The sequence below is a fragment of the Malaclemys terrapin genome, chromosome 3 (genome assembly GCF_027887155.1).
Source record: "Malaclemys terrapin pileata isolate rMalTer1 chromosome 3, rMalTer1.hap1, whole genome shotgun sequence".
Taxonomy (NCBI): Eukaryota; Metazoa; Chordata; order Testudines; family Emydidae; genus Malaclemys; species Malaclemys terrapin.
The window spans coordinates 7,228,920-7,299,449 of record NC_071507.1 but is presented as its reverse complement, the minus strand read 5'-3'; the positions used below and the strand labels follow the sequence as shown (position 1 = coordinate 7,299,449).

Genomic DNA, 70,530 nt, shown 5'->3' with positions numbered 1-70,530 from the left:
AACCTTAACTCTGCCCCTTTCGTGCCACTATTTATGCCTTCACATAAGGTATCTTTCTATCATTGGGAACTATTTTCCAATGAACACAGTAGACAATACAAACATGGGGGTAGAGTGTGACATTACAATCTGCCCAGCGTAAGGAGCAACATGTTGTGCTACCCCTTCAACAGCCTGGGAAGAGACTGTGACTTGGGAAATCGGTCTCCTTCCTGCTCCCTCCACTGCTGTAAGGAGGGAATAAACTGCCAGATGGTCAGTCACAGCTGTACCAGCTAGTACATTGCGAGGATGTAGCCTAGGCTCCACCCCCTTCCTACCCTGTTTTAGTCCCTCCCATCCCCCGGGGGAAGTAGCCTCTCTCTGAGTTCTGCTTCTGCCTCCCTGTGAGATGGGTAGCAGGCACTGTAATGGAAGTGCCATGGTGCTAGCGAGGCCACAAGGTAGTCCATAATCCTCCTTTCATTTACCCAGTTTGATAGGAATATCATGATATTTCTCCTGATTTATTCATGGAGGCTCAAGGCCCTAATTCTGATCCATTTGTTTCCACCAGTGTTTAAAAAGAGACTCATTTTTACCAGCTCTTCCTTGCCATCAATCTTAAGAAACCTGGACTCTTGAGAGGAGCAAAAGGAGTTACATCTTTGCCAAGAGACGTTTTCATCGGAAAAGAGGTAAGAGGCTTGTCCCTGATGTATCCACCTCTCTGGACAAGGGTTGCTTTTATGTCCTCAAAAAACCAAACACATGCCATTACTCTATTGCATCTCTACATAAATGGTGCAACCTGTTGTGGCTGGGGATTTGGAGACCCGCCACCAGCCAAATCATCAGCTTGCCAAGTCAGGAAAGCGGAGTTTATCCTCCTTTATCATTTACCCACAAGTGTTCTTTGCTTCAATTATTATGGGATTTACAATCAAATTGCTGTTGAATGGTAGGCTGGTAAATTGCAAATTCAACCGCTCTACAACTATAAAGCTTTCCTAAGGAGACATCAGGTTCTACTACACAATTTACCTCTCTCCTGTGTCAGACGCTGCAGAGTCTCTGAGGCGTTTGCATTCTGGGCTTGGCAAATGTTCAACTGCTGGGTAAGGTTTTCCAGCTGTTGGATTAAATTTTCCTGTTGTCTGCTCAATAAAATGACTGAAAAGGACAGAACAATTTTATTTTAAAATAACAATGGCTTCGGAGAGCAGCTGTCCATTGAGTATGGCAATACCAAGAGTGATACACTTAATATTCCAGATTCCTTTCAGAGCTTGAAACAATGTCAAGAATGCACTCTCTCCAGAGTTTTTTCTGTGTCTGAGGACACATGACTGATTTAGAACCTGATCTGGAAAACACTGGTGCATGTGTTTAATTTTACATGAATAGTCTTTTAAATAATGCCTAGTCTGTGAAATGAAGAGCCATTCAAATGCTATTTTAATGGGAGCTAGTAGGTGCTTAGCTCTTAAAAAACCAGGCTCCAAAATGACAATTCAGTGTTACAAATCAATGTAACAAACGTTACTGCATACGACCCAAAAGAGTGATACATTTAACACCGCTGATTTGATTTGATCTGATTTTGGTTTTTGCTGTCTTCAAAGTATTTTTTAAAACTGTCAACTTTGCAAAACAAAGCGTATCCATCCCCGATCAGGACGATTTTCATTTCATTAATTAAACAAGAATATGAACCTAACTAGTTTTAAGGTGGAACTTGATTAGTTGATGAATGCGATCATATGATGGGGTTGCCTGTGATAGCGGGGGACTGAATTTGATGGTCCCAGTGCTATGTCCCTGTATAATAGTGTGCACTTAGAGAGCGCATATAGAGAGAGGATTTCAAAGCATTCTGCCTAATATAAATTAATTATGCTCTTCAACGTCCCTGTGAAGAACAGACATGATTCCACATCCCTTTCTCGTTATTTATGTTTTAAACTGGGCCTGTTCCTCATTCTGAGTCAGGTACAATATACAGATATTTATACAATCTACAGAATAAACCATCCCTGCATTACTAGCTAGTCCTCCCCCAGCTCGTCTATCCTCACCCCTGCCTCTCCCTCCCTTCCTAACCCACCCTCTCCCCTTCTCAAAATCCTGCAAGAGCCTATGGCATGTCCAGCACGCCCCCAAAAGACAAGAGATTCCACTTCTGTCAGACCAAGGAGGGAAGCAAGTTCCCCAGGCGAGGGCCCCTCCTTGAAGTTGCCCTGCCTCCAGCTCCCTCCTAGTTAAATGTGTGATGAACAGCAAGTTGGATCTCCAGTCCAAGGAGCCAAAGTCATCTCCAACATTTCATCTTGTTGCTTCCTCCAACCTTTCAGCATTGCCCTGATATTAGTCTCAGCCTCTGTGCAATTGGGAGGCGCAGCAGGCGAAGACATGGAATCATAGAAGGTCAGGGTTGCAAGAGACCTCAGGAGGTATCTAGTCCAAGCCCCTGCTCAAAGCAAGGCCAACCCCAACTAAATCATCTCAGTCAGGGCTTTGTCAAGCCAGGCCTTAAAACCTTCTAAGGATGGAGATTCCACCACCTCCCTAGGTAACCCATTCCAGTGCTTCACCACCCTCAGAGTGAAAAAGTTTTTCCTAATATCCAACCTAAACCTCCCCCACTGCAACTTGAGACTATTACTCCTTGTTCTGTCATCTGCCACCACTGAGACCAGCCGAGCTCCATCCTCTTTGGGAACCCCCCTTCAGGTAGTTGAAGGCTGCTATCAAATCCCCCCTCACTACCGCAGTTAGCTTTGATCTAGCTAGCTTGAATAACAACAGCAGTGAAGCCATGGAAGCCTGGGTGCTGGCTGCATGCGTACGTACCTAGGATCCCAGGGAGGAAGGGCTGGCCCGTGCCACCACCTGAGCAGCCGCAGCTTCACTGCTATTGTTACTTGAGCTACTGAGCTCGGGCACGTCGACAGGTGCTGCAATCACACCACCCTATGACAAGGTAGATGTACCCTAAGTCTCAGCCAAGCCCCACTGTCAATTGTCACTGCATCACGCCAGCTGAATCAGAGGAGACTGGAGCATTTCTTTAATTTACTCTTTATGATTTCCAAATGCATCCAAGCAAATAGCTGGATTCCAAGAAGAAGAAAAGCTCTTCCAATCAAGCCAATAAACATACTGAAAAAGAGCCGGGGGAACAAGATGGCCGAACCACCTTGGCTGGATAATAAATGAATACAGCAACACCTTAAAATTCCCGTCTCAATAACAAACTAAAAAGACCATCTAAGGCAATCGCTCTAGAGTAACAGAAAAGAGACTCCTATTGCTAGTTTGTAAATTAACAGGGCTTGTGAAAAGTGCTACGTACAGGAACATTAAGAAACAAGTGAAATGGGAACACAGGGACCGCCAGACTGGCTCAGAGCCAGGATCCCTCTAATCTGATCCAGTAACTGGCCTCCCACAGTGGCTGGACCCAGATGCTTCAGAGAAAGGTGCAAGAAACTGCAGCAGACAATTATGGCATGTCTGCTTAATCCCACATGGCAGGGCACTACTGGGGAAGCCTCAGTCAGATCCTGCCACCCCAGCCCCAATCAGGGGAAATGAACTGGGGCTGGGTAAACAGCCTAGGTTTGCCTAATCACTGACTACACCTGCCAGGCAGGAGCTATAAGGCTGGGAGGAAGTGAGTGGAAAGGCGGGGGTGGAGACCAGGAGGGAAGGGAGGCTCAGGGAGAGGTAGGAGCCTGCTACTCTGTTGTTGACCAGGCCTGTGTTAGGCCAAGCCACTGTAAATAGCCTGTATATAGTAGGAAACTGGTGGTGGGACACGGACACAAATAAAGAACACGGTTGTTGCACCAGCTTGGAGTGTCCCAGAGTCTGTGAGGAGCGGGGCCGAGGGGCTGAATACGACGGGGCGCAATGTGCACCCCGTGACGCCCGCCACTAGTAGAGGTTAGTTTACGCCCTGAAGCGTGTGGGTTTATATCCCTTACAAAACGCCTGGCTTTTTAAAATAATCCTCTTTTTTTTGTAATGACATAGATCATTCAACTGCGGTGCTCGCTTCAGCGTTATCTCTGAGGAAAGGAAGATCTTGGCTTTCCCAGAATATTAATAAAATAGAATAATATTTACCATCCTCGCTAAGCCAAACGTTTAGAAGGGAACAAGACCCACGCTTTAAAAGCGAGATAAAAATGTCAGCTCTACAAAGGAACAGCAGCGTCTCTTTCTCTGAGCTTGTGTGTTCTTAGAAACACCTGGGAATACGTGGAATTTTTTAAAAACAAATGTTGTCAGATGTTTCTCATTAGTCTTTCACGACTGGTTGGTGATACCAAAAGCAACAATCAACGTACATGGGAAAGGTCTTGCTGAGGTTAATGAGGAAAAACTCTGATTACAGACTGCAGGAATTTTAAAGGGAAGATTAAAACGTCCATTAGAGTTAAAGGAACATATCTTATTAGCAAACGGTTTCCCACCTGTATAAACCTCGGGGAAACCAAGCATCCATCCATTCTTGAACTTGGTAGCATTTCCCATTATTCCTAGGAAACCCCATATTCTGTTTAATAAGCACCAAACAAGGCTTATAGCACTCGCCTCCCTTATCTCCAAATCAGCTGAGTTTTCCCGAGTTTCGTTAAAATTCTGCTCTGCTAAATCAGCTTTTTTCTCTAAATCAGACTTTTTTTTATCCAAAGACACAAACTAATCTCCTCCCAGGAGAATAGAAAACAGACTTGGAAGCCCTTGAACGACACCTAATGGGTGTTAAATATTATATTAGATATTTGTAGAAGAAACTGAAGACTAGGCAGTTGATACCTTGCCTGGTAGGATAACACCCTCCCAAGTAGGCAGAGCAATGTAACAGGGACTGAAAGGAGAAAGGAAGCATCCCCTCCATATTTTCAGCCCCATTCAGTGCTTCCGCTGATATAAACTGATCTAAGATTACCTCCCTCTTAAAACTGGGTTCATTATTCCAGAGAGTTCCATTCGAGTCAATGGGGCTTCTCTCATGAATAAGGACTGCAGGATCAGGTCCTATGTACGTAGCCTATTATTATTATCCACTTTACAGATGAGCAATTTGAGATATAGTGAGATTAATGACCTGCCCGAGTTATGCAGCACATCAGTGGTATAGCCAGGGTAAAGCCAACGGTTTCTGGCTGAAGCCCCTAGTGATTTTTCCGGCCAGTACTTACGCTTGGCACCAAAGATTCTCGCTGCTATCAGCAAAAGCAGGCACAATGAGAGGACGCCGAGCACGACTGCCATTGGCGACCAGGGGGGCGATGGAGTGGGAGAATCTAGCACAGAGAGAATGACATGAACACAAAGAAGATGAGCAAAGAGATGCCTGAGAAACGAAGGTCACATTGGAGTTTATTTGGGCGGCACCAAACTCTAAAAGACCGAGACCAACCGCCCTGTTGGAAAAAAAATGTTCCAACTTAACTTCCGTTGACTGGAAGCTGGATGGAGCTGATCCTCAACGGGTGAAAGTGGAGTGCAAATGGGTGGTGGGTGCAGCACAATTTACTTCAATGGAGCTCTGCCTGTTTGCACAAGCTAGGTTTCTAGTCACATTTCTCCATAGTCCCATATTTGTTACATGCAGTACCTTTGCTTCCAGCATTCTCGGGCTTTTGGGTCTGATGTTCAGAAGAGGATTGAAATTTTGGGTCCTCCTGCTCACCCATTTCAGGTGGGGCAATAGGGATAGACATTTTAGACTCAGCTTCAGTGGTTGGATGAGCGTTGATGAAATGCAGGCGGGTCTATAAAATAGATCATAAAGGCAGGTGCAGAAGCTTTTGGTGAAAGGATTTAAACAATACAATGATTTGTAGTATCTGGGTAGACTGAGATGAACAAAAATTATGGAATAGACATACAAACATAAAAAATTGCCATACTTGGTCAGACCAATGGTCCACCCAGCCCAGTGTCCTGTCTTCCGACAGTGGCCGGTGCCAGATGCTTCAGAGGAAATGAACAGAACAGAGCAATTATTGACATCCCTGCTGTCCAGCCCCAGCTTCTGGCAGTCAGAGATTTAGGGACACCCAGAGATAGGGATGCAACCCTGACCATCTTGGCTAATAGCCGTTGATGGGCATATCCTTCATGAACGTCTCTAATACTTCTTTGAACCCAGTTATTCTTTTGGCCTTCACAACATCCCTTACAAGTTGATTGTGCATTGTGTGAAGAAATACTTCCTTTGGTTTGATTTCAACCTGCTGCCCTTTAATTTCATCAGGTGACCCTTAAGTTTCACGTTATGTGAAAAGGTAAATAACACTATCTGAGTCACTTTCTCCACATCATTCGTCATTTTATAGACCTCTAGCATATCCCCCCAGAGTCGGCTCTTTTTTCCAAACAGCCCCACAGGCTTTTTAATTTCTCCGCATATGAAAGCTGTTTCATACCCGTGATCATATTTATTGCCCTTTTCTGTACCTTTTTCTATTCTAATATGCCTTTTTCAAGATGGGGGGGCGCAGAACTGCACGTACTATTCAAGCTGTGGGCATACTATGGATTTATATGTAAGCATTATAATATTTTGTCATATTATCAATCCCTTTCCTAATGTTCCTAACATAGTTAGCTTTTTTGACTGCCACAGCGCACTGAGCAGATGGTTACAGAAAACTATCTACGATGACACCAAGATCTTTCTTGAGTGGTAACAACTAAATTAGACCCCATCACTTTGTATGTATAGTGAGGTCATTAATCAGAAAGATTTTCTGATTTCCACTACCTTTTCCCCGCTCTGTGTGTGCATATTCTGTGTTTTTGGGCTTAAAGTTTTAATCTGTAAAGTGCTCTCCATACTAAAGGAAAGTTAGGGAATATTGCTTCCAGCTGCCAATGCCTCCTGTCCACCCTACAACAACAGCCAAACCTGCCCATGCACTGTTCAATTATAAAGGGCTACGCCAACCTCCTTCCCAGAAGTAAAAATCTTCCTGTTAGCCGATGACCAGTCTTCCCTCATCTCCAATATCCTACCAAAATTCTCTGGGTTTTCTTACTTGAAATATTCAGTCACCTGAAATAGAATAGGTCAGTCCCAGCTACAGCAAACACCCATTATCAAACTACAATCCATGACAGCGCCCGGGAGGGATACCTGAGTGTGCGTCTGGAGGTCTGTGAGCTGAGGCCGGTGTTCCGGAATAGAGCTCTGAGTGAAGTATCAGCCCCGCTGCTGTTTATGAATCCTGATGGGCGTGGCAGGGGGCGGAGCCAGGCTCTGATCCTCCTCCCACATCTGCTTTACACGGGAGTGACTCCCTTGTCTCACTCCTGATTTACCCTGGTGTAAGTGAGGTCAGAATCCGGCTCTAGCAATGCGTGTCTTCCAGTCGGACTGTCTGGATCTCAGGGGCCCAGCAGAGAGCGGAAGGATGATTTGATCGTAGCTGTTCCAGCAGAAACCGCACAGGAAGAGCTCTCTCACTGCTAATTTGAGATGTGAAACTTCTACACATGACATTTACCTTGATGAGCTCAAGAAAGCAACACCGAGGAGGAGACCTGAAGAGAGAACTCCAAAGACCTGCGGAGGCTCTTAAAGTGCTGAAGTTATTAAACAAGAGCATATTGGAAATAGATGCTCAGCTGTCGACAAGGCTTGTTGGAAAAATACAGGCCAACAGTTGCAAAGCAGGGTGGCTAAAGGCAGGCTCCTGGGGCCTGCTCCAAACCTCACTGAAGTCAGTGGAACGACTGCCATCAACTTCAGTGGCCTTTGGATCAAGCCCTTCAAGCCATATTGTAGGATCTAGTCTGCGATGTTCAATGGAGCCTAGGAGAGTTAGATGCTACATTTTCCCTGACTTTCAATGAGATTGGGGTGTCTTAATCCCTGAGGCCCCTTTGAAAATTCCAGACCTAACCAGTGACTTGATTTCTAGACGCGCTCAGCACCAGCTGCTCCCCCTGCTGTCTGTGCAAGTTTTGGTGCTGAGCACCCATGAAAACCAGGCCACTGTTATTGAGGTGCCTACTCTTACACCCGTATTTCAAAAATACCTGCTCTAGAGCATTGTCTTTGTGCTCTCAGGCCCTCTTCTTTCCCTTAGGAGGGACTCCCCCTGGAATGGAGCACACTCCCGCACTGTCTGGGCTGGAAGGAGATTGAGGAAAGTTTTGTCCCATTGAAAGTCAATAGGTTCTAAGCTTCTAACGGCCGAAAGCACTTTTGAAAATGAGAGGTGGGCTCCTAAATTAGATAGACGATGCAAGGCTGAGCATAGCTACGCCTGAATGCTTTTAAAAATCTGGGCCTTAGGGAGCAGGCAACGCAGTCTGAGAATGAAGGGTGGAAACTGAGAAGAGAAACAGCATTGGACTTGGACCAAGGTTCTTCATCAGCACATCCAGGGATCTTCACCCCAATATGTCCCACCCAGCATTCAGCAGCAATGTGCCCCAGCTGATGGAGGAATTGCATAACAAGGATATTTTTGTGTGTCCCAACTCCGGGGATTATGGTAATTGCTGACAGCTCTGCAAAGTGCAATGCCCAGCATCCTAGGGAATGCACAGCACCACATATGCCGGGTGCCATCTCTGCAGGGCCGGCTCCAGGCACCAGCCCACGAAGCTTGTGCTTGGTGCGGCTCCTGGAGGGGGGCGCGCGGTGCTCCGGCTCCGGCCGCCGGGGAGAGCGGAGCCGCGGCGGGTTCGCCGCCCTCCCCCTGGCGCTCTGGCCACCGGGGAGAGTGGAGCTGTGGCAGGCTCACCGCCTTCCCCCTGGCGCTCTGGCCACCGGGGAGAGCGGAGCCCCAGCCGGGGCTCCAGCTGCCCCCCCCCCTGGGGCTCCAGCCGCCCTCCCCTGCTGCGCTGGGGTGGGGCGGCCGGAGGCTTTTTTGCCTGGGGCGGCAAAAAAGCCAGAGCTGGCCCTGCATCTCTGGAAACTGCAGATCCATGACACATAACTAGCAACACACATTTTAAAAATATATGTCCCAAATGGGTTACATTTAATTGATCTCTTTAGAGTATTGACTCCCTACACACACACACACACACACACACACACACACACACACACACACACTTTTGAAACCTTTTCAGCATTTGCTCATGATGGAGGACTCAGGGATGTTTGGTGTGAGATTTATTTTGACAGCAATTATTCAACTTGTGTTTCAGATATATGATGTGGAGTCTGCCTAGGGACATGGTGGCCCTTGAAACTCTTGTCATTTAACAGGATCCAACACTACAATATATACATCTTCTAGCAAAGGCAGAATCGAGTTTCTCCACAGTCTCCATCTTTGACATTCCCACGTTGGATCCGCCCAGCCATGGGCCATTAAAGATCCATTTAATCATTGGTAGCAGAGGATGGTTACCGTGATAGTGGGAAAAGTCAGGGGTTTCTGAACTGGTAAGCCAAGATAAAAGAATCAATATATTGCCTTAAAGCATTGTGTGGTGCTGGGAACCGGGGAAATATAGCTTGGAACCAGAATATTCTGGTAAGCTAAGTGAAAATATTGTTTTTAGACAGTGTATGGTGCCGGGGAACCGGGGGTTAAATACAGCTTGGAACCAGTATATTGAGAGAGGAGAAACACACAGGTTTGCAGGGTTGTATGAGTGTTATCTTAAAGCCAATGATGTTCCACAAGCACAATCAAGGTGGGTTTACCTCGGAGGACAAGGGGATGCCCCGAAGTCTCTGGGTACGATGAATAAGTGCTTACTAAGACAGGTATGTGCATGCTAGGAGTCTAATGCAGTCCCCACACTGCGTGAGAAAGGTTTGGACAGCTTGTTGTTGGAGTAGCAGAAGGGTTACACGCCTAAGAAAGCCCAAACAGCAGCACAAGTCAGTTGTGATCTGGATCGTGCTGTAAATAAGCTTGTAAAGGAGCGAGACGTTTTGGAACATCAGCGAGAAAGTTGAGAACAGAAATTGGAAAAATTAAAATTGCAAAATGAAAACCTGAAACAGAACCTGCAAACTGCTGTAGCACAGAACGTAACTGAGGCGCAGCAGATAACAGCTTTAACCCATACATGTCAGGGCTTAGCGGAAAGAATAAATGTTCAGGTGGAAGAGGAAGAGGAGCCCCTTCCAATGCCTCCGGTAACCCAGCCAGTAGTGGAAGTGCAAATACCTCAACCTCCACAGCAAATACAAGAGGAAATAATTCGTCCTCTGACTGAAACTGAAAAACAGACACTGGCTAAACAATTGGGTTCTTTGACTAAAAAAAACATGTTTGTCTTGGCTGTTGGGATACATGGTTAGAAAACATCTAGATCTTAGAGTTTTAAGAGAATTGATAATATCGTGTGCTGGCCCTCGGGAAGGAACGACATTGTTGGCAGAAATTGAGGCAGAGTTAAGCAAAGATAACAGAGACGGTGCTATCTGGAAGATAGCCTGATATTTTCTGACCCCCTTTGAATTAAGGAGATCCATTTTGTTGACGTACCAGAAGGAAGGGGAATCTGTTCTGGCTTATTGTACTAGATTGTTGTTGGGATGCTCTCTGGCTGGAATTGAGGAGAAACAGGTGACCAATTTAATTTCTTGGATGGATTTAGATCAAGCAGAAAGGGTAGCAAGTGGAACAAGTATTTCTCCAAGGAGAATGGGTGGTGAGGCTTCCTACAGTAATCAAGCAAGCTAAAACGTCTCCAACCACACTGCCATGGGATGTGGTAGTTGCAATGAAATAGGACAAGGCAGAGAATGGTCTGGTAGGAGACACAGAGTGTCTAGTGGGGGATCCTTGCGAGCACAGGTATGGGCAATACTTCAGGAAAGGGGTGCAGAAATGCCTCATTTGGGTAGAAAACCTCTGGAGACTGTGTTAGCTGCTTTAAGTGATTTGATGACAAGGGCTAGATCACAGTCAGTGCTGCAACCAGGAGCTAAGGCTGTTGAGACCGTGGAAAGAGGTTTAGGAAACCTTTGGCTTGTTATTCCAGGAAATGGCTCAGATAGATGTGGTGACTTCCCATCAGGGTGGTTCCACATTTCAGTACAAATGCCTTAGCAACCCCTGCACCCAACATTGGATGTTAGTGGCCAGATTACAGCCCCATGTAACAGAGAGACTCTACATGGAAACGGGGACAGAAGGAAACATATAATGGTTGCTAGCATTAATTGACAAAGGAGCAGAGGCAACTTCAGTTAACTCAGTGCCGGAGGAGGTCTTCATTATTCTGGAAGCATGAGACAGAGTTCCATTCGAGTCAGTGGGGCTTCTCACATGAGTAAGGACTGCAGGATCAATTCCTATGTATGTAGCATATCCTATTTACAGATGAGCAATTTGAGATATGCCCCGATTTATGCAACAAGTGAGTAGCATAGCCAAGAATAAAGCCAACGGTTTCTGACTGAAGCCCCTAGTGATTTTTCCGGCCAGTACTTACGCTTGGCACCCAGGATTCTCGCTGTTATCAGCAAAAGCAGGCACAATGAGAGGACGCCGAGCACGACTGCCATTGGCAACCAGGAGGGTGATGGAGTGGGAAAATCTAGTGACATGAACACAAAGAAGATGAGCAGAGAGAGGCCTGAGAAACGGCCTGATGGACATATCCTTCATGAACGTCTCTAATACTTCTTTGAACCCAGTTATACTTTTGGCCTTCACAACATCCCTGGCAACATGTTCCACACGTTGACTGTGCATTGTGTGAAGAAATATTTTCTTTTGTTTGCTTTCAACCTGCTGCCCATTAATTTCATCGGGTGACCCTTGGGTCTTGTGTTATGTGAAAAGGTAAATAACACTTCCTGAGTCACTTTCCCCACATCATTCATGATTTTATAGACCTCCAGCATATCCCCCCAGAGTCATCTCTTTTCCGAACAGCCCCACAGTCTTTTCAATTTCTCCTCATATGGAAGCTATTTCATGCCCGTGATCATATTTGTTGCCCATTTCTGCACTTTTTCCTATTCTAATGTGCCTTTTTCGAGATGGGGCGACCAGAACGGCACACAGTATTCAAGCTGTATGCGTACTATGGATTTATATAGAGGCATTATGATATTTTCTGTCATATTATCGATCCCTTTCCCAATGGTTCCTAACATTATGTTAGCTTTTTTGACTGCCGCTGCACACTGAGCAGATGGTTCCAGAGAACTATCTACGATGATGCCAAGATCTCTTTCTTGAGAGGTAACAACGAAATTAGACCCCATCATTTTGTAGGAATAGTGAGGTCCTTAATGGGAAAGAATTTCTAATTTCAACTACCCTTTCCCCGCTCTCATTGTGTGTGTAGATTCTGTGTCTTTAAGCCCAAAGTTTTAGTCTCTAAAGTGCTCTCCATACTCAAGGAAAGTTAGGGAATATTGCTTCCAGCTGCCCATGCTTCCTGTCCACCCTACAACAAAAGCCAAACCTGCCCATGCATGGTTCAGTGATAATGGGCCAAGCCACCTCCTGCCCAGAAGTAAAAATCTTCCTGTTAGCCCATGACAAGTCTTGCCTCATCTCCAAAATTCTCTGGGTTTTCTTATTGAAATATTCAGTCACCTGAAATACGATAGGTCAGTCCCACCTGCAGCAAACACCCATTATCAAACTACAATCCATGACAGCGCCTGGGAGGGATACCTGAGTGTGCGTCCTCAGGTCTGTGAGCTGAGGCCGGTGTTCCGGAATAGGGCTCTGAGTGGAGTATCAGCCCCGCTGCACTTTATGAATCCCGATGGGCGTGGCAGGAGGGCGGGGCCAGGCTCTGATCCTCCTCCCACATCTGCTTTACACTGGAATAATTCCCTTATCTCACTCCTGATTTACCCTGGTGTAAGTGAGGTCAGAATCAGGCTCTAGCAATGCGTGTCTTCCAGTTGGACTGTCTGGATCTCAAGGGCCCAGCAGAGAGAGGAAGGATGATTTGCTCATTACTGTTTCAGCAGAAACCGCACAGGAAGAGCTCTCTCGCTGCTAATTTGAGATGTGAAGCTTCTACACACGATGTTTACCTTGATGAGCTAAAGACAGCAACACCGAGGAGGAGACCTGAGGGGATAACTTCACAGATCAGCGGAGGCTCTTAAAGTGCTGAAGTTATTAAACGAGCGTATTGGAAATAGATGCTCAGCAGTTGACAAGGCCTGTTGGAAAAATACAGGCCAACAGTTGCAAAGCAGGATGGCTAACGACAGGCTTCTGGGGCCTGCTTCAAACCTCACTGAAGTCAGTGGAATGACTGCCATCGACCTCAGTGGCCTTTGGATCAAACCTATCAAGCCATATTGCAGGATCTAGTCTGCAAGCTTCAAAGGAGCCTAGGGGAGTTTGATGCTAAACTTCCCCTGACTTTCAATGAGATTGGGGTGTCTTAATCCCTGAGGCCCCTTTGAAAATTCCAGACCTAACCAGTGACTTGATTTCTAGACGTGCTCAGCACCAGCTGCTCCCCTGCTGTCCGTGCAAGTTTTGGTGCTGAGCACCCATGAAAACCAGGCCACTGTTATTGAGGTGCTACTTTTACACACCCGTATTTCAAAAATATCTGCTCTAGAGCATTGTCTTTGTGCTCTCAAGCCCTCTTATTTCCCTTAGGGAGGGACTCCACCTGCAATGGAGCACACTCCCGCACTGGCTGGGCTGGAAGGAGATTGGGGAAGGTTTTGTGACCCCATCCTTGACATTTTCTGTTTTTGCCTTCTGTGCTACACTCAGCCTTGCAAGGCCTTACTAATACAGGATCCTACATCTCATTTTCAAAAGTGATTTAGGCACTTGGGAGACAAAATCCCATTGAAAGTCAATAGGTTTTAAGCTTCTAAGGGCCTAAAGCACTTTTGAAAATGAGAGGTGGGCTCCTAAATTAGATAGACGTTGCAAGGCTGAGCATAGCTACGCCTGAATACCTTTAATCTGGGCCTTAGGGAGCAGGCAACGCAGTCTGAGAATGAAGGGTGGAAACTGAGAAGAGAAACAGCATCGGACCTGGACCAAGGTTCTTCATCAGCACATCCAGGGATCTTCACCCCAATATGTCCCACCCAGCACTCAGCAGCAATGCGCCCCAGCTGACGGAGGAATTGCATAACAAGGATATTTTTATGTGCCCCAACTCCAGAGATTATGGTAATTGCTGACAGCTCTGCAAAGTGCAGTGACCCAGCATCCTACGGAATGCACAGCACCACAAGGCCAGGTGCCGTCTCTGGAAAGTACAAATCCATGATACATAACCAGCAACATGCATTTAAAAATATATGTCCCAAATAGGTTACATTAATTGATCTCTTTAGAGTATTGACTCCCCACCCCCAACCTGATCAACCACACACACACACACACACACACACACAGTTCTGAAACCTTTTCAACAATTGCCATGGTGAAGGATTCAGGAATGTTTGGTGTGAGATTTAATTTAATAGCAATTATAAGAACATAAGAATGGCCGTACTGGGTCAGACCAAAGGTCCATCTAGCCCAGTATCCTGTCTACCGACTGTGGCCAATGCCAGGTGCCCCAGAGGGAGTGAACTTAACAGGCAATGATCAAGTGATCGCTCTCCTGCCATCCATCTCCACCCTCTGACCAAACAGAGGCTAGGGACACCATTCCTTACCCATCCTGGCTAAGAGCCATCAATGGACTTAACCTCCATGAATTTTTTATCCAGTTCTCTTTTAAACGCTGTTATAGTCCAAGCCTACACAATCTCCTCAGGCAAGGAGTTCCACAAGTTGACTGTACGTTGTGAAGAAGAACTTCCTTTTGTTTGTTTTAAACCTTTATTTGTATTTGTATTCAACTCGTGTTTCAGATATACGATTTGGAGTCTGCCTAGGGACATGGTGGCACTTGAAACTCTTGAAATTAGACAGGATCAGCCACTACAGTGATATACAATAGGGGGCAATAGAGCATTGGCAGGGAGCTGCATTAGGAGAGTCCATACGTCTTTCCATCGCTCATGTCTATGATTGTGTAGCACACACATATGTCTGTATACGCCATAGGCTCTGGAGAGTAACAGTTTACCTTAGTGGTTCTCAACGTTGCATGAATACCCCCCATACAGCCAAGAAAAAAACATTAGGTGAGATGAGGTGAGCAGATTTATCCAACCGCTACAGACGCCAGCAGATGAAGTCAGGCTGTAGGGGAAAGCGATTGTAGTCAACTCTCACACATGCAACATAAGCGAGCAGATAGAGGAAATAACCAAGACAGGAAATGAGATCTTTCCATCTCTGTTTGGTTTAGCAGACTGTCCAGGCCCGTTCCTGATGAGGGAGTTCAAGTTTTTGTCAAATCCTTCATCTTCTTGCAAAGGCAGGATCGAGTTTCTCCGCAGGCTCCAGCTTTGAAATTCCCACCTTGGATATAGGCACAAGCTCCACCCCGATAATGCTGGCTATCAGCTTCTGGGATTTCAAGCCTGCAGTGCAAAAATGAACCATTTACACTTCATCTTAATAACCCCCGAGCCCCCTGCCTCAGGCCGCAATGCTTGGACTCTGTGTTTGTCCTGAGGACAGTAGACGATGCTGAACCGATGTGCTACCCTATTTGTCTGAGGAGACTCTGTGAGCACAGGATCACTAAGACCTCATGGCCCTCAAGTGTTCTTTACTCCCCCTCCCATTGTGCTATATCGTGGCCAGAGATGGCTCCAGTCTGGTGCTGGGAGAGTGAAATACACACTCGCCGCCATGTTCAGTCACAGAAGTGGAAATGGTATCCATGGGATAAATTCATATGTCACATGACTCTACAATTTTTTCATGCACCTGAGATCAAATCACCTGCCCTCCGCCTGCTAACCCAGCTCACTGCGACTTGATCTAACGCTGAAAACCCTGGAGCAGTGTCAAACAGCTGACTTGGCTTTTGTGACATTTACACTGACATGGGTAGGTAGAGAAAAGTGATTTTCATACACTTAGGAGGTTTTTACAGTTCTGCCTGAGCCCTGTAGTGTTGGCCTCATGGCGTAACGAAGTCACCAGGCTCTCCAGGCGGAGGGATACAAAAAGGAGTCCCAATACATTTTTTTTTTTTTTACAATAACTCATTGTTGCTGTAAGATGAGGCCTGTATAGAAACATGGCAGGGTTGCGTTGCCCTTGACTGACACCAGCGAGTTCAGCAGCTCGTCCCTCAGAGGTTGCTGAATAACCAACTCGTCCTCCTCCTTTGCCATGCCCAGCCAACAAGCCCACATTGGACCAGTGTGTCTGGCTACAGCCCATGGCAGGGGGAAGTAGCAAATGCCTTTCTCCCCCCCCCCCCCCCAGCCTTCTTGGCCGAATTTGTGCCACTGGGGCCCAGCACCACCTACAATCAGGCTCCCAAATTGAGGGCACTTTGGGGTGTTTCAGGATAAAAGACATCACAAAGGAGCTAGAATTGCTCAGAGAACGGCACTGTGGGAGCTGGGGAGAACAGGAAGTTCCCAGGGGTCTGAACCCCAGTTGAGGCCAGTGCTGTGGGTTAGTGTCTCCACTTAAATAAACGCATGTACCGCAGGCTGTCTGAGGCTCACAGTGGAGAATCAAACACAGGACTCCGTGCCGCGCTTTGGTCCATAGCCGAGGATGTGCTAGTGACACAGACTTACAGGCCAGAGGAGAGAGCTGTGCTGTCCACCCAGACCCACTTCCTGGTGCTGGAATCATACAATAATCCAATCCAGAAAGGGAAATAATATCTAAAGCCTTGACGTATTTCAAAATAAAGATATGATTCTTGTTGTATGAAATTCTGCAGAAGAATAAAATAAAGTGTTAAAACCTCAAATTCCATCACATGGGTATAAGTGGAAATGGCTGGACAGGGTAGAAGATCAGGAACTCCCAGCACACGGTATCACCATAGGTCTTCTTAGAGGCATCACTACAGCTAAGGTTGAGTTCCCACTTCTATTCCAGTGTCTGGCTGTTTCAGTGACCGATAACTTTCTCAAACCAAATCTTTTGGGGCTGAAATTGTCCAGCCTGAATCTCAGGCCAAAGCTGAATGTTTATAGCAAAGTTACAGTAAAAACTATTTAGTAAAAAACCCATTTTTGGGTTATGGAAGGTGCTAAAAAACACCCGACGTTTCCCCCAAATGTTCCAGTCAGGAGATGGTTGAGCACATTGAACTCAGAAGTGCCTGAACTGGTTTTGTGCAGACGTGGCTCATTTCATAGATCTCAAAGGGATCTAAGGGAAAACCTGCTTGAAAGAACTTCGGCTCGGTTGGTTTGAGTTATAAATGATCTAACATTTCCCAAATATTCCCAGTCCCTTGAGATTTTGCTAAATCACTTTCACTGGTTTAACTGCTGTGAGTGTACAAAAATGGTCAATTGAAACTTTCACTGATATCTGCTCAGTACCTGAGTGGGTTTGAATACAGGGGACTGTGAAGGATTTTAACTTCATTCAGTCTCATTTAGAGGTGCCGGTTCTTTCGGGCTTCACAACGCTTCATGGGAGAAGTTTTCAAAACCCACAAGATGACTGAGTCACCCAATTCCATTAATTTGAGTGGGAGCTGGGTGGCTGAATTCTCTGCTGGGCTTTGAATATTGCATCCAGATTTCCATTCTTAGTTCTGCCACACGGTTCCCCTGCAGCCTTGGGGAAGTGATTTAGGACAAACATTGCAACCATGGGTGCCCCCCTTCTCCAACCAGCAATGAAAGCCAGCCCGAAGCAGAGCTCCTAAAATGGGCCGTGGGCGAAATGAGGAGATGGAAGATGGTGTGGTTATTGCCTTTGGTGGTTTGGATTTATTCACCACAAACAGGGTTGTTTGGCAGAAAGGGGAAATTTCTGGACATTTTCATGGTCACAACACAGCGTTACCCATAGGGCCCTGTCAATACATTTACAAGAACTGATCCCATTATCTTCAGTCTCTGCTTGTTTGGGGGAATCTCCCTGACACTTAAAATCAAGCTGAGTCTGAAGATGACAGGGACCTTTGTGCCATGCAGGGTAGTGCTGCAGTCACAGCACCCTGCATGTAGCATGGGGACGGATTGTGTGTCAGGCACGGTCCATCCCACACATTCAGCAGGGGAGCTGCTGCTGATTAACTCCAGTTTTGCCCCAGTATTTTTAAAGAAACTCAGATTCACCTTCTCTTCCTCATTCTCAGTTTTAAGCAGCTGGGCAGATTGAGATGAGTAGTAGGATTGACACTGTTCCCAAGTTCTGGTTGCAGCAGCAAAGAGGTACAAGCTGTCACTGGACTGTATCCACCGTATCCACTGTACCGGACATTTGTCCCCTTGAACGAACAAACACCGCCGATCAGTTCACCAGGATCCTGCCTCGCTCTGGTGTGACGAGGTGTGCTGGGGACACTGCCGTCTATCCCTGGGATTGTACTCCAGCCTTAGGCCTTGGCCCCCATGGCTACTGTTGTCATGGACTATACAGTCCGGTGATCCCATCATCCCATGGGGATGGGCTTTTCCCCTCCAGGAGCTGCCGCTGCCAGGCGGGGAAGAGCAGGCTGCCTGAAGGGACTGGCTTCCCCAGCAGCATGATGGGGTGACTGAAGAACCAACCCCCACCATCTTGGTAGAGGCCTGACTGCCCTCCTGAGCCCCAGTCGGGTTGGGGAGATGGGAGCTTGTCATAAGCAGGGAGAGGGACAGCCGGGAAAGGCACATTGGCCCAGCTCAGCTGAATCCCAGTTGCTAAGGGGAGAAGGGGGGAGCCAACTGTGGAGCTGGATGTGACAAATGACCCACATGCTTCAGCCCGAGTGTACTGCCCTCGGCTGGGCTGCGTCGGGCCGCAGGAGGGGAGTTTATTCACTGACTACGTTCCTTCCTCTCTCAAGGGACAGGGGAAAAGCTGAGCCGGTTGGCCTGAGAAGCGAGGGCGGGAGGACTCTCCATCCCCACCCCACCCCACCCCACCCCACGGCTGGCCAGTGAGATCTCCCACAAGCACCTACGGGGGAACTCCCATCCCAAGCCCAAGCACTTTGAGACAGAAGGAATCTCCTGTACGGATCTGGATCTGCCTGGTGGGGACAGCGGCTCCTCCTCCTCCATTTACCTCTGTTGCTCGGCAGCTCCTGCGGAGTCCCTTGGTGGTTTGTGGTTTGGCTTTGGCAAACCTTCAGCTGCTGGGTGAGATTTTCCACCTGCTGGGTGAGGACTTCCTGCTGGCCGCCCCACTGAGTGACTTAAATGTCAGAACAACACAACAATGTCACTTAGCAAGGCTACAGCAGAATTTACAGAGCAGTCGTTCTTTGAATCATGGTGATACAAAAGCCTCAGCTGAAACATAGCACAGTGCAATGGGTCTATAAACCCACCCTGATTAGCCTAGATCTGTTCAGAACATCCATGCACAGCTGGCCACCCAACCATTGTATTACCAGTGCATTGTGGGTACCTGTCCCACAGCTCAGATCTTCTAACTAGGGACCTTCTGCAGCCGCTCTCCACACCTGGGGTGGGGCTGTTCTACAATTCTTTTGAGAAAGTTTACTCGATAAAGTAGCTTTATTCATGTACACAGTAGCACTCATTTTGCAATACTGAACAGCGTTGGTACTTGCATGAAAATGTTCTGTATTTTTTCAACAACACAGGCATCGGGACTGCAAGCCAGATTCTCAGCTGCTGTAAACCAATGTAGTTCAGTGACTGTGTCAATTTACTCCAGCAAAGAATCAGGCCCGAAATACAGATGCTGCAGTACCTTAAAACAAAAACAGACAGGCCTACAGGGGACTATGTCCATTGCACGGAGTGTTGGCTAATTTATTGCCCTTTCTGGACAACATCACGCTAAGAACTTAAGTGAAAGATTGATGAGAGGGTAAATGTTGGTTGAGCTTTGGTCTGGGTCTGTTCTGCAGCCCCTCCTTCCAAAATATTAATTAGAATGAACCAGTAATGAGCGCCCACAAGGCATATCTCTGGGACATGTTACTCCTTTGAGAACAAAAGGTATAAATGCTAAACAAAGTAAATTAGTTAAGTTAGTTCCCTAATTCACATCTAAAGAGGTCTGAGACGGTGAGACCGAAATCCTCGAGGTGAGCTAGACCTTGCTTCAGGGGACATTTAACAGACCAGGTACCTAAGAGGGGAAAGAAGAGAAGAAAAGCAGTCTCCCTCTAGATAGATCAGCCTTGTTTGCTAATCAGGATACTGTGTAAGGCCAACATAGTACCTGCGGGTTTATGCTTGGGGAGCTGAGGCTTATAGGAAAAGACGTGTACTGTGTAACCTTAACTATTTGTGTGATTCCTTCTCAAATAAATTACGGTGCATTAAGCAGATGGGTTTCCGAATTCTCACTGGTACCGGTACCATCCGCACAGATGTGGGCCATTAAAGATCCGTTTCAACATTGGTAGCAAAGGATGGTTACGGTGCTAGAGGGAAAAGTCAGAGGTTTCTGAACTGGTAAGCCAAGCTAAAAGGAACAATGTGTTGCCTTAAAGCATTGTGTGGTGCTGGGGAACTGGGGAAATATAAATTGGAATCAGAATATTCTGGCAAGCCACCTTAAAATATTGTTTTTAGACAGTGTATGGTGCCGGGGAACCGGGGGTTAAATACAGCTTGGAACCAGTATATTGAGAGAGGAGAAACACACAGGTTTGCAGGGTTGTATGAGTGTTATCTTAAAGCAAATGATGTTCCACAAGCACAATCAAGGTGGGTTTACCTCGGAGGACAAGGGGATGCCCCGAAGCCTCTGGGTACAATGAATAAGTGCTTACTAAGACAGGTATGTGCATGCTAGGAGTCTAATGCAGTCCCCACACTGCGTGAGAAAGGTTTGGACAGCTTGTTGTTGGAGTAGCAGAAGGGTTACACGCCTAAGAAAGCCCAAACAGCAGCACAAGTCAGTTGTGATCTGGATCGTGCTGTAAATAAGCTTGTAAAGGAGCGAGACGTTTTGGAACATCAGCGAGAAAGTTGAGAACAGGAATTGGAAAAATTAAAATTACAAAATGAAAACCTGAAACGGGACCTGCAAACTGCTGTAGCACAGAACGTAACTGAGGCGCAGCAGATAATAGGTTTAACCCATACATGTCAGGGCTTAGAGGAAAGAATAAATGTTCAGGTAGAAGAGGAAGAGGAGCCCCTTCCAGAGCCTCCAGTAACCCAGCCAGTAGTGGAAGTGCAAATACCTCAACCTCCACAGCACATACAAGAGGAAATAATTCGTCCTCTGATTGAAACTGAAAAACAGACGCTGGCTAAACAATTGGGTTCTTTGACTAAAAATCCCGTTTGTCTTGGCTGTTGGGATACATGGTTAGAAAACATCTAGATCTTAGAGTTTTAAGAGAATTGATAATATCGTGTGCTGGCCCTATGGAATGAACAACTTTGTTGGCAGAAATTGAGGCAGAGTTAAGCAAAGATAACAGAGACGGTGCTATCCGGAAGGTAGCCTGATATTTTCTGACTCTCTGTGAATTAAGGAGATCAGTTATGCTGATGTATCAGGAGGAAGGGGAATCTGTTCTGGCTTATTGTACTAGATTGTTCTTGGTATGCTCTCTGGCTGGAATTGAGGAGAAACACGTGACAGATTTAATATCTTGGATAGATTTAGATCGAGCAGAAAGGGTAGTAAGTGGAAAAAGTAGTTCTCAGAGAATGGTTGGTGGGGCTTCCTACAGTAATCAGGCAGGCTATAACGTCTCCAACCACACTGCCATGGGACGTGGTAGTTGCAATAAAATAGGACCAGGGAGAGAACTGTCTGGTAGGAGACACACAGTGTCTAGTGAGAGATCATTGCGAGCACAGATATGGGCAAAACTTCAGGAAAGGGGTGCAGATATGCCTCATTTGGGTAGAAAACCTCTGGAGACTGTTAGCTGCTTTAAGTGATTTGATGACAAGGGCTAGATCACAGTCAACGCTGCAACTAGGAGCTAAGGGTATTGAGACCGTGGAAACTGGTATAGGAAACCCTTATGGCTTGTTATTCCAGGAATTGGCTCAAATGGACGTGGTGACTCCCCATCTGGGTGGCTCCACATTTCAGTACAAATGCCTTAGCAACCCCTGCCCCCAAAATGGGATGTTAGTGGTCAGATTACAGCCCCATGTAACAGAGAGACTCTACATGGAAACGGGGACAGAAGGAAACATATACTGGTTGCTAGCATTAATTGACACAGGAGCAGAGGCAACTTCATTTAAGTCAGTGCCGGAGGATGTCTTCATTATTCCGGAAGCATGAGACAGAGAGTTCCGTTTGAGTCAATGGGGCTTCTCACATGAGTAAGGACTGCAGAATCAGGTCCTATGTACGTAGCATATTCTATTAACAGATGAGCAATTTGAGATATGCCCCGATTTATGCAGCAAGTGAGTACCATAGCCAAGAATAAAGCCAACGGTTTCTGACTGAAGCCCCTAGTGATTTTTCTGGTACTTACGCTTGGCACCCAGGATTCTCGCTGTTATCAGCAAAAGCAGGCACAGTGAGAGGACGCCGAGCACGACTGCCATTGACAACCAGGAGGGTGATGGAGTGAGAGAATCTAGCACAGAGAGAGAGTGACATGAACACAAAGAAGATGAGCAGAGAGAGGCCTGAGAAATGAAGGTCAGGTTGGAGTTTATTTGGGCGGCACCAAACTCTAAAAGACCGAGACCAGCCACCCAGTTGGGGGGAAAAAAGGCTCAAACCTCACTTCCGTTGACTGGAAGCTGGATGGCCCTGATCCTCAGCTGGTGAAAGGGGAGTGCAACCTGGTGGTGGGTGCAGCGCCATTTACTGCAATGGAGCGCTGACTATTTGCTACATGGAGTACCTTTGTTTCCAGCATTCTTGGGCTTTTGTCTCTGATGTTCAGAAGAAGATTGAAATTTCAGGTCCTCCTCCTCACTCATTTCTGGTGGGGCAATAGGGATAGACGTTTTAGACTCGCCTTCAGTGGTTCGATGAGAATTGATGAAATGCAGGCGGGTCTATAAAATAGATCATAAAGGCAGGTGCAGAAGCTTTCGGTGAAAGGATTTAAACAATACAATGATTTGTAGTGTCTGGATAGACTGAGATGAACAAAAATCATGGAATAGACATACGAAGATAAAAAATGTCCATACTGGGTCAGACCAATGGTCCACCTAGCCCAGTATCCTGTCTTCCAACAGTGGCCGGTGCCAGATGCTTCAGACGAAATGAACATAATGGGGCAATTATTGACATCCCTGCTGTCCAGCCCCAGCTTTTGGCAGTCAGAGGTTTAGGGACACCCAAAGATTGGGATGCAACCCAGACCATCTTGACTAATAGCCATTGATGGACATATCCTTCATGAACTTCTCTAATACTTCTTTGAACCCAGTTTTTCTTTTGTCCTTCACAACATCCCTGGCAACATGTTCCACATGTTGACTGTGCATTGTGTGAAGAAATATTTTCTTTTGTTTGCTTTCAACCTGCTGCCCATTAATTTCATCGGGTGACCCTTGGGTCTTGTGTTATGTGAAAAGGTAAATAACACTTCCTGAGTCACTTTTCCCACATCATTCATGATTTTGTAGACCTCCAGCATATCTCCCCAGAGTCATCTCTTTTCTGAACAGCTCCACAGTCTTTTCAATTTCTCCTCATATGGCAGCTATTTCATACCCATGATCATATTTGTTGCCCATTTCTGCACCTTTTCCTATTCTAATATGCCTTTTTCGAGATGGGGTGACCAGAACTGCACGCAGCATTCAAACTGTGAGTGTACTATGGATTTATATACAGACATTATGATATTTTCTGCCATATTATTGATCCCTTTCCTAATGGTTCCTAACATTCTGTTAGCTTTTTTGACTGCCGCTGCACACTGAGCAGATGGTTCCAGAGAACTATCTACGATGATGCCAATATCTCTTTCTCGAGAGGTAACAACGAAATTAGACCCCATCAATTTGTATGTATAGTGAGGTCATTAATGGGAAAGATTTTCTGATTTCAACTACCCTTTCCCCGCTCTCATTGCATGTGCGTATTGTGTGTCTTTAAGCCGAAAGTTTTAGTCTCTAAAGTGCTCTCCATACTCAAGGAAAGTCAGGGAATATTGCTTCCAGCTGCCAATGCCTCCTGTCCACCCTACAACAAAAGTCAAACCTTCCCATGCATTGTTCAATGATTATGCGCCAAACCAACCTCCTTCCCAGAAGTAAAAATCTTCCTGCTACCCCATGACAAGTCTTGCCCTCATCTCCAAAATCCTACCAAAATTCTCTGGGTTTTCTTACTTGAAGTATTCAGTCACCTGAAATGCAATAGATAAGCCCCACCTACAGAAAATGCCCATTATCAAACTACAATCCATGACAGCGCCCGGGAGGGATACCTGAGTGTGCGTCCAGAGGTCTGTGAGCTGAGGCCGGTGTTCCGGAATAGAGCTCTGAGTGGAGTATCAGCCCCGCTGCTGTTTATGAATCCTGATGGGCGTGGCAGGGGACAGAGCCAGGCTCTGATCTTCCTCCCACATCTGCTTTACACTGGAGTGACTCCCTTGTCTCACTCCTGATTTACCCTGGTGTAAGTGAGGTCAGAATCAGGCTCTAGCAATGCGTGTCTTCCAGTCGGACTGTCTGGATCTCAGGGGCCCAGCAGAGAGAGGAAGGATGATTTGATCGTAGCTGTTCCAGCAGAAACCGCACAGGAAGAGCTCTCTCGCTGCTAATTTGAGATGTGAAACTTCTATACACGATGTTTACCTTGATGAGCTAAATAAAGCAAGGCCGAGGAGGTGGCCTGAGGGGATAACTTCACAGACCAGCGGAGCCTCTTCAAGTGCAGAAGTTATTAAACTAGAGCGTATTGGAAATAGATGCTCAGCTGTCGACAAGGCTTGTTGGGATAATACAGGCCAACAGTTGCAAAGCAGGGTGGCTAAAGACAGGCTCCTGGGGCCTGCTCCAAACTTCACTGAAGTCAGTGGAACGACTGCCATCGACCTCAGTGGCCTTTGGATCAAGCCCTTGAAACCATATTGTAGGATCTAGTCTGCGATCTTCAGAAGAGCCTAGGGGAGTTAGATGCTAAACTTCCCCTGACTTTCAATTAGATTGGGGTGTCTTATTCCCTGAGGCCCCTTTGAAAATTCCAGACCTAACCAGTGACTTGATTTCTAGACGTGCTCAGCACCAGCTGCTCCCCTGCTGTCCGTGCAGGTTTTGGTGCTCAGCACCCATGAAAACCAGGCCACTGTTATTGAGGTGCTACTTTTACACACCCGTATTTGAAAAATACCTGCTCTAGAGCATTGTCTTTGTGCTCTCAGGCCCTCTTCTTTCCCTTAGGGAGGGACTCCACCTGGAATGGAGCACACTCCCGCACTGGCTGGGCTGGAAGGAGATTGGGGAAGGTTTTGTGACCCCATCCTTGACATTTTCTTTTTTTGCCTTCTGTGCCACACTCAGCCTTGCAAGGCCTAACTAATACAGGATCCTACATCTCATTTTCAAAAGTGATTTAGGCACTTGGGAGACAAAATCCCATTGAAAGTCAATAGGTTTTAAGCTTCTAAGGGCCTAAAGCACTTTTGAAAATGAGAGGTGAGCTCCTAAATTAGATAGACGTTGCAAGGCTGAGCATAGCTACGCCTGAATACCTTTAATCTGGGCCTTAGGGAGCAGGCAACGCAGTCTGAGAATGAAGGGTGGAAACTGAGAAGAGAAACAGCATCGGACTTGGACCAAGGTTCTTCATCAGCACATCCAGGGATCTTCACCCCAATATGTCCCACCCAGCACTCAGCAGCAATGCGCCCCGGCTGATGGAGGAATTGCATAACAAGGATATTTTTATGTGCCCCAACTCCAGGGGTTATGGTAATTGCTGACAGCTCTGCAAAGTGCAATGACCCAGCATCCTAAGGAATGCACAGCACCACAAAGGCCAGGTGCCGTCTCTGGAAAGTACAAATCCATGATACATAACCAGCAACATGCATTTTACAAATATATGCCCCAAATAGGTTACATTAATTGATCTCTTCAGAGTACTGACTCCCCACCCCCAACCTGATCAACTACATACACACACACACACACACACATGCACATAGACACTTCTGAAACCATTTCAAGAATCGCTCAGAGTGGAGGACTCAGGGTTGTTGGGTGTGAGATTTAATTTAATAGCAATTATTCAACTCGTGTTTCAGATATACGATGTGGAGTCTGCCTAGGGACATGGTGGCCCTTGAAACTCTGGAAATTAGACAGGATTAGACACTACAATATATACAATAGGGGATGATAGATGACAGGCAGGGAGCTGCACTAGGGGAGTTCATAGGTCTTTCCCATCGTTCATGTCTATGATCGTGTAACATACACATATGTCTATACACGCCATAGGCTCTGGAGAGTTACAGTTTACCTTAGTGGTTCCCAACACTGCATCAAAAACCGCCATACAGCCAAGAAAATAACATTAGGTGAGGCGAGGTGTGCAGATTTATCCAACCACTACAGACGCCAGCAGATGAAGTTAGGCTGTGGGGGAAGGAGATTGTAGTCATCTCTCACACGTGCAACATAAAAGAGCAGATAGATGGAAATATCTCACTGCCTTGCTTGGTAATTTTCTCTCTGTTTGCTTTAGGAGACTGCCCCAGACCGGCAGTCCCTGTTCCATGTGAGGCAGTTCAGGTTCTTGTCAAATCCTTCATCTTCTTGCACAGGCAGGATCGAGTTTCCCCGCAGGCTCCAGTTTTGAAATTCCCACCATGGATATAGGCACAAGCTCCGCCCTGATAATGCTGGCTATCAGCTTCTGGGATTTCAAGCCTGCAGTGCAAAAAAGCACCATTTACACTTCATCTTAATAACCCCGGAGCCCCCTGCCTCAGGCCGCAATGCTTGGACTCTGTGTTTGTCCTGAGGACAGTAGACGATGCTGAACCAATGCGCTACCCAATGTGTCTGAAGAGACTCTGTGAGCACATGGGTCTACAATTTTTCATGCACCTGAGATCAAATCACCTGCCCTCCGCCTGCTAACCCAGCTCACTGGGACTTGATCTAACACGGAAAACCCTGGAGCAGTGTCAAACAGCTGACTTGGCTTTTGTGACATTTACACTGACATGGGTAGGTAGAGAAAAGTGATTTTCATACACTTAGGAGGTTTTTACAGTTCTGCCTGAGCCCTGTAGTGTTGGACTCATGGCGTAACGAAGTCACCAGGCTCTCCAGGCGGAGGGATACAAAAAGGAGTCCCAATACATTTTTTTTTTTTACAATAATTCATTGTTGCTGTAAGATGAGGCCTGTATAGAAACATGGCAGGGTTGCGTTGCCCTTGACTGACCCCAGCGAGTTCAGCAGCTCATCCCTCAGAGGTTGCTGAATAACCAGCTCATCCTCCTCCTTTGTCATGCCCAGCCAACAAGCCCACATTAGACGAGTGTGTCTGGCTACAGCCCGTGGCAGGGGGAAGTAGCAAATGCCTTTCTCCTCCCCTCCCCCAGCCTTCTTGGCCTTCTGGGCTGAATTTGTGCCACTGGGGCCCAGCACCACCTACAATCAGGCTCCCAAATTGAGGGCACTTTGGGGTGTTTCAGGATAAAAGGCATCACAAAGGAGCTAGAATTGCTCAGAGAACGGCACTGTGGGAGCTGGGGAGAACAGGAAGTTCCCAGGGGTCTGAACCCCAGTTCAGGCCAGTGCTGTGGGTTAGCGTCTCCACTTAAATAAACGCATGTACCGCAGGCTGTCTGAGGCTCACAGTGGAGAATCAAACACAGGACTCCGTGCCGCGCTTTGGTCCATAGCCGAGGATGTGCTAGTGACACAGACTTACAGGCCAGAGGAGAGAGCTGTGCTGTCCACCCAGACCCACTTCCTGGTGCGGGAATCATACGATAATCCAATCCAGAAAGGGAAATAATATCTAAAGCCTTGACGTATATCAAAATAAAGATATGATTCTTGTTGTATGAAATTCTGCAGAAGAATAAAATAAAGTGTTAAAACCTCAAATTCCATCACATGGGTATAAGTGGAAATGGCTGAACAGGGTAGAAGATCAGGAACTCCCAGCACATGGTATCACCAGAGGTCTTCTTAGAGGTATCACTACAGCTAAGGTTGAGTTCCCACTTCTATTACAGTGTCTGGCTGTTTCAGTGACCGATAACTTTCTCAAACCAAATCTTTTTGGGCTGAAATTGTCCAGCCTGAATCTCAGGCCAAAACTGAATTTTTATAGCAAAGTTACAGTAAAAACTATTTAGTAAAAAACCCATTTTTGGGTTATGGAAGGTGCTAAAAAACACCCGACATTTTCCCCAAATGTTCCAGTCAGGAGATGGTGTGCACATTGAACTGAGAAGTGCCTGAACTGGTTTTGTGCAGACGTGGCTCATTTCATAGATCTCAAAGGACTCTAAGGAAAAACCTGTGTGAAGGAACTTCGGCTCGGTTGCTTTGAGTTATAAATGATCTAACATTTCTCAAATATTCCCAGTCCCTTGAGATTTTGCTAAATCACTTTCACTGGTTTAACTGCTGTGAGTGTACAAAAATGGTCAATTGAAACTTTCATTGATATCTGCTCAGTACCTGAGTGGGTTTGAATACAGGGGACTGTGAAGGATTTTAACTTCATTCAGTCTGGATTTATTCACCACAAACAGGGTTGTTTGGCAGAAAGGGGAAAGTTCTGGACATTTTCATGGTCACAACACAGCGTTACCCATAGGGCCCTGTCAATACATTTACAAGAACTGATCCCATTATCTTCAGTCTCTGCTTCTTTGGGGGAATCTCCCTGACACTTAAAATCAAGCTGAGTCTGAAGATGACAGGGACCTTTGTGCCATGCAGGGTGTGCTGCAGTCACAGCGCCCTGCATGTAGCATGGGAACGGATTGTGTGTCAGGCACGGTCCATCCCACACATTCAGCAGGGGAGCTGCTGCTGATTAACTCCAGTTTTGCCCCAGTATTTTTAAAGAAACTCAGATTCACCTTCTCTTCCTTGTTCTCAGTCTTAACCAGCTGGGCAGATTGAGATGAGCAGTAGGATTGACACTGTTCCCAAGTTCTGGTTGCAGCAGCAAAGAGGTACAAGCTGTCACTAGACTGTATAGACCGTACCGGACATACGTCCCCTTGAATGAACAAACACCGCCGATCAGTTCACCAGGATCCTGCCTCGCTCTGGTGTGACGAGGTGTGCTGGGGACACTGCCGTCTATCCCTGGGATTGTACTCCAGCCTTAGGCCTTGGCCCCCATGGCTACTGTTGTCATGGACTATACAGTCCGGTGATCCCATCATCCCATGGGGATGGGCTTTTCCCCTCCAGGAGCTGCCGCTGCCAGGCGGGGAAGAGCAGGCTGCCTGAAGGGACTGGCTTCCCCAGCAGCATGATGGGGTGACTGAAGAACCAACCCCCACCATCTTGGTAGAGGCCTGACAGCCCTCCTGAGCCCCAGTCGGGTTGGGGAGATGGGAGCTTGTCACAAGCAGGGAGAGGGACAGCCGGGAAAGGCACATTGGCCCAGCTCAGCTGAATCCCAGTTGCTAAGGGGAGAAGGGGGGAGACAACTGTGGAGCTGGATGTGACAAATGACCCACATGCTTCGGCCCGAGTGTACTGCCCTCAGCTGGGCTGCGTCGGGCCACAGGAGGGGAGTTTATTCACTGGCTACGTTCCTTCCTCTCTCAAGGGACAGGGGAAAAGCTGAGCTGGTTGGGCTGAGAAGTGAGATTGGGAGGATTCTCCATCCCCACCCCACCCCACGGCTGGCCAGTGAGATCTCCCACAAGCACCTACGGGGGAACTCCCATCCTAAGCCCAAGCACTTTGGGACAGAAGGAATCTCCTGTACGGATCTGGGTCTGGCTGGTGGGGACAGTGGCTCCTCCTCCTCCATTTACCTCTGTTGTTCGGCAGCTCTTGCAGAGTCCCTTGGTGGTTTGTGGGTTGGCTTTGGCCAACCATCGGCTGCTGGGTGAGATTTTTCTGTTGGCCGTCACACTGAGTGACTTAAATGTCAGAACAACACAACAGTGTCACTTACCAAGGCTATGGCAGAATTTACAGAGCAGTCGTTCTTTGAATCATGGTGATAAAGTATCTGATACATAGTGCAGTGCCATGGGCCCATAAAACCCACCCTGATTAGCCTAGATCTGTTCAGAACATCCATGCACAACATGGCATCCAACCATTGCATTACCAGTGCTTTGTGGGTACCTGTCCCACAGCTCAGATCTTCTAACTAGGGACCTTCTGTAGCCGCTCTCCACACCTGGGTTGGGGCTGTGCTACAATTCTTTTGAGAAAGTCTACTCGATAAAGTAGCTTTATTAATGTATACAGTAGCACACATTTTGCAATACTGAACAGCGTTGGTACTTGCATGAAAACGTTCTGTATTTTTTCAACAACACAGGCTTCAGGACTGCAAGCCAGATTCTCAACTGGTGTAAATCAATGTAGTTCAGTGAGTATGTCAATTTACTCCAACAAAGGATCTGGCCCGAAAGCTGTATGCTTAAAAACACAGATGTGTAGTACCTCAAAACAAGAACACGGAGTGTTGGCTAATTTATTGCAGGGGAGTGCCTCAACACCCCACTGATGTCTTCATGGATTATTATAGCCTTATATATATGGGTATGTGACAGAGTGCTTGCCACACACAATGCCTGACTAGGTACACCTGGAGGAGAGCCAGGGCTGTTGAGGCCTAATGGCTGATGAAGGCCAGCTGGGGAGAGGAGCTGGGGCAGGCAGGAAGAGAGGAAGTTGGTGGTAAGAGAGAGTGGCAGGGAGGAGCTCTGCAGTCACTCCCTAGAGAGCAGGGGAGTTGGCAACAGACTATGGGGAGTAAGCCCTGAGGTTCTGCCTTGGCTACAGACTGACTGTGACAAGAATCCGAGAGTGGTGAGAGCCATAGGGAGCAGAGGAAGCTCCACTGGTAACTCAGGGGTGGGCCAGACGATAGGAAGGGAAGTAGGAAGGAGCCCAGGGAAACAGCAATGGTGTCTGGGAGTTAGCAGACTGAGGCTGCTGGCTAGAGCATCTCTGTGCTGGACCCTGGAGTATGGTAGGCCTGGATTCCCCTACCAACCTCTGGGGTGGTGGGTCAGACTGGGCAGTGGAGCAGAAGACTGCCTGAGGTATTTTGTCCAGTAGGACTTTGATACCATGGATGGGAAGGACTATAGTGACCTAGCCAAGGCAAAAAGCACCTTGAGTGATGGGGAGGGAATAACCTGACTCCAGAGAGAGAGAGCGAGACCATGGGGTGAGGAAACTGGCCATGAGCTAACCCCCACATGGACACAAGCCCCAGCAGCGAGTAGAACACCCCGCAACAGGGTAGAACAAAGGCACAGAGAAGTAACGTGACTTGTCCCAGGTCAGAGGCTGAGCTGTGACTAGAACCCCAGAGCAAAGCCAGTTTTAATACATTGTAGTGGGTCTACCAAAATGGAAGTGCCTCCTGCCCAGTGAGACTGTGCCCAGAAACTGCCCCGGGGTTTGGGGGAGGGCTAGTGAGATGATTCTAACTATCCTCTCGCTGACACTCCCCTAACTGAACTGACTCAGTGGATGCTGAAATTGTCCTTGGCATGGCATGTGGGGAGACTCTCTGGACTTCCTTCTGCTGCAGGAGTGGAGTCCTGCTCCTTGCCACCCTAGTGACCATTTTTCATCCGTTCAGTTTGATTTCAAAGGTTTTTCACAAGCAAAAGTGCATTTTTTTAAAAAATGAAAGCCAAGATTTTCTCTCACAAATCTAGTTTCCCCAAAGCATGGAGAGGCTGTGTACAGTGCAAAGGCCTGCTCCACCCAAGAGTCCTGATTCCCAGTCTCTGCAGTGGTAACAGAATCACTGTTTGTCTTAAACAGGAAGGCACTTTTTAAAGAGAACACCTGCAATTATAGACAAACAGACTTCTACCCAGCTTGAGTTCCAGTCTTCTCTCTCTTGTTTACCAGGGTGCATACTCTACCTTGAACTGCATACAGCATACAGAGATATCTAGTGGCTGAATAATATACTGCAAATGATATGGTATTAGTCTCTGCTGTAGCCACTAGAAAATGCTGTCTTCCCCTTCAACACATTATAAGAACTCATGACTCCTTTTTCCTGTACTTACCCTTGGAAACCAAAACTCCTGTTGCTATCAACAAAAGCAGGCAGAGAATCCCAAGGATAACTGTAGTGAGCAACCATCGAGAAGGCAGAGGATCTAATAAAGAAATACAAATAATACATCATAATTATTGACATCTGCAAAGCTGCAAAATGAACATCAAAAATAAAGTATCTAAACAGAAGAGGAAGGGGAAGGGAGGAATGTAGTTGGCTTTAAAAAAAATATCTCCTAGAAAGAGTGCTTTTGATTAAAAAAAGAAATAGAGTAGCAGGGCCAATGAACAGTAAGCTAAAAAGATAATTCTGGCCTGTCCAGTACCACAAATAGCTACATGCCCTACCTTTGAAAAAGTGTGTGAGTTGTAAAGCAAGTACTGTGCATGCAGTCATAGAGACTGATGGTGCAAATGCAGCAGTAGATTAGCCGATCACTGAAAGAAGCCCCAGTAGCTATACCTAGGGGACTGGGAATAAAGAGAAGGAAGTGTCTCTGGAAATGAAGAACAGAGGCTCTCGCTATCTAGACCTTGCCACGATTAAAGTTGATACAGGTTCCCAAACAAATATATTGTCAGCAAAGTTACTCCAGAAAATCAGAAATAACCCTGATCTAGGGAAAAAAGAGAAATAGAAGACAGACCATAGGGGGGGAGAAATGGCCAGTCACTGAGATTTCAGCCAGATAATGTCTAAAAGGGCTGTGAAATCATTTGATTTTTAGTGAATAGGGATCAGGAAAGTCAGACTGTATTTTTCCCCTACCTCAATAGAGATGTTATTTCCAGTGGTGCCAACTCTTTCCATTTGATCATGAGTTTTACAAAAATTTTGTAAAGCCGCAGCTGCTGGAATCATGTTATTACCTGAGAATCTCAACTTTCATTGGGAAAAAAAATGGTAAGATTCTTGTACTCATTGGTTGTGGAGACCAGACTGAACACCTGCCCCTAAACACCCCAATGCCAGAAGAAACTAAAGAAAACAAAATGTCGTATTTTTACATCTCATGATTTTTAGTCCTGACTCGTGGTTCTCAAATGCTTGGGGTTGGCAGTACTGAATAAGCAGCAGACAGTGATGATCTATGCTTCTGTTCAAGATTTCCCCTCTGGTGGTGACAATGTTTTACTTGTAAAAAGAACAGGAGTACTTGTGGCACCTTAGAGATTAACAAATGTATTTGAGCATAAGCTTTCGTGGGCTACAGCCCACTTCATCGGATGCATGTAGTGGCAAATACAGTAGGAAGATATATATACACACAGAGAACATGAAACAATGGGTGTTACCATACACACTATAAGGCGAGTGATCAGTTAAGGTGAACTTTTATCAGCAGGAGAGAAAAAGAACTATTTGTAGTGGTAATGAAAATGGCCCATTTCCAGCAATTGACAAGGAGATATAAGGAACTGGAAATTGCTGGAAATGGGCCATTTTCATTAGCACTACAAATAGTTCTTTTTCTCTCCTGCTGATGAAAGTTCACCTTAACTGATCACTCTCCTTATAGTGTGTATGGTAACACCCATTGTTTCATGTTCTCTGTGTATATATACATCTTCCTACTGTATTTTCCACTGCGTGCATCCGATGAAGTGGGCTGTAGCCCACAAAAGCTTAGGCTCAAATAAATTCATTAGTCTCTAAGGTGCCACAAGTACTCCTGTTCTTTTTGCGGCTACAGACTAACACGGCTGCTACTCTGAAACCTGTTTTACTTGTGTAACTCAAAGCCTACACCCACAGCATGGCTACAGCTGAGATACAACAGCCATTGGCCATCTTGAAAGAGAAATTCCAACTTTAGGGCACTTGATATAGTGTCTGGAGCAATGGATTATTACACTTAGATGTTTGATTATTGGCGGTAAAGTAATAGAATAGTCAGGAGTACAGCGCATGCAGTGAGTCGTTAAAAGGTACAATACAGTATTGTGCTAGTCAGTTACTAGAGGTAGAAAGTCTCATGGGGTTTTAATATATGGCAGGTAGATTTAATAGGAAGTATTTAGTAGGATTTCAGAAAAAGAGTGTTGTTATGGATATGGGTTGTACTGGTGGTGAAGGAAGAGTAGAAAAGCTAAATTCTGAGCAGCAATCAAGACACATTTAGCTCTGTTTCGCTGTGATGATGCTGTTGTTCCATACAGTACCTTTGTCTCCCGCACCTTGAGGTCTTTGGCTTCCTTGCTGCTTAGCTGGGGTGTGATGGTTCGGTTCCTGGTTCGTTGCCGATTCCTTACGTGTTGCTGGTGAGATTATAGAGACAGAAATTTTAGACTTGACATCGGGGAGGTTGATAATACAAGCACAGCAGTAGAGGGGCTGATCATGAAAACCGGGTCCCATATCGATAGTAGGGGAGGGCAATACAAATTGTAAGTATCTTCGGAATTGAAGAGTGAAAACCCTTGGCACAGTTAATTTGACGCAGGAGTTGCCAGCAATATTATATCAGGAATAACTCTGAGATGGTGGGGAGGAGGGAAAATAATACAGGGCCCAATGGAGAGACATTCCCAGTAAATAGGATATCAGCCGTGGAAATTACAAAGGTGTTGTGAAGACACTTGTTTTTCTGATGGTGGATGAGGAAGCTCCATCTGTATTAGGGACTGCAAGATGTGAATAGCTAAGACAGGTCACACGTATAACAGGAGCCTGGTGTAGTCTGAATGACAAGTCCTAGGAGAATTTATTGGTGGGTTTGATGAGATGGGCTGGAGTGAGGACATGCCTAAGTTATCATTCTATCCAGGGCAGTTCCATTAGCACGGAGAGGCTGGGCTCTGCAGGAACTAACATGCCTCATGCATTTCAAAGTGAGAAATCAAGTCAGCCAACTGGCTGGGTGCATCTAAAAGTGCTGGACACTTTTTCTTACTAAGAACTGAAGAGCTTTAGGGTGAGATTCTGGCCAACCAGTGCCCAGCTGCAGGGAGAAAAAAGGCAGAAAGAGCTCCCTCTGCCCTTTGTGTCTCTTTGCGGTGGTTGACCAGAACTGGTGTGTAGAGCATGCTTGTCCTTCCCTGGAGGCTAGCTGCCTGAAAGGAGATGGTATCTCAAGTTAGACCAGCTCCTGACAACCTACATTAGAAAATGAATTGGCCTCTCAGAGTTGGTAAGACAACTCCCACCTGTTCATGCTCTCTGTATGTGTGTATATATATCTCCTCAATATATGTTCCATTCTATATGCATCCGAAGAAGTGGGCTGTAGTCCACGAAAGCTTATGCTCTAATAAATTTGTTAGTCTCTAAGGTGCCACAAGTACTCCTGTTCTTTTCATAGACTCTTAGGCACTTGTTTGAAAACCTTTGACTAGAGCACCACACAGAATGCAAAGGACACTTAAGCTCATGACAGCATCGGTTCAAACTAAGCCTTAGCTAAGACAAATTGCCTAGCAAGGGCAATGTTATCAGAAGCTGAGGGTAGCATGGAACATGATCTAGACAGACTTGTTGACTGTGAAAACCCACTAACCCCTGCTGATAAAACATAGATGTTGATGCAAGAAACTTGCAAAGATACAGATCTAAAATCCTTAGAAGGCTGAATCTTGAGTGATAGCCAGAAGTGAGGAGAAATCTCATCCACTGGCCATTATTATTAGTCTGCTTTTGATGAGCTTTTGATGGTTAATGTAATCCTTAAACAGGAAAAATAATCAGTGAGTCCATGCATCACGAGGAATCAAATGTTATGTTGCATTCATGATGAATTTCTGGGTATGAAATTAAACAAAGAGAAGAGCTAGAGTAATTTTTATTAGCCTGGTACAAATACACAGGTTGCTGATCTGGATTTGAAATGTAGCGGTCATGGCTATAGAATCAGAGCATTTTTAGTAAGGAAAAGAAAGACCTTGGCAAAATCTATCAGACGACCTCTTTTACTTTGTAAGCACAGATTATTTAGTGGTAGAGGACTCGTATTCAGGCTACTTTGAGTTTTCTACCAGGTACCCGGAGTGAAACACCATTAGCTGTTATTTCTGTACAATAATGTTTTATTACGTACTGTACCTTTGTCACCAGGTCTTGGCCTTCTAGACTCATCAAATTTCAGAGCTGAGTAGGTTATCACATCCTCATTCATTTCCGGTGGAATAGAAATTTTAGACTTGGTTTTAGATGACTGAGGAAGCTGGGTGGGATTCAATGAGAAACTCACGGGTACATGAAAGATCTCTATGTACTGTGATAACTCTGTCTAGGCCTTGTACTGCTGAGTTTTATAGCATGTTATAGTCTGAAATGACACTTAAAAAAAGAATGTTAAGGTTGCAAAATCAAGCAAAATCAATAATTCGGAAATGCTAGATTTAAGGTTGCCTGTGCAACCTTAATTCACCCCCTTGTGCATTTTGATACCGTCTTTAATTACACAGTCACATACTGTTTTTTTCCACAGGACCCCTGCTTCATTCAGTACTCAGAATGGATGGTGCTCTGTGAATGGGTAGCTATTCAAGATCACTTTCTGTTCTCATCATTTAATGTGGCCCCCGCATGCATTATCTACTGTGCTCTATTCAAACTCTGCACTGAATACAGAATTATTTAATTCCTCGTTGATTTCTCTATGCTATTCTCATGGTAGTATCTTAGCGCTTTGCAAACGTTAAGGAATTCATCGTCACACCATCCCTGTTTGGGGAGGGGCAAGTAGTATTTGCATTTTAGGGATGGGGAACCAATGCACAGAAATGAAGGTCAAAATTGTCAAAAATATTAACTAATTTTGGCTGCCCAATTTAAGAAGCCCAGGGCCTGATTTGTCAGAGTACTTAACTTTTTATAGCACTTTATTTGTTCTGAGAAGAGCTCCCACTGACCTCAGTTTCAGCTGTGAGTGCTTAGTACTTCTGCAAATCAAACCCCAAGTATCTCAAGTCAGACGTCCAGGAAATGAGGAGCACACAATTATTGACCACTCGTGAAAAGTCTCATTGGAGTGACTTGCCCAGCATCACATAGGTAGAGTAGGTAGAATTCAACTGCCTTAACCAGGAGACCCTCCTTTCTCTTCCCACAAGCCCCTGCCTCATTCACTACACACCTTCCAGCTTCTGCCACGAATGACACCGGGGTCCTACAGACAGCAGCCTCCTTCACTGCACACAGTTCCTAAATACTGTTTCGAAATGGAAAGTGCTGTTTAGCCATTTTGAATCATTTCGTTTCAGTCAAAACTCTTTTTGGAATTCTTCATGGCATGAAAAAAATTGACATTTCAACGTTTCCTTCTGATTCGGAACAGGAAACAATTTGAAAAAGCCAACCTTCCCGGCCAAGGGAGAGTTCCATCTTTCGAACAGCCCTAATCGTAACTGATCTGAGCCCTGAAGGGAGCAAGAGCTTTAGAGATATATCATTTGAAAATATTTTGATGACCTCTTGAGTTGCAGAGGAGACTTTAAAAGGCAGCAACCCAAAGCCCCTTCAGTGTTGTTAAACCAAAAGCTAAATATTGTTGTGAAATCAATGTTCTGCAGTCAAGATTCTTCTGGCTTCAGAAGGTGCTAGAAAATACGCTGCTACAGGCTGCATCTAATGCATAAAGAGCCTAGAACTGACAACTGAGCTGCCAAAGTCTTCTGCACCAGCTTTCCATGCAGCAGTTCAAGTATAACCGTGCTTCCTATGATAAAACTAGCAAGGGACACATATAGGACCAGATTCTGCTCCCAGTTACACCGCTATAATTCCACTAACTTCATTGGATCTACTCCTGGTTTATTCCAATATCTCCCCAGTTAGTCCTGGGTAAATCTGTCTCTACATTGGGCTAGTGTAAATCAGCATGCTCCATTGGAGTTGACAGAGGGATGCTGAGATATGGAAGCTAAGGGTCCGGCCCATCGTGCCTTACGACAGAACAAAAGAATCTGATTCTTTTTTCTTGAGAACATTAACTCCTTTCAGAAAAGTCTCTTCTCCCATTTCATCTGATCGTGACGGGTTTCAGTGGAGTAAACACAGCAGTCAAAACCTGTGCTCTCTCCCCTTTGCTCTAAGACCGACATTAACCTTTACCTCCCAGGACAATCACCTCCAACCTGATCCTGCTCCAAGCTGCAAATCCTTCCACTTGCCCCGTTACAAACATTTCCAGCTGCCTCCCCACTCTATTTCCTACCGAGACATTGACAAGCAACTCCAACACGGCCCTCAGCCTCAGTTACCAGACACTTCCTGTGTATTTTCCAAAATCAGCCTGCTGTCCTTCTTGGAAAACATGATTCTCTAAAACAGGATGTAGCCTGCTCTAAGGATGCGCCTCCCCCTTTCCCCCTTCCTCCATGATTTGAACACAGTACCTTTGTTTATCTCCAGTGGTTCACAGGCAGAGGTTCTGAAATGGACCCTGAAGTGGCACATCTCACCATATATGAGTCCCCAGTCGGGGGGGGGGATAAAGGAGAACAATGATTGGCTGTGCAAAGTTCCATCGGAAGCTGCACAGGAAGCTCTCTCGCTGCTAATTTGAGACACGGTCCTCACCTAGCGTGCTAACCAAAAAGGGACTTTAATCTTTACATGCAATGAGACCTTTTTACTGTTTTATAGCACATGGAAGGAGGTTGTGAAAGGTTTCAATTTCACATAAGAGGTCACCAACCCAGAAAGGTTAAGAAATGCGGATCTAGTGCACAGAGCCCTGCATGCAATCTTGGGCACCTTACACTACCTTGCTGCAGTAACTCGCATCTGGGCTTCTCACAAACAGCCCAACAGCTTGCAACCTGCATCTTGAGTATCTGTGTGTACCTGCAGCCTGCCAGCTACGCTCTGGCTCTCACTAGCCTGGGTTATTCTGCAGGGTGACCCCAACACACTCCCAGGCCTGGATTTTCCCCCAGCAATGTATGTCTTGTACTGCCCAGCCCTGTCCTGTCCAGTCCAAATATATTAAGTCCATTATTCCTTTTAAGAGAATAATATACACCAGCGTATTACCTTAAATAGTCACCCAGACACTCTTATCTAATCCAATGTGTTTAAGTTAAACAATAAAACAAGTGATTGAACTACGAAGAGAGCGATTTTAAGCGAGTACAAGCAATGAGGCAGAAGAGGCAAAAATGCTTACAAGAAAAATAAAGATAAAACCCTTTCTAGTGCCAACAAATTATATTCGATTTAAAGCAAAGTTTCTCCCAACATGCGTCCAACGGCATTCCTGACCAAACTCTTCAGGTTAGGACCACTCCACCAGAGTCCAATGGCGCCTTCTTTTTGTCTTCTCAGGTGCAAAGAGAGGGAGAGAGAGGAGGGGGTCTCTTGGGGTGTTTGCCCCTACTTTTTATAGTTTCGGTCCCCCTCTTGAAAAGCATTTCCAGCTGATAACCGGAGACAAAGACTCTGTGTGGAAGGATGTTCCTTCCCCTGTGTGAACTTCCTTTGTTTTATCCCTTCCCCATCCTGAGTTTTTGGAATCTGTTATTCACACAGCTCTAATAAGGAGTAGCTGCTTCGGGGTTGGATATTTCAGTCCTTCATCCTATGCTGTTTCCCTCTGGACCATTGTGGCAGCTGTGACAATGAGACGTGTTCAGTGAAGGCCTGTGTCTGAGCACTGAAGAACTAAGCCCAGTGGCATTTCATCAGGTGCCTCACGCAATAGGCTCCTACCCTACAGATGGCTGATTTGCTCAGACGAGCCTTTCAGCTTTCATCAAGGTGTTTAAACCGGTTTCCCGGCGAGTGTTTGGAGGATGGGTTGTCTACAAGCTTCCAGGCCCCTTGCAACTTCCCTCCGGTTGATTCTCAGAGAGGGAGGTAGACCATATGTCCTGGATGTTTTCACTCTTAACTATCAAGGAGCCCTGCTGCAGCTCTGAGCCTTGCGCTGGTGGCACTTACATTTGGAGACTAAAGTGGATTGAAAAGGGAGGGAAAGCTCCCACGGGACCAGCCCAGGAGAAAAACAGCTAGGGGAGCATTGCTTTAGCAGTGTGTGATGGAATGCACCTCTGTAGTCATACCCTACGCACTACTGTAATAATCTTTGTACAAGGCATGCCTTGTGTGGTATCATTTGAAAACTCATAATGTGCTGATCATTAATATCACGTTGAAATGTGTGTAGCAGCATTCTGTGTAAAGTTATACATTTCGCCCGGTATGATGTTAAAAATACACGTCCAGACTCATGTAACATCAAACTGGTCAAACAGACCTGTCTTGAACAAAGGAGTGTATGCTTGTCTTAGTTTGCATTTAAGCAGTTGTACTTGACTGGACCCAAAGAAGAGCTCTGTGTAGCTCAAAAGCTTGTCTCTCTCACCAACAGAAGTTGGCCCAATAACAGATATCACCTCACCCACCTTATCTCTCTAATCAGCCTTCATATAACTCCTCCCCGTTGAATGTTTTGTGGACGTCTCTCCATTTCGTATCAGTGATGCACATAATAATATTCGGGCAATAACTACTGTGCCATGCATAGGAGATAAGCTGCTTGTACTGTCTCTGTGATAACCCTCTGGGCAGCCCTCAGCTCTCAAACCCGAGGTTTAGTCACAGCAGAGGTGCTAGGCAGCAATCGGTCATGTCCCCCTTCAGGTGCGGCTGGCGGACATCCTCCTGCAGTTCATCCAGGGGCGAGCGGTACCCTCACTGATGGATTCCTCGCCTGCTGTACCCCCGGCTATCTTTAATGCTACACAGCAAAACTCTGTCACGCACTGTTCAAGTGTAACTCTATGACAACCTCTGTCAAGGGAGGGGAGGCCTTAAGCCTTCAGCTAGCTGGGGAGGGCATTACGTGTTCCTCCCAGATGGTTCATTCCCAGCACAGGTTAGCTCTCACTCCGACTCCTTTGGCATTCAATGGCCAAACAGCAATGGGAGCGGGATTGGCTCCTTCCCAGGTGGCTGGTATCTTTCCTGCCACCAGGGGGCAGCAGTAAGCAACCGGAGCGCCCAGGTAGGCTGGAGAGAGGCCGCAGCACAAACCCAGCCGCCCTCGACGTCGCGTGGGTCTAGGGTGACCAGATGTCCCGATTTTATAGGGACAGTCCCAATATTTGGGGCTTTTTCTTATATAGGCTCCTATTACCCCCCATCCCCTGTCCCGATTTTTCACACTTGCTGTCTGGTCACCCTACGTGGGGCTGATTCCCCCGTGGGGGGAGTGGTATTTTTGCAGGCACCTGCTAATGAGAAGAATGTCACGCATGCATCTAATCGCCCCAGCGTGTGCCTGAAGCAGTGGCCACACGCACGCCAGCTGCTGTCTCCGCGCACCCGGCTGCTGACTCCTGGCTGGCGTTGGGTCAGACCCTGCACCATCCATGGGTCCTGGCAGGCTCTTCCTCCTGCTCCCGGCTGCGCTAGGGCTTGGGCCAAACAGAGCACAGCCTTCACCTGAGCTGCCGGTATGCACCTGGCTGCTCGGAAGGGTCAGTGGAGGGCGGCTAGTTATTAAGGGCAGCTCCAGGCACAGTTAGGGGGCAGCGTGTTTGGGTCTCCACACTGACTGGAGCTGGCAGCTGCCTGACGCCCCATTGCGCTTTGGAGAGGACGAGGGAGCACGGCTTCCCCCCGGGTCTGTGTTCAGGCGCTGCATCCGGGGAGCAAAGTTTTGGAAATATTAGCCCCAGATCTTTTCAACTGGCTCAGCTGGTAGCTTAGCCCTTTGGCTCGCTGCCCACCCCGCCTGGGGAGATCCCTGCCGTTTCATTCTGCACCCCTGCCTGGTAAGAAGATACAGTGGGCCAGTCCTGGAGCAGCACGGACAAGCCGGCCCCGAGGGAGAGCCAGGAAGGCTGCTGTGTGAGGCCAGCGCTGTTTATCGTGTGAGATGTAAATGCTAGTCAAAAAACCCAGCGCGGCTTTAGAGGATAGTCTTGTTCTTGTCTTGGGGGAGGGATAGCTCAGTGGTTTGAGCATTGGCCTGCTAAACCCAGGGTTGTGAGTTCAATCCTTGAGGGGGCCGTTTAGGGATCGGGGGCAAAATCAGTACTTGGTCCTGCTAGTGAAGGCAGGGGGCTGGACTCAATGATCTTTCAAGGTCCCTTCCAGTTCTAGGAGATGGAGATATCTCCATTAATTTTTTTTTATTTATTTTTGTCCCCTACGCTGCTCTGCACCACGAATTCCAGGGCACAGAGTGGGGTTAGGTGGTTTCCACAAAGAGCCAGGGAGCTCCTGGAATCCTGCTGCCACGTGGCGAGTTTGCGGGTCTCATGCAATCGAGCGTCCTTTACAAAAACTCACCAGACCAGGTTCACACACGGACTTTGGGACATCCATCTTTGGCCTTCGCCTGGCTCCCGCGTCCACCACCTTCCTGCGCCAGCAGCCCCTTTCTCACCTCCGCCTCCCTGCTAGTGTTAAAACGCTTACCTTCGTTCCCAGCCGCTTGGCAAATTATTGCCCGCTCAGATGAACTTCAGTTGCAGACATTGCTCCTGCCCCCAGAGGATTTTCCGGCAGCAGGAGATTGGGGGGAGGGAGAGGAATTTGACTCTGTGGCCTTCTACCTTATTTTTCCTCAATTGGGCAGATATAATGGGATGTGCAGCCCCCACACGACAGCAGACACTAAAGAGTTAATGACGATTACCAGCACTCTCCCAGCTGGGCTGAAGTGACCATTAGAAACAGCTGGGATAAAATCCTGCAACCCAGAAAAAGAAGGGGGTTGCTGGAGAGGCTGAACGCTGCTGTGAAGGTGCTCCACAGGAGCAGAGAGAGCGCCAAGCCACCCAGAGGGACAATTTCCTGGCAGAAGGATCCAGGGAAGGTTGCCAGAGGTAGGAAGCAGCCTGGGAAGGTAGTAACAGACCTAAATAAACAGCCTTTGACTGCCTAGGGCAGGCTATCTGGCTGGAGCCCCCTTCCAGCTCCTTAAAGGGAAGGGAGCGGAGCTTGCTGAGTCTCGGGGTACTAACGTAAGTCTGTTGGCCGGCCTTTATTTTTTTTCCCTGCTGTAAGTTCCTTTGGTTCTCCCTGATGAAGGAGGGAGATACTAGACTGGGGGACTCTAGGTGGAGGTCTTACTACCCTGACAGGGGAGGGACTCAAATGACCAGCAAGAGGGCTGGAGCTGTAGAGAGAGGCCAGGTGCTAAATTTCTAAACTGACACAAAGGGAAACTGAGGCAAGGCTACTGTTACCGAACACCTGGCTGGGGGTGTGCATTTGTGAAAACCCTGCTGTAGTCCATTTTCTCTAGGGTGTGTTTAAACATACGAGTGTATTTCTTCTCCTCTTTACCGTAGAGACACCAGATTTCTTCCATTGTACCCAGGCAAGCAAACCAAAATGTTGTACGGTGTGATAAACCACCACACTCCCTGTTCACCAGCTTCTGTCACTGAAAGTCAGAGAATGGGGATAGAAACTGTAGCTGCAAATTGATCGCTGGGGTTTCATTATGAAAATGCTATAAGTTAGAACCCAGGAATTCAAGCTACACTGAGACCTTTAACAATAGGTGTCTGTTTTAGCTGCTAGCATCATCATGGTCCCTCTGATGTTTAGGGCAGCAACGAAGCTCCTTCACTCCTGTCTGTTTCTGGCAAGTCTTTCAATGGTTCCCCAGCTGTGCCCCAGGTTTTTCAGATCGGCTTCCACAGCTCTTTGCCATGTTGTTTTTGGGCGGCCTCGTGGTCGCTTGCCTTCAGATGTCCATCTTAATGCTACTCTGGTGATGGACTCAGTTTCCATCCGAAGCACATGGGCAATCCATCTCCAATGCCTCCTGGCAATGATGGTGCTTGTATCTTCTTGGCTGCACTGTGTGAATAGGTCTTGGTTTGAAATTGTTCTGGGCCAAAAGATACGGAGGATTTTTCTGAGGCAGGTTGTATGGAATGAAGAGAGTTTGGGCATGTCATAGCTTCTCATTTCCCAGCGTTCTGCACTATAAAGTAGTGTTGGAAATACACAGCTCTGATAAATCTTGAGTTTGGTTTTGGTGTTGTAGTTTGATGATTTCCAGACTGTATTTAAGCTCCTGAAGGTCTTCCTGGCTCTATTGATTCTGTTCCGGATGTCCTGACTTGTTCCACCGTCCTGGCTGATAGTGCTGCCCAAGTATGTGAATGTTTCTACATTGGTGAGAATATGATCCACTATCCGTACAGGTGATGGTGAGGCAATATTAAATGTCATGATATCGGTCTTATTGTGGTTGATTTTCAGTCCAATTTGCTGTCTGAGTGCATTGAGTTGAATTGTTTTTTCTTGTATATGGTGTTGGGTATGTGGTAGGAGAGCAAGATCATCTGCGAAGTCCAGGCCTTCAGGGGATGAGAAGGGTGTTCATTTAATGCCTCTTAGGATGTCTTCTGTTGTACATCGCATTACCCAGTCGGTGGCAATGCTGAAGAGAATTGCAGACATGATACACCCCTGACATACTCCTGTTTTGACTTCAAAACTCCCTGTGATCAACACTGCATTGTAAAGTTGAAATAAAAGCTTTTGATGTTGATTATATGGAGAGGGATTCCATATGCCTGCAGAATGTGCCATAGGTTGGTCCTGTGAAGGCTATCAAAAGCCTTCACAAGGTCTGTTAAATGTATGTAGAGTTGCCGTTGCCATTCTAAGCATTGTTCTATCTCATTTCGTAGAGAGAAGATCTGGTCTGTGCATCCACGCCCTTTCCGAAAACCGGCTTGCTCTTTCCTGAGAACACTATCAACTGCCTCTGATATACACTGGACTATGATCTTACACAATGCTTTGCTTGGTACAGATAAGCGTGATGTGATATGACAGCTATTACAATCACTGAGTGTTCCTTTCTTTTGTATCTTCACTATAACCCCATTAGTCCACTCATCTGGCACTTTTTCCCTTTCCCAAATTGATGTAAATAGAGGGGTCAGGATAGATGCTGCTAACTCAGGCTTTACCTTGAACAATTCTGCATTCAAGTTATCCTTGCCAGGAGCTTTTCCATTTTTTAAGGATTTGATGGCTTGAATGATCTCATCCTTAGTTGAGGTGTCTGTGTTGCTATCCAGAGCTTCTTCTTCCTCCTGGATATTTGCTTCTTCTTTAGGTGGCTCCCTGTTCAGCAATTCTTTGAAATGTTCTGTCCAGTGCATTTCTTGTTCTTTTTCTGTTAGTAGGTGGCCTTGTTTGTCCCTGATGAGTGTTTGTTGGTGTCTGCTGTTTACCACTGATAAGTCACATCATTTTGTAGACAGTTCCTTATTAACCCCTCTCTGCCCTCTGACCGCCCTGCCCCCTCTCCACACCCCCACCCCCTGACCACCACCCCAAACTCCCCTGCCCTCTATCCAACCCCCACTGCTCCCTGCCCCCTTACTGCGCTGCCTGGAGCGCTGGTGGCACTACAGCCACACCGCTGGGCCACGCTGCCGCCGCCACCACACAGCACAGAGACCAGGTCAGGCCGGGCTTTCCAGCTGCACTGCCCCAGGAGTTCACAGCCCCACCGCCCAGAGCATTGCGCCAGGGGTGGAGCAAACAAGCTGAGGCTACAGGGGGAGAGGGGGAGGAACAGTAGGGGAGGGGCCGGGGCTACCCTCCTGGGCCAGGAGCTCGGTGGGTGGGCAGGACGGTCCCACAGGCCGGATGTGGCCCGCAAACCGTAGTTTGCCCACCTCTGCTTTAGAAGGTGGACTCCAGAACTGTACCAACTATTCCAGTGTGGATTCCCAAATACCATATACAGCGATACAATCGCCTCTGTTTCTAGTCACTCATGCCTGTTTAGCCAAGGACTGCATTAATCCTTTTGGCCACAGCATCACACTGCATGTCTACTGTGACCCCTAAATCCTTTCCAGCCCCTTCTTTCCAGGCTGCAGTCCCCCGTTCTGCTGGCATGGCCTGCATTCCTCGTTCCTGGATGCATAATTGGCTGTTTTAAAACACACTTTGTTTGAATGGGGGCAAGGTTACCAAGCAATCTAGATTTGCCCTGTCCACTCTGCCAGACTTTATCAGCAGTGATTTATATTTACTTCCACAGTTACCTTTATCCATTGAACTTGTAATCCCATCAAAAAATGAGATCAGGTTTCTTTGATAAGACCTATTTTCCATAAGCCCCTGGTGCCTGGCATTAATTATATCCTTATTAGCAATGTAATTCCACGTCAGCTTTTCTGTTTTGCGTGGGATTGATGTCAGGCAAACTGGCCTATAATTACCTGAGTCCTCCCGCTTGCCCCTTTTTGAATATTGGCACAACAGTAGCACTCTTCCAGTTTTCTGGAATTTCCCAGGTATTCCAAGATTCATAAAAATTAACATGAATGGGGCTTAAGATTTTTCTGAGCCAACTCTTTTTGGACTCTTGGGTGCAAGTTATGCAGGGCTGCTGATTTGAAATTGTTCATCCCCAGTAGATGTGGTTTAACATCCTCCTTGTTTACTAATGGACTGGAAAGTACTTCATCACCCTTGTGTGAGACACGTACATCCTTCCTTAGAGATAAATACTTCTGTATTGAACACCTCTGCGTCATTATTAACAATGTGCCCATCCTCCTCTAGTATTGGGTCTAGATCGACTATGCTGCAAACACTTCTGCACCTGGGTGCAGATCTGCAGGATCAAAGCCATTATTTGTGGTGTTTTGGCTGCTGAGGGAAAGCCTGTCTCTGAAAGCAATTGCTCCTCCCCAATGTTGTACTTCTACCAACACTGACTGAAATGAAATCTCTGGGGCAGCGGGGGGAATGGCATCATGTTTAACCATTACAAACACAAGGAGCTCAGAGTACTGTCCTTGGGATACCTGATCCATGTGTCTAGGTGTTTGTAATGCACTGAAGATTATGGTATATTCAGGGGCAGGGAGGGGGTGCAAAATGACAGGGGCACTTCTTTTAAAAATATCCACCCCTAAGAAAAGCTCCACCCCATGATTCATCCCTCCCATTACACTGTGCATGTTCTCTGAGCATCCCTGTGCAACTGAAACTGGGCTCAACCCTTCAGTAGGGCTCCTTGGTTTTAGCTCCTTCTGGATTGATGGGGCAGTGCACACCTCTTAGACCTATTGTTCCAGGCTCTCAGCAGACTCAGGCAGAGAGACAATGCTGCCTTGGTTAACCCTTGAAAATGTGATCCCTTCACAACTAGGACAGTTAGAGTTACTTTTCCGGCTACTGTCTCATTGCTCAGAATCTTATCTTTAAATTAAGAGGGAATCTGTTCATTGCACCACCATAATCCAAGCCTGGATTATAGGGGTGCTATGAGTAGGATCTCACACGACTGCCAACATAACCACGCCACACAACTGTTGCAGCAAAACCCAAGCCAAACAGCATGAGTGCGGTTGGGCAGAACTGAGCTACACAGACAGAACTGTGTGGAGAACTTGCAAAGCAGATGCTAGCTCCAGGGAAAACTCCTCCCTTTAATAGGCAACACATCCGTTCGTAGGCTTAGAACGCACACTCCTGACAAAATGACAACATGCTCTGGCACTCGTTAATTAGTTTTATTTCTGTCAGTCTCTGTAACAGGGACACAAACATTTCTCAAAACCTCTGCTGTTGACAAGTTAGGTTAATGTTTTATTTGAAAGGACAGACTGGAGGAACAAAGTAATTATAGGTAAGAAACAAAAAACATTCTATTGTGCTTCAAAGGAAAGTTATAGAGCTTTACTTGCGTAGCACAAGTATACATAAGCATTGGAGTTAAGAGCAATGGACGGAAATCCACCTCAAGAGGGTAATTCAGATTATTGCTTTAAAAACAGCAAACCTACAACAACTGGTTGCCGACGTGTGCGGGAACAAACAGGTGCTTATTGGCATTTATTTTCCAGTAGGCTAATTTTGTTTAGCCAAGGAACAGTGTACACTACGAAGTTGCAAGTGATGTGCTGAGGAGAAAGGGGAGAGGGGGAAAAGTTAGTTTACAAATATAAAATGCAGATCTAATTGAACTGGTCAGGCCAGGGATGCAAACGTTTACTATCTGTGGAGGTCAGCAGCATGTTGCAGAACTGAGAAGGTGGCTCTTTAAATTATCTGCACTTGTGAATATTCTGGGACAACAGTTTCATCAACAGGAGACCAGAGTTGGAAAACTAGTTTTCCAAAGTGTCACACCCGCAACCAATGCCATCAAAGTCAGCAGGAATGGCTGAGTGCACAGCACTTTTGAAGATCAGGTTAGCTCCTCTCAGGGGGCCTATACCACAACTAGACACCCATAGCTGGCCCGTGGCAGCTGGCTCAAGCTCGGGGGCTGTTTAATTGCAGTGTAGACATTCGGGTTTGGCTTGAGCCTGGGCTCTGGGACCCTGTGAGGTGGGATGTCTACACTGAAGTTAAACAGTCCCGTAGCCCAAGCTGTGCGAGCCCAAGTCAGCTGGCACGGGCCAGCCACAGGTCCCTAACTCCAGTGTAGATATACCCTAAGAGCCTAACTTCAGCCAAGACTTTCAACAACGGGAGTCTGAAGCTTTGATGGAGCTTTTCAGACGAGAGCTAGCACCCATGTACGTTTAAAAAAAGGACATGTCGGGGCAGCTAACTCATCAGTGCGTGCACCACTGCAGCATGCACAACCCTAGTAACTGCACACACAAGTTACCAGCTAGCGGTGCAACCAGCAGTAACTGGGCATGTACAATTTCATGCGCAGTTGCAATAAATGTGCATGCAGGCACACATCTGATAATCTAGGCCAGGGGTAGGCAACCTATGGCACGTGTGCCGAAGGCGGCACGCAAGCTGATTTTTAGTGGCACTCACACTGCCTGGGTCCTGGCCACTGGTCCGGGGGGCTCTGCATTTTAATTTAATTTTAAATGAAGCTTCTTAAACATTTTAAAAACCTTATTTACTTTACATACAACAATAGTTTAGTTATATATTATAGACTTATAGAAAGAGACCTTCTAAAAACGTTAAAATGTATTACTGGCACGTGAAACCTTAAATTAGAGTGAATAAATGAAGACTCGGCACACCACTTCTGAAAGGTTGCCGACCCCTGATCTAGGCCAATAGTTCTGAAGTCTTTAATAGTGATGAGGCTGTAGTAGTATTGAAAACTGGATTCTGATTAGACACTATTTTGTGGCTCAGTTTAGTCATTAAGGAGTTTGATCTGAAATCAGGCAACATTCCCCACTGAATTACGTTATGTGTGTGCAGAGGCCTGGGATTCTTTGCAAATCTCCCGCAACTGTCAGATCTCAATCCTGTAGCAACTAACCTCTGTCACCATTAACCTATTTGTAGACCTTGGTGACAAAATGAACCTTTAATAAGTTTAATAAGGGACCGAAACTTAAATTTCTCAAATTGCCAATGAACAATGTGACTGAGGAGTAGGATCTGGAGTGAGAGTGAAGAGCTGTGGGTTATGTTCCCAGCTCTGCCAGACCTATGTGACCTTGGATAAGGTCACTTATTCTCTGTGCATCAGTTCCCTCATCTGTGAAATGGGGATAATAGCACTTTTCTCCCACCCTTTGTCTGTCTTGTCCATTTAAGACTGCTAGTGCTGCAGAGACTGTCTCCCTATGTGTCTGTACGACATCTAGCACAATGGGGCCCCAGATAAGATCTGGGGCATCTAGGTCAGACCTTAATACAAGTTCTAGAGATACACTAGCCCTCTGAGTTTAAGCTCTTTCTATGCCATACCTTAGCCAGCTCTGGTGTTGAATGAAATTCACAGTCCTGAACATCCGTTGATGACTTTGTGCAAGTTGTCCGGCCAACCTTAACATTCAGATAGTACTTGATTCCGGACACAATCTGTAAAAGGAGGGGAAAAGCTTGTTTACAGCACTGATCCGTTGTCTAGAAAGCACTACAGGCCATTGACCTGCCGAGAGGGTCAGCGTGAGACCGGACTAAAAGGAAGGCTTGTTTTTGTGGTGATGTTGCTAGTCTAGGATTGAGTTCTTTGTGGCAGGCACTCTTTTCCTAGGTGTGTGTACAGCACCAAGCACAATTTGATCGCAGGGGAGGCCTCTAGGGGTCATACTGCAATAAATACTAAAGAAAAGTGTCTTGAACAAATGGAGGTGCAAGGAATAAGTGAGTGACACTGGAAAAGCAGAGAGATGGTCCAAGGGACTGAAACCAAACATGCATCCAAAAGGATTGTGTGTGGCAATTAAAAATAAGGACCCAGTACCCTTTGCAGGCCAGAAAACAAAACCTAAGGTGCTGATTCATTCAGGAGAACTGCTCAAGTGAAGTATTTGAAACCGCAAGTGACTATTTTTATTTTTTTTTTTAAACTAACACAATTCTGATTGGGGGGCAGTTGAGGGCAGCCTATTTTAATTGTTAATAGAAAAATGAACTGACCACTCAAGGCAGAAGGGCAGCTGAGGAGAGTCCATAGGTTAGAAAACCATTGTGGAATGAACATATGTGTCTCTCATAACCCTGATCACTGTTTATGCCTGCGGTGTCTTTTTTCACCCTCCTTTCTCAGGCCTTGCCACTTTGGGCTGTTGGCACAGTCTGTGTTTGTACACTGTCTAGCATAATGGAGCGCCCCGCCCCCCCAATCCCCATCAGGGTCTCTGTTCACTACTGCAATATGCATTAGAAAACATAGTAACTGCTAAAGTCCTCCAATTTCAGTTTCAAAGTCTCACATAGGCTTCCTCCCATCATTTGGGGTAGCAGTGTGAACTAGTAGCTAGAGCACTAGCCTAGGAGTCAGGAGATCTGGGTTCTATTCCTTATTCTGCCACTGGCCAGCTTGCAGAAGTCACTTCATTGTCCTGTACCTCAGTTTCCCCATCTGTAAAATGGGGCTAATGCTACTGACCTTCTTTGTAAAGAGTCTTGATCTACCAATGAAAAGCACTATGTAAGAGCTAGGTATTGTTTAAGTAACTAGTTAGTTATTTTTAAAGCCTTGATCAAATTGTCTCAAGGCCACTAAGAGTCACTTCAGCCTCCACAGATGTCCTGCAGAAGGGGAGGAGAGAAGGGTTTGTGGCATTTGTTTCTTTGTAATGCAGAGAAAAGGCCTAAAAGATTTTGGTTCTGTTTCCTTAATTATTTTCCCTTCTCCTTTCTTGTTTTTCATTAGCAATTAAGGTCCTGGGTTGTTTCCCTGGGAAACTCTCTGGATGATTGGGCAGTTGGGACGTGTGGTTATGACATTACAGATACCATAGAAACAAAACCCAAAACACTGCGAAGGCAAATGATTTTTATTCAAGCTGTTTGAAAGTCTTTGGTTTTGTTAACCTCTAAGAATCTTTTCGTTACAACAACCTCAACCCCTTCAAATTAAGAGAACCTCTCCAGGAACATACAAGAGGGGCTGGGAAAAGCAGAGTTTACATTCCTAATATTTCTAAGATAAAACAGGCAAACTGCCCCTCCCTCTACCCCACTAAACTTTTGAAAGGAACCAACTCATTTCCCTCTCCACTCCACTTCCCTGCACAAGGCATGGGGGGGACATTTCAGATGAGTGTTTAGATCTGAGCACTTTCTAGTTGTGCATTAAGTGCTGGGGCTAACATGATTCATTCTCTCATCTTCTCACCAGGTGGACACTTGTCTGCATTAGATATGTACGCATTACACAGTATATCAACCACAAAGATTCTAAGTGCTAGAATGAAGTATAGAGAAACACCCCTTCCTGCTGATTGGTTACTGTTTGCCTTTCAGAGAAGGCCTGCTTCTCTGTTCCTATTTCCTTTTTCAAAAAGCTGGCTTGGTGGCTCGTTTTCCTGCAACTGGCCAGGTCTACATTACATAGTTAGGCTGACGTAAAGCAGCTTACATTGTCCTAACTATGCAAGTGTCTACGCTATAATGGTGCTCCCACAGATAGAAGTCGCCCACTACATTGACTAATAACTCCAGCTCTGTGAGGGGCATAGCGCTTCGGTCGATGTAGTTAGGAGAACAGTGTCCGTCTGTGTAGACACTGTGCTACTTACATTGCCTGATGGCTGTCTGCCTCCACACAGGGACTGACAGCTCCCCTTCACCACCTCCCAGTGTGGGATTGTATGGGAGGGGGGACTCAAGCTCTCCTTCCCCCTCTCAATCTCTCACTGGAAGGTAGCCAGGTGCACACGCGCGCTCTCTCTCTCTCCTCCCCCTCACCTGTGAGCCCAGGCACCTGGCCTCAATTTCACAGCACGGAGTCTACCAGCAGTGAAACTCACAATGTCAGTTTCACTGTTCCTATTATTTCACCTTTGGTCACCAGAGGCTGTCAGCCCCGGGGCGAGGAGGAGAGGGGGAACACCAGCTGTGAGCCCTGCACTGGGCTGACAGCCAGAGACAAAATGTGAAATACCAGCAGCTATGAAACTGACAAGAATGTCAATTTCATTGCTGGCAGGGGCCCTGCTGTGAAATTGAGCCCTGTGCCTGACTCACAGCTGGGGCTGTCAGGGGGTACTCCAGCTGTGAGCCCTGCACAGCTGTTAGTGCCCCACAATGCCCCACTTCAATGGGTGCAAGCGCTCCTGATGAGGATGCACACCACCAGCAGAAGGAGGGTATGGTGGACACCAACAACCGATTTAATGACTGCAGTGGCTGTAGGTCGACCTAACTTAAGTTGACCTAATTTATTTTAGTATAGACAAGCCCTTAGTTCTCATGTAGTTCGGTGCCTATACAAGTAGTTCTATCAAACAACTGGGGAATGGTGGGGATTTTAAAGCCCTAATACCAAATGCTTGATTAGTAAGAGATGGGTCCCCTAGGAAAGCATGAAGGAGGGGAAAAGCCTGCCAGCAACAATGGAGTGAAGACTGAATAAAGCAGAGAAGCCTGAGAAGAAATGTTCACATGCAGCAGTTTGGTTACAAGGCGCAGCCTACTGGCCTCACCCTCGCCAACTGCATTTGCCCAGCACCAGCTTAGAGAGGAAACGCAGTAGTGGAAAGTAACCCACCACTTACTGGCTCAACGTGGGGTTTGCATCTCTTGATTTCTCCATTTTACATTAGCAAAACTAGCTGTCATCTCCCTCCCTGACCTTTGGGGGAAAAACATAACTACAGGGGCCTGCCTGAAGCTGGGGTTAAAAACTGGGAGTAACACCAGTTCTGCAGGTATCTTAGCCTTAAACCGGGGTAAAATAAATGGAGTTGGAGAACCAACCCCCTACAGGTCCCTCAGACCTACCAGTTCTTTCCCACGTCTGCTACAGCGGCACATTCCAGGGCCAGGTCAACAGCCGGATATCTCCCCTCCACCGCCCAGGGCCAGCCTTAGGGGTGGGCCACCCGGGCGACCGCCCAGGGGCACCATGGCCAAGGAAGTGCCATGCAGCAGTGCAGAGTTGTGTGTGGCTGGGGTACAATCAGAAACTGCTCCTGGCTGGCAGGGGAGGGTGGGGGTATCCAGGGTTTTCCCTGCTCCCTCCTCATGGAGGTAGGGGGGAGGACAGCTGATGAGTACAGATATTGCTTCCCCCACCACCACCAGTCCAACTGCCCTCATATGGAGCTGGATGGGGGGGATAAGGAGCAACACCAAGCGCTGGGTGCATCCAGGTCACTTCCCCACCTGGGCCGCGCTGTGAGCCGAGCAGCCCTCCCCTTACACAGCCCAGGTGGGAAAAGTGCCTTGGATGCAGGGAGCCCTGACCTCACTCCCCCCACCCACAGCCCCTTAGGGGTGCCCGGAGGGGCAGCGTCCGAGGGGAGTGGGGAGCTGCGATGCCAGGTGCTCCGTGCACCCAGAGCAGTTTCCCCGGGGGGGGGGGGCAGGGGTTAGGGGCACGGTGCAGGAGTGGGGCAGGGTTTAAATCCAGGGATTCACACGGGGGGGCGTCACCGTCTGCCCGGGGCTCTGCTTGGAGATGCGGGGGGAGGCGGCGGGGGGGGGGCTGGCTGCTCCCCCGGGACCCTCCCCTGGCTGCTCCCCCAGGAGGGACGGTACCTGCTTGCGGGCCTGGATGACCTCGGCCACCCGGCTGCGGTACTTGTCGTTGCTGGCCTTGTTGTACTCGCTCATGGCGAAGCGCAGCGCCCGCTGCACCCCCTCGTCGTTCTCCTCGGCGTCCACCAGCCCCCCGAGCAGCCGCGGGGGCCGGTCCTTGGCCAGCGCCGCGCCGGCGGCCAGGGCCAGGGCGGCCAGCAAGAGCCACGGGGCGCCCATCATCCTGCACTGGCTGGGGCGGAGAGCGGCGGTGCCAGGGGCCGGCCCTGCGCAGCGCTATATCCCCCTCGCCCGGGGGGCAGGCTCCGGGCAGGACCCGCCCCGGCCGGCCACACGGCCGCAGCCTCCGCCTATCCCGGCTGGGGGGCGCCGGGGCACTGCCCCCAGCGCACACGCCTCCCCCAGCCCCCTTCCTGCCAACGCCGAGAGCACCGAGCCTGGGGGTCCCAGCGTGTGGCGCTGCCCAGGGACCGACCCCTGAGAGGGACCCCATCGCCCCTTGCCGTTTGCATCCCCCCTGGGGTGGTGACTTGCATTTGGCTTTGGTTACACATGGCCAAAGGGGGACCTGTCTGTCTGCAAACTGGCCTTGGAGACGTGGGAACACATTTTAATTGGCGTCTTCTCCCTGCCCCTTAAAACGTTGAGTTTCTTTTTCTTTCCGCCATCGATGTTCCTTCTCGGGATGAAACAAACTCATCAGAATGTGGAATTCAAAACATCATCGGCGGGCTCTACTTAGCCCTTCACTTCATCTCCCCCGGCTTGACAAAACATGAACTAGACCTCAGCCCCCCAAATCGAGATTGCTTCATTTACAATTTAGCTGATATTTCTGAAGGGGCAAGAGGTAGGTTGGGTGGCATGCAGTGAATAGGGTGGGTAAAATAAATACCTTTGCTCCTTTTGGCCCAAGCGGTTAGCCATTTGGCACTTTGTAGGCAGATATGGGGCAGATATTTATGTCTGGTGTTTATTTGGTGCAATCCCATGTAATTACAAAGAATGTTTCCCAGGACACAGTAGGAACAAACAACAGAAAGCAGTTTCCTTGCTCATAATTCCAAGCCTACCTTTTCAGCCAGCACTCTGCCCAAAGAAAATGCCCCTCTTTTGGCTTCCTCTATGCTACCAGAGCTTCTCTGGCTTTTCAGGTACTTTCTCTTGCCTGTCTGCTTCTGACACACATAGACGCTTACCGCTGCAATCCAATCAATGCACTATCCCCTGCATTTGCAATCACTTTTCAGGGAAATTCCTCTTATTCCTCCGCAATTAGTGTTTCCCCAGGTCTTCTACATGGCCAGTGCTTTGGGCGGTGGTTTCTCTTTTTCTCTGCTATCTTACTTTCTAAAGGAGCTTAATTGCTTCTTCCATTTAGCCATTAGCCTTGAAGAGGTCTCTGATCTATGAGCAACCACAGACAGGCACGATGGGAGCCGCCAACATAACAACATTGAGCAACTACATCATTCACCATCCAATACATGCACAGAAATATTGACTCAGATTGAGTAGTATGTTACTTCACAAGTTGCTTCAATGATTTCCATGAGGCTGTTTGCAGTGTGAGGCCTGGTCTGTGTTTACAAGTTTTCTGGCATAGTTCTGTTGGTTAGGGGTGTGATTTTAAACACACACCCCCCCCCCCCCCGAGTCCTGATTGATATAGCTATGCTGGCAAAAGCCCTAGTGTAGCCGCATTTATACCAGGAAAAAAAAAGTCCTTTTGTTGGTATGATTTATTTTGATCAGGGAAGTATTAGTATAAGTATTCTGGCAAAAACATTCCTTTGCCTGTATAAGCTGCAACTCCACTTTCCAGTGTGTACTAGACCAAAGACGCTGTAGATCAGATGTGGGCAAACTATGGCCTGTGAGACTATCCTGCCTGGCCCCTGAGCTCCCGGCCGGGGATCCTAGTCCCCATCCCCTCCCCCGCCATCCCCCTCTCCCCCGCAGCCATGCCGCCGCACGGGCCACACTCTGGCCCGCCACTCCCACTGGGTAGCGTGGGGAGCACAGCTGGCTCTGGCTAGGTGGTGTGGCTGCGAGCTCCTGCTGCTGGTAAGGGGGCAGGGGGTGGTTGGGTAAGGGAACGGCGGGTCCTGGGGGGCAGTCAGTGAGCAGGGGATGGTTGGATGGGGCGGAGGTTCTGGGGGGGATGGTCAGGGGATGGGGAACAGGGAGGGTTGGCAGTGGGAGTCCCAGGGGGCCTGTCAGGGGGTGGGAGTGTTGATAGGGGTCAGGAGGGCAGTCAGGGGACAGGGTGTAGGGGCGGGTGTTGGATAAGGGGGTGGGATCCCATGGGGCAGTTATGGGCGGGAGGTCCCGGGGAGGGGGCAGTCAGGGGCAAGGAGCAGAGGGCAGTTGGATAGGGGGTGGGAGTCCTGGGGGGGCTGTCGGGGGCAGGGGTGTGGATAGAGGTCGGGGCAGTCAGGGGACAGGGACCAGGGGGGTTGGATAGGGGGCAGGAGTCCTGGGAGAGGGCGGTCAGGGAACAAACAGCAGGGGGGGTTGGAGGTTCTGAGGGGGGCAGTCAGGGGGCAGGAAGTGGGAGGGGGAAGATGGGGGCAGGGGCCAGGCTGTTTGGGGAGGCACAGCCTTCCCTACCCGGCCCGCCATACAGTTGTGCAACCCCGATGTGGCCCTTAGGCCAAAAAGTTTGCCCACCCCTGCTGTAGATTCAAAGTGAGAAATCTTGCCCTGAATTAGATAGGGTCCTGCAGAAGAAATAGTAGGCGATCATGTAATTAAGGACTGTACCATAATGCCTACGCACAAGAGAACAGAGTGAAGGTTGAGCCAGCTCCCTTAACCTTGGCCCTTCTTGACTTCCGAGTGCTTTGCAGACTTGAGTCTCAATCCTGCACACCTCTGATTGCAAAGTTGTGTGTAACATCACATCAGTTAATACAACTCCTCAAGGTCACTTTCTTACACAACACGAATTTCTTAGTGAAAACTCACACACGGGCTTTAACGGTGCAGACGGACTCACCTCTGGCCCTTTGATTAGAGCTGGCTGGAGGACAGCAGTTCCATTTAGCAACAACTTCTGAGGTTTTGAAATTTGTTTTTGTTCTGCATGGGAAGGAAACCAAAACCTTTTGAATGTGTTCACTAAATGGCTGTTTTCAGATTGAAAAGCTCAGGGTTTCAATTTGGGGCTCGCTCGCTCTCTGACCAGAAGCGACCAGAGAGCTCTTGACCTCAGAACCCTCCTCTATAAAAACATAATTGAAACCAGTACGTCGCTGCCAGATGTTGTGGCTTTGATGAATCAGCTATTTTGACGAAATTTCATTGAATTGAAAATGTCCCACCCAGCTTCACTTCGCACCTCTGCAAACACTGGGGTTCCATTTCATCAGACTGATCCTCTTGGCACCTTTCTTGGGGGGGGTGTGCACTGCCTGCAACTTACATAGTCACTATGTACTGTGCCCAGTCCTAGTCAACATATTCATAAATGATCGGGAAAAAGGGATAAACAGGGAGGTGGCAAAATTTGCAGATGATACAAAATGGCTCAAGATAGTGAAGTCCCAGGCAGACTGCAAAGAGCTAGAAAAGGGTCTCTCCAAACTGGGGAACTGGGCAACAAAATGGCAGATGAAATTCAATGTTGAAAAATGCAAAGTGATGCACATTGGAAAACATAATCCCAGCTCTACATATAAAATGATGGGGTTTAAATTAGCTGTTACCAGTCAAGATGGAGATCTTGGAGTCATTGTGGATATTTCTCTGAAAACATCCACTCAATGTGCAGCGGCAGTCAAAAAAGCAAACGGAATGTTGGGAATCATTAAGAAAGGGATAGAGAATAAGACAGAAAATATCATATTGCCTCTATGTAAATCCATGGTACGCCCACATCTTGAATACTGCGCGCAGATGTGATTGCCCCATCTCAAAAAAGATATATTGGAATTGGAAAAAGTTCAGAAAAGGGCAACAAAAATTATTAGGGGTATGGAATGGTTTCCATATGAGGAGAGATTAATAAGACTTGGACTTTTCCGTTTGGAAAAGAAATGACTAACGAGGGGTATGTTAGAGATCTATAAAATCATGACTGGTGTGGAGAAACTAAATAAGGAAGTGTTATTTACTCCTTCTCATAACACAAGAACTAGGGGTCATCAAATGAAATTAATAGGTAGCAGGCTTAAAACAAAAGGAAGTATTTTTTCACACAATGCAGTCAACCTGTGGAACTCCTTGCCAGATGATGTTGTCAAGGCCACCTCTATAACAGGGTTCAAAAAAGAGCTAGATAAGTTCATGGAGGATAGGTCCATCAATGGCTATAGGCCAGGATGGGCAGGGATGGTGTCCCTACCCTCTGTTTGCCAGAAGCTAGGAATGGGCGACAGGGGTGGATCACTTGATGATTGCCTGTTCTGTTCATTCCCTCTGGGGCACCTGACATTGGCCACTGTCAGAAGATAGGATACTGGGCTAGATGGACCTTTGGTCTGACCCAGTTTGGCTGTTCTTATGTACTTATAAAAATACAGGGCTGGAAGAAGTCCCTCAAGGCTCCTCCAACCTCTTCCCCCCCCCCCCAGCCCCCACGCACTGAGGTAGGATTAAGTCATCAAGTGGGAGTAAAACACAACTATTCATCTGTTTATAGTATTTCACACCCACTTCACACAGGTACAAGGCAGTGGAGAAACGTGTCCTTTAAGAAATCTATTTGTGTAACTGATTCTGACTTTTGTATGCAGTGGTGGTGTAGCCGTGTGGGTCCTAGGATATTAGAGAGACAAGATGGATGAGGTAACATCTTTTATCTGACCAACTTCTGTTGGTGAGAGAGACAAGCTTTCGAGCTACACAGAGCTCTTCTTCAGGTCTGGGAAACTGATTCGACGTGTTACTGCTGAACACAAGCTTTGAACAGATTGTTTAACATAGGTAGTTAACCTAGGTCATGTCTACACCACTAAATCGGCACTGCTGTGATCAATGCAGCGGTGTCCATTTAGCGGGTCTGGTGAAGACATGCTAAGTCAATGGGAGACCGTAAGTCACCGCTGTAAATCAACCTACGTTACATTGACTTCAGTATGTAATTTATGTAACTGAACTAGCGTAACGTAAATTGACTTGCAGCGTTAGTGTAGACCAGGCCCTAGTATTTAGCAGTGACGCTTGGGCCACGTCTATACATACTGCGCTGCAGCGCGGATGGTGAAAACGCATTATGCTGACGGAAAAGAGCACTCCCATCAGCATAAAGAAACCCACCTCCACAAGCAGCATAAGCTATGTCGGCGGGAGAAGCTCTCCCATCAGATTGTCCGCGTCTTCATTAAGCGCTATCGTGGTGCTGTAAGTGTAGACAAGCCCTGAGTCCGTTTCCCAGACCTGAAGAAGAGCTCTGGGTAAGCACGAAAGCTTGTGTCTCTCACCAACAGAAGTTGGTCCAATAAAAGATATTACCTCCCCCACGTTGTGTCTCTGACTTTTGTAAACCTACTGTACAAACCTATGGTATTTATGCAATGCTAGAAGTAATGTAGAACTGCCTCCCAGTGACTGTCCAGAAGAGGCTAATGCAGCCAGGTGAGGCCGTATGTGACAGTGAGCCAAAAAACCCCAAAGATTGAAGCACAAGGGCACAACTAAAAAAGATTCAAATGCCTCACTCTTAGCCAAAATAAAGTGAAATCAAATCATTCATCATAATAAGTGCCCCATAGCCCCTGCAAGGGAAGACCAAGGATATTTTGATTACTCTAAAATATTTGCAAGCATTTCAGCCAACGCGATCAAGTTTCAGAAATCTTATCTTCCATATCTCCTCCGTACATAACGTACCTTCCTGGCTTCAAAAAGCGCAGTAACAGAAGTGGAGATTGTGACATTTCACAATCTGCCCTGGAGCTGGTGTGGCGCACGCGCATTGCTGTGCTGCCACAACACAGATTAAGGAACTGATTGTGACTCTGAGTCACCGTTCAGTCTTTTTCCTCTCCTCGCTCCATGGGGGAAGTGACCTGCTGGTGGAATGTATCCATAATACAAGAATAAGGGGCCACCAAATTAATAGGCAGCAGGTTCAAAACAAACACAAGAAAGTATTTTTCTTTTGCGCTGTCAACCTCTGGAACTCCTTGCCGTGGGGATGAGGCCTGCTCTCCCCTCCCCGCCCCCATGCATGCTGGAGCTTTGTGGCATTTCCAGGTTCTGCCCCCTCCCACCGTTTGGATTTGCTCCCCTCCTGTGGAGGAAATGATGCCGGGAACTGGATTTTTTTTTTTTAACCTGTTTAGGTGCTTCTGTAGCTCCCATCACCAACGTGCCTCCTGCACATGAATGAATTCTCCTCCGAGCGAGCGTCCATGCCCAGCCCCGTTTCACAGATGGGGGAACAGAAGCACAGCGCGATGAAGCCAAGGTCACCCAGGGAGTCTGTGGCAGACTTGGGCACGGAACCCAGGTCACCCAAATCCTAGACTGGTCCCTTTACCAGGTATCCTTACCTGCCCGGAATATTACATGGGGAAGAGCAGTGGCTAATGGAGCATTGTGGCAATAACCAGAGAGGGCGGGAGGGCACTGCTTGGTAGTCAAGAGGTGGCAACCATGAAATGGTTTAGAGACTCACGTACACTCGGCGGCTGCAGCCTTGTAATGAAAATGAGGGCAGTGTGCAGTGACTGGAAAGGCCGTGTGGTGCTTGCTAAGCAGAAGTAATGTGCAGTGTGAGAATTACCGCAGGGACAATCCCTGAAGTTGGCCACCTGCTGGGCAACTCATTTGATGGAAGCAAAATGTGACAGTTGTTTATATCACTAGATACTTGTGCCCCACAAAAGACATGTACTGTAGTATGCAGGGAGAAAGAACCACCGTGTGTAAATTTAGAGCTGAATCCATGGAAATCAATGGGAGTCTTGCTCCATTTTCTTTAATGGACTTTGGATCGGGCCCTAACTGTTTTTAATCCTTGTAGTGGTAGAGTTAGGTGCTCTGTCTTGCATGGTCAATGCCTGATACTTGAAGAAACAAGCCTAATGTGTGGTGATCAGTCATAGGCCCTGCTTTCATGAAGTACAATCTCCCCTCAACCTCTGTTCTAGCAGCTGAATTCCAGCACTGTTCCCAGGCTGCAGTACAAACCTGTGGGCTGTACAGTATGGCCAGGGAAATTAGAAGGTTGTAATGAAGACGGGAGGATTAGAGAGTCCAGGGCATGTTTTCGAAAGGCACATAGGGTTTGAAAAGCAGTGGGCCAGCGTCCCCGTTGCCTGCAGCTTCTGTAGTCATTTATTCAATACAAAGCTAGTGCAGTTGGTGTAAGATGCTGCCACGTCAATATAGTAACGTTACAGTCGCGTTGCTCTGGTCTAAAGGAGTAGGCCTGGGGCAGAGCAATAGAGAATCTGTCCCAGTGAATCCCATTTAAAAGCGAAAATCTTGCCCAACTTGAAATTATTATGGTGTATTTATTTATGATACTGTAGCACCTAGGAGCCCTCCTCACAGATCAGGACCCCGCTGTGCGAGGCGCTTTATAAACACAGAGCAAAAAGACAGTCCCTGCCCGAAAGATGTTACCTATTAACAGAACTTCACAGCCATCTGTGACAGACCCAGCCCAGTGGGGTACAAGAGTCTGGTAGAGGGCAAATATACTGGTCACTGGATGAGTAGTTTTCTGTTCCCTGAGTGACCAGAGCAGGGGCTGCACTAGAGTAATCAGGAACCTGCTAGAACCAGTTAAGGCAGGCAGGCTAATTAGGACACCTGGAGCCAATTAAGAAGAAGCTGCTAGAATCAATTAAGGCCGGCTAATCAGGGCACCTGGGTTTTAAAAGGAGCTCACTTCAGTTTGTGGAGCAAGTGTGAGGAGCTGGGAGCAAGAGGCGCAAGGAGCTGAGAGTGAGAGTGAGAGTGAGAGGGAGAGGGTGAGGGTGAGGGTGAGGGTGTGCTGCTGGAGGACTGCGGAGCACAAGTGTTATCAGACACCAGGAGGAAGGTCCTGTGGTGAGACTAAGGAAGGTGTTTGAAGGAGGCCATGGGGAAGTAGCCCAGGGAATTGTAGCTGTCATGCAGCTGTTACAGGAGGCACTATAGACAGCTGCAGTCCACAGGGCCCTGAGCTGGAACCTGGAGTAGAGGACGGGCCCGGATTCCTCCCAATTGACCTGGACTGTGGGTTCTTCCAGAGGGGAAGGTCTCTAGGCTGTTCCCCAACCCACATGGTGAATCTCTGAGGCAAGAAAATCTGCCAGTAAGTGCAGGACCCACCAAGATAGAGGAGGAACTCTGTCACACATCTCATTGAAGGTTTTCAAGTAATGCATTGAGTTCTCTGCTGGGGTGTTCCATTGACTTACATGAAGTACACTCCTTCACCCTACAAGTGAATGTGGCCCCAAAGCTCCAATGAAGTTGATCCAGGTGAACTCTCTCTCTCTCTCTCTCTCTCTCTCTCTATTTGTACTGATGATTCGAATGAGTCAGGAATTTCTCAGTGACTCGGGAGTTTTAAGTCAGAAAATGCCAATTGACAAAACCAAAACTTTTCATGGTTTTGATGACATTTTTGGGGAGAGAATTTCTCAGGTCCAGTATAGAGTTTCTGGCGAGAGAGGTCCCTCCCCTCTCCCAGAATAGCCAATAGCATGGTGGTTCGGGCACTCACTGGGGATGTGGGAGACCAGGTGAAGGCAACAAGTGTCTCCCTGTTTGCTCTGTTTTTTCACAACAAAAGGTCTCAGTTTTGTCCCGATATGACCAAGAATGTTTTTTTGAAATCCTTCAAAATGTTCGCAGGACGGGAAAACCATTTCCCACCCAGCTCTATTCATGACCCAGAAATGGAGGGAAGGAATTGACCAGAGTCAGGGCAAAAGACTGTTGCCCATAGGAGGAGACAGACAGATGGACACAGGAATACAATGAATCTCTCCTGGTTGGTTCTACACAATCAAATGCATTCACTAAGAGGAGTTGATTATACCTGAGAGGGGGGCAAGGCATTCTTCGTGTGTTTAAATATGAGGCAAAACTATGAAGTAAATGTTATAGATATGGGCTAGAATGTTCTAAGAACTTAAAGCAGCCACGCTCAGATCCTCAAAGTATTTTGGCACCAAATTGCTGGTTCTGGGCCCAGTTCCCATTGGATTTCAGTCAGATCTGAATGCCTCTCTCGCTTTGGCTCTAGTGAAATCTCGGGCTTATAACTGCAATTGAACCAACTCTTTTGGATGCCACAGTGAATCTGTGGCCCCTAAAAGAACTCCAGCAGGCCTGGCCATGCCTTAACTACACAGCCCCACCTTGGGCCAGTATGGAGATGCACAGCCCTGGGGGAGCGCTGGAGACATTACGCAAACCCAGGACTTGTCTGCACTGGCATTTCACCAGTGCACACCATAGTGCAGGCCTGGTTTACACCTGTGTAGCACCATTTGGAGTGAGTTACACTGGTGTGAATCGTGCTGCACCAGCATCAATTGTCAATATAAAGGTGACACCGATATAGCTACTCCAGGGGTTAAAATCGTAGTGTAGATGTCACAGACTGACAATATCCTGGACAAACCTTACGGAATTAAGACAAGCTGCATTGAATTAACTTAGACCTTATTGAATTAGGTTAGTATCTTTGGGGTCCAGGGTATTAAAAATGCAGCTGTATCTGTTTCTAAGGCACGTCCATCTCCAACTATTGGCTGTATGCAAACAAAGCTTACCTAGCTACCTACCCTACTGGCCCCATCCGACTCCCGTCTGCTAACTTCATTCTGCCTAGCTCTTTAAAGAGCTCTATTTGCATTGAAAACAAGACAGCTTGGCAGGCGTGTGCAGTCTCTTAATCCAAAGTAACTGTTTCTCTACAAAGCTGACCCCTCCATGACCCTCACGGAAAGCAATTACGGCAGTAGATGGTGGTAGGTACAATAGAACAAGCACAACTGAAAAAATAAACAGCTGTTTTAAATTAATCTTAACCTCCAGAGCAGCAAAAATCTCCCGGAGGAGACAGTGCAAGCTGCTGTTTGACGCAGGGCCAGATCCTTAACTGGTGTGCCTCGGCGTCGCTCCACTGAAGTTAATGGGAACCAAGAGCCAGGCCTGCAGCTAGTGTAAATCAATGCAGCACCATTGTGTCCAGTTCTGGCCTTTAGGGTTTTTTCCCTGCCCTGTAAATAAACAACGTGCTGCATTTTGGAGAAGTACAGCTCGGAAAGGGCTGGCGTCCTGTGATCCAGATCCGAACTCAGTCAGCAGTGCGTGAGGCAGCTGTGGGGAGTGATTCATATTTGAAGAGACAAATGGCCCCGTTGGTTTCATCCCTGTGTTTAAGGCCCTACGTTTTGGGGATTTACCAGTTTTCTCCAAAACATTCCCGGGTTTTGAAAAAGACGGTTTCCGGTTTTGAATCTTTTTTTTTTAACCTGAATTTTGGCCTCCTGATGCTAGCCCTTCAGTATGGCTCTGTCCACTTCCCCTGCCATGCTCTGTACATGCTTTGTGCCTCTGTGACTCCAGGACTTGTCTACACTAGGACCCATAATTCACCAGCAGTTTCAGATCCCCAACCTGGCAACCTTAAGGAAATGAAACTTGCCCCTTCTACCTGCGCACACACTCCCTCCCTCTCTCTCTCTCTCTCTTCCCTCCTCACCTTCCCCCAGTGTGGCAAGCTCGGAGCACACCGCACCTTTGACATTGACTAGCACCGTTAAGGTCCAACTGTGCTCTCCTTAAGCCTCAGAACAGCCCTGTGAGATGCACCAAAACAAATCCATTACTTAGAATGGCTTTAAATGAGTCCTTGAGGACCAGCTCCTCAAAAGAGCTCAGCGCCCAGGGTGCTGGGTTCTTTTGAAAATGTGGCCCTTATTTTCTGACCAGTGACAAAAAAAATGTGACTAATTTATTATTATTTTATTATAAATGACTTGAAGTCTAGTTCTTAGCTAGTGCTTTTCACTGGAAGATCTGAAAGCGCTTTACACAGCAGGTCAGATGGGGAAATTGAAGCATAGGGAGGTAAAGTGACTTGCCCAAGGATATCCAGTAGGCCAGCAGCAGAGGTGGGACTAGAACCCCAATCTCCTGACTTCCAGTCCAGTTCTCTAGCCACAAGTCAGGTCTAGTAATTAAGAAGCAGGCAACAGATTTAGCCTTGTTTTAACTTAGTAATTTAATTACTAAGATTTCCCTGTCCTACATAGTTCCTGTCTATTTTTCTCCCCCGGTCCCTGATCCAAGGAAGTTCTGCCCAGTTTGAATCCCCTTCACTCATATAAATGATAGGAATACCTTGGGTGTGGCTAATATATCGTTGTGAAAACATTTATATTAATAATTCTTGATGTTAAGTCATTCTGAATGAGCACAAGAGAACAAGTCATTATGTGACTTCTTAGTAAATAAAAACTATTAAGTCACTTCCAGAGCTCTGTGTAAGCTCGAAAGCTTGTCTCTCTCACCAACAGAAGTTGGTCCTATAAAAGAGATTCTCACCCACCTTGTCCCACAAATATCCTGGGACCAACACGGCTACAACACTGCATACAACAAAAATTGAGTCATTCTAAATAATCATCTAGGGCCATATTCAAATAGGGGGAGGTTTTAAGCAATGATTTCAATGGGGAATTCTGCTTGAAAACTGATGGCACGTTATAGCTATTAGCAAATACAAGTGATGAGGTAATTTGTTTCTTTGAGTGAGGTGATTTCTATTATCAGAAATACTGGGAGAGGGATAGAGTGACTGTGCACTCAGAAACGTTACTGTGGGTTGCGTGCAATCTGGTTCTTAGATGATCCTAAACACTGTATTGCCATACATTTAAAAATAGCAATAAGTTGCTCCTGTTCTCTCTTTTTTTTCTCTCTCTCTCAGTCTGCAGAAGAAATAACTTGCCTTGTTTTTAATATTTTTGCTTATCAGTTTGCTCTTGTCTTTGTGTGTCCAAAGAAATGATTGGGACTAAGCTTAATCGAGGAAATGAGTTTTGCATTCAGTCCCTGATCCAGCAAATCACTTAAGCACGTGCTTAACTTTAACCCTAGGAGTAGTCCCAGTGACTTCAGTGGAACCCTTTATGTACTTAAAATTAAGCACGTGCTTAAGTGCTTTGCTGGATCGGGGCCCTAGTGCTAGCAGTGGCTAGGTCCATGGTCCGTTCTTATCTCTTGCAGAAGTGGGTTCCAAAGTCTGATCCAAAGAGTCAGATGTTTCCATAGAAGTTTGATGAAAAGGCAAACAAAAAAGAGTCAGCGTCTAAAGATAAGCGATTCTCTGAGCTGGCTTTGGGCCATGCCTTCCTATCTGCTGCGCCCCATGGAGAGTAGCCAGCTCAATGGAGCAGAGAAGCCTCCAAACCATAGGGAAGCAGGGCCGACGTTGCTTGCTCTCCCACGGGCCTGCAGAAAGAGACCTGTGCAGGGCAAGCTCTGCAGGTGTGTGGGGTGAAAGCTGGGGTGGAGCTGGCGAGCAGCCTCTGTTCTGTACCTTGTGGACTTCCGCTGCCTGCACCAGCAGTAACTGCTCCAAATAGGGGGCTTCTGCACAGGGCTGGGGCTGCAGTCAACGGCTTCCAGTCCAGCCGTTCTGCTAATGGGCAGGAAGCTCAGTGACCCTCCCAGAGAGGAAGGCTCTTCAGGTGGTAGATGGGTCTGTGTGGACTTCCCAGAAGCTGCTGGCTTACCAGCCAGGGCTCTTTTCCCCTCCACGTGAGCCCAAACTGTTCCCATCCACCCCCAATGCCTATAACTCTGATAGTGATCACTTGATGACCTTTGGGGGGGTGGGAAGTTACCCTAATAGGGGGTTCTCTGCCTTTGGGGGGCATGAAGCACATGATTCACTAAACACACAACACTGTCCATCCAAAAATAATGGAGGGAGGGTCTTGATCAGTCACTCATTTCCGGTCTGAATCCATTGTCTGAGCCACAGAGACTCAATGACTTTGATGTGGTCTGCTGCCCTGAGCATCTCTTTAGAGGGTTCATGGTTGTCTCCCCTCTGCCTAGTGGTAGCAGTTGTCAGGGCCGTGGACGGAAATCAGTCTGGGCAGAGGCTTATTAGAACTTGTTTTCTTTACACCATATACGCCAGCCCCTGACCCGCGGTGGTCACACATTCTGCTAGCTCAGCATTTCTATGCCACGGGCTCTGCTTGCCGCTTGGGAAGTGAAACCCTCTCCGTTCTGAAACATTCCAGAGCAGGGAACAACATGTTCTCATGGGACTGGATTGGACGCCCAGCTGTTTCTCATTAGAAATGACTTAGGACCTTTTCCACACTGTGCACGCGGGGGCTGAGAGCTTGACATCTTTTCAAGCTCTCAGTTGGCAAAGCACAAATTCTCAGGGAATCGCAGTCCTTCGGCGACCGATCCAAATGGGCCGGGTTCAAACCAGCGAGCATATGCACAGGGGGAAATTCAGCTGATAGATTACACAGCATTTGGGGGTCCTTTATAATGAAAGAGTAAAAAATCTGGGCATGTGCGCTCATGAGAAAAGAAGACTGGAGGGTGGGGGGACATGCTAAGTCTTCAAATATGGCTGCTATAAAGAGGACAGTGAGCAATTGTTCTCTACTGAAGGTAGGACAAGACGTTATCGGCTTAATCTGCAGCAAGGGAGATTTAGGTTAAATATTGGAAAAACCTTTCTAACTCGCAGGGTAGGTCAGCTCTGGAATAGGCTTCCAAGGGAGGCTATGGAATCCCCATCACTGGAGGGTTTTAAGAACAGGTGGGACAAACACCTGTCAGGGGTGATCTAGGTTTACTTGGTCCTGCCTCAGCACCAGGGCACTGGACTTAATGACTTCTCGAGGTCCCTTCCAGCCCTGCCTTTCTCTGAGTCTATGAAAGGTGCTCTCTGAATGGAAGATAGTACTATCATATAAGTAAATATCAATGATCAATATTATATGACAGCGTAATGAATATAAATAAATGTATAGAAAGCCTCTGCATTTTGCTGCTACCATTGATGTCAGGTGCTCTGCATTTATTGATAACCCAGTTCCCCCAAGGGATGTTTAGTTATGGGGCATGGCTGGCCTTCAAAGGGGTCTTCTTGCTTCCATGAGAACAAGGTCTGAGCAAGAGTCTGTGATATTTGTCATTAATTTACTGTTTTTCTCCAGTTAGAAAAGCTTCACTCATCCAGTCAGGGCAGCGGAAACAACCTGGTGCGACTTAGGCACCTGGTCACACAGCACAGGTAGCAAACAGGAGAAGCAGACGGCTCACAGACCGCCCCGTAAGCTAATGTTTGTTTGCGCAAACTAGCAGGCAACTCTTTGGGAATAACAACCATATTCGCCGAAATTAGGATCAATTGTTGAGCAGAAAAAGGGCTCCGTTCACCGGATAATTCCTTTGCAATGAATGATTTGACCAGTAAAATCAAAACGAGCATGTGTCTTGTCTGTTAGGCTAGTAGGAAACTAACCATGCTAATGGTCATACTCCAAGTGACTGGGTACTGTTTATCGGGGAGGGATAGCTCAGTGGTTTGAGCCTTGGCCTGCTAAACCCAGGGTTGTGAGTTCAATCCTTGAGGGGGCCACTTGGGGATCTGGGGCAAAATCAGTACTTGGTCCTGCTAGTGAAGGCAGGGGGCTGGACTCAATGACCTTTCAAGGTCCCTTCCAGTTCTTGGAGATGGGATATCTCCATTAATTAAATTAAAGAGTTGGGATGGGAGTTTTATTGAACCCTAAGGGAATCCCATTGAAATGCACTGGGGAGTTCAGTGCCCAGCTCCTTTAGGTGGTTCCAAAAAATCCCAGCCCTGCACTCTAGGGCTGTGTCTCCACTTGGAGCTGGTGTGTGTGGGGGGGGTGATTTCCAGCTGACCTAAACATACCAGCGCTAGCTCTCTTTGAGGCGGTGTGCTAAAAATAGTAGGGGACCAATGGTAGTACAGGTAGCATCAAGCAGCAGCAGGGGGAGCCACCCCACATACATACCCATGAGGTCCAGGCCAGCTAGCCCGTGCCAGTGCTCTCCGCTGCCCATGCTACACTCCTATTTTTGGCACACTCGCTCAATGAGAACGAGCATAAATCTGTCTACCCAGGCTGGGGATCTCACTCACCCGCAGCTCCAAGCATAGACGTCGCCCTGACCCGGATCCTGCACCACTGAAGTCAAGGGGAGCTTTGCCATTGACTTTAATTAGCATAGGATTGAGCCCTAACTCTGTCCGCTCTTGAGACAGTCGTTGAAAACCCACCATGAAATTAATTCAACGGATTCATCCTAACCCCCGACTGGAGTTCTGGCCACTTCACAAACCCACTGTTCAGATTTGGCACAGTGGCAGCTCCGTGTTCAGAAAGTGCCCTCCACTGGAATAATTAAGATTAAGAGGCTTAGGCACAACTTTGCTAGAAAACGTGCAGTTACCCGCCACATGCCATACCCAAGCTGGGTCTGTTAGGCTCTTGGTTTTATGAGCATTAAGCCTCATGCAAACATAAATCAGGCTACGTTTTTATTCATTTCCCATTTTTACAAGAGAGCTTTGTTGTAAACGTCTATTACATTATGTCTGTACTTGCAGATCATGTGAAAGTGGAGGAGTAGCATATTGTGATGGCAGCGTCACGAGGTGGTGCTGTTACGTGTAGTTGTCCGAGGTTTTATTTCCATGGTGTGTGAGCCAATGTTCAGTCTTGGGAAAACATGCTGTGTTGTAGTGGGTTTTTGTTTTGCAAGGTTTTGCATAGAGGCAGTGATTGACCCTTGGAGAGAGAGCTGTGTGTGTAGCAGGAGAGTTTGCTCTCTTCCATGGGCTCTGATTGGAGTCAGCGCTCCCTGGGAAGTGGGATTTGATTCTGCGCAACTGGGAAGATGTCCTGTAAAGCCTCGGACATTTGCGACCACTACACAGTGGGACAAAATGTGTTAGAATGGGATGCTGTTGCTGGGTGACACTGGACAGTAGTGGGATAGAGATACTGCAACGCCTGCACTATTACGTTTATGAATGGTTGGGGTATGACTTTGTTCTATTCCAAGGGATGGGGGTGCACAGCTCCTCCAGGAACTCAAAACAGTGAGAGGGAGATTCAGACTGTGAACAACTCCAGAGAGGTACCACCCACTGGCGTGGTTTGCATGTGCTGGTTCAAACTGGGTTTTCCAGAGACTAGGAAACAAAGAAAGGGCTTGTAGTATAAAAGGATGAGCTTGAACCAACCCAGGCCTTCTTTTTGCTCCAGCAAAGGGACATGAACTTTTGTCCAAGTGGGCCCCAATCCTGCTGAAGGGCCGGAGGGACTTTGGCTGCTAAGGCACCATAAGACTGATGAGTGATTCCTGGTATGTTTAGTGTGTGTTTAAATCTGTTTATTTGGGGGGGGGGGGTTAATATGTTTTTCCCTGTAATGCTTTTGCCCTATGAATAAATGTGCTTGTTTAGAAAGAGTTGTTTGGATTACTGGTAGATCACACCTGTCCTAACCCTCAGACAGAAAACAAAGCACAGGCACTGGTCGTTTGACAGACTGGCTTATTGGGGCTATCACAGTGT

General features: G+C 47.2%; 3 protein-coding genes across 6 annotated transcripts; all 3 read right to left on the bottom strand.

The window, feature by feature from the left end:
• Window positions 1-15,267: 15,267 nt before the first annotated feature.
• LOC128833705 (C-type lectin domain family 12 member B-like) lies at window positions 15,268-22,861 on the bottom strand. The gene is made up of 6 exons (XM_054021776.1): window positions 22,783-22,861; window positions 22,405-22,509; window positions 19,070-19,163; window positions 18,101-18,257; window positions 16,592-16,734; window positions 15,268-15,409 (listed from the first exon to the last, which is right to left on the bottom strand). The coding sequence occupies exons 1-6, from the start codon at window positions 22,859-22,861 to the stop codon at window positions 15,268-15,270; spliced, it is 720 nt and encodes a 239-aa protein (XP_053877751.1).
• Window positions 22,862-26,142: 3,281 nt separating this feature from the next.
• On the bottom strand, window positions 26,143-42,421 carry LOC128833517 (natural killer cells antigen CD94-like). Of its 4 annotated transcripts, none has more exons than XM_054021461.1 (8): window positions 42,345-42,421; window positions 36,144-36,380; window positions 34,268-34,363; window positions 32,113-32,205; window positions 29,875-29,982; window positions 28,960-29,102; window positions 27,792-27,934; window positions 26,143-26,776 (listed from the first exon to the last, which is right to left on the bottom strand). In XM_054021461.1, exons 2-8 carry the CDS (start codon window positions 36,214-36,216, stop codon window positions 26,635-26,637), a joined length of 798 nt encoding a protein of 265 aa, XP_053877436.1. In that variant the 5' UTR covers window positions 36,217-36,380; window positions 42,345-42,421; the 3' UTR covers window positions 26,143-26,634. The 4 variants fall into 4 exon arrangements, with proteins under 4 accessions (XP_053877436.1, XP_053877437.1, XP_053877435.1 ...); XM_054021462.1 differs by lacking the exon at window positions 42,345-42,421 and adding an exon at window positions 37,180-37,299; XM_054021460.1 differs by lacking the exon at window positions 42,345-42,421 and having other exon boundaries at window positions 36,144-36,680.
• A 5,131-nt stretch (window positions 42,422-47,552) lies between these two features.
• LOC128834836 (cystatin-like) lies at window positions 47,553-54,242 on the bottom strand. Its single transcript, XM_054023965.1, has 3 exons — window positions 53,979-54,242; window positions 49,734-49,847; window positions 47,553-47,956 (listed from the first exon to the last, which is right to left on the bottom strand). Exons 1-3 carry the CDS (start codon window positions 54,198-54,200, stop codon window positions 47,879-47,881), a joined length of 414 nt encoding a protein of 137 aa, XP_053879940.1. The 5' UTR covers window positions 54,201-54,242; the 3' UTR covers window positions 47,553-47,878.
• Window positions 54,243-70,530: the final 16,288 nt, after the last annotated feature.

Coding starts and splice junctions, on each gene's coding strand:
- LOC128833705 (XM_054021776.1), bottom strand. CDS start 22,861: ATGAGTGAGGAGGAGGACCTGAAATTTCAATCTTCTTCTGAACATCAG. Junction 19,164..22,404: donor GAGAATCCTGGGTGCCAAGC/GTAAGTACCAGA, acceptor CTGACATTTAAG/TCACTCAGTGGGGCGGCCAG. Junction 18,258..19,069: donor CAAAGCCAAACCACAAACCA/CCAAGGGACTCC, acceptor GTGTTTGTTCGT/TCAAGGGGACAAATGTCCGG.
- LOC128833517 (XM_054021459.1), bottom strand. CDS start 34,463: ATGGGACCCGGTTTTCATGATCAGCCCCTCTACTGCTGTGCTTGTATT. Junction 32,206..34,267: donor TCAAGGTGCGGGAGACAAAG/GTACTGTATGGA, acceptor TTTCTTTATTAG/ATCCTCTGCCTTCTCGATGG. Junction 29,103..29,874: donor AGAGCTGCCGAACAACAGAG/GTAAATGGAGGA, acceptor TGTTCATTCAAG/GGGACGTATGTCCGGTACGG.
- LOC128834836 (XM_054023965.1), bottom strand. CDS start 54,200: ATGATGGGCGCCCCGTGGCTCTTGCTGGCCGCCCTGGCCCTGGCCGCC. Junction 49,848..53,978: donor TCATCCAGGCCCGCAAGCAG/GTACCGTCCCTC, acceptor CTCCTTTTACAG/ATTGTGTCCGGAATCAAGTA. Junction 47,957..49,733: donor CAACACCAGAGCTGGCTAAG/GTATGGCATAGA, acceptor CTTTCTCCTCAG/CACATCACTTGCAACTTCGT.